Source organism: Gigantopelta aegis, chromosome 11 (genome assembly GCF_016097555.1).
Source record: "Gigantopelta aegis isolate Gae_Host chromosome 11, Gae_host_genome, whole genome shotgun sequence".
Lineage (NCBI taxonomy): Eukaryota > Metazoa > Mollusca > Gastropoda > Neomphalida > Peltospiridae > Gigantopelta > Gigantopelta aegis.
Window position 1 is genome coordinate 21,788,991 of NC_054709.1, and position 72,089 is coordinate 21,861,079.

A 72,089-nucleotide genomic window follows, 5' to 3' on the forward strand; every position below is an offset into this window, starting at 1 on the left:
TCAAATGTCGTGGTATATACTACTGATGACAAACAGAATTGTAACACTAGTATATCAAATGCCGTGGTATATACTACTGATGACAAACAGAATTGTAACACTAGTATATCAAATGCCGTGGTATATACTACTGATGAAAAACAGAATTGTAACACTAGTATATCAAATGCCGTGGTATATACTACTGATGAAAAACAGAATTGTAACACTAGTATATCAAATGTCGTGGTATATACTACTGATGGAAAACAGAATTGTAAGACTAGTATATCAAATGTCGTGGTATATACTACTGATGGAAAACAGAATTGTAAGACTCGTATATCAAATGTCGTGGTATATACTACTGATGACAAACAGAATTGTAACACTAGTATATCAAATGTCGTGGTATATACTACTGATGACAAACAGAATTGTAACACTAGTATATCAAATGCCGTGGTATATACTACTGATGACAAACAGAATTGTAACACTAGTATATCAAATGCCGTGGTATATACTACTGATGACAAACAGAATTGTAACACTAGTATATCAAATGTCGTGGTATATACTACTGATGAAAAACAGAATTGTAAGATTCGTATATCAAATGTCGTGGTATATACTACTGATGACAAACAGAATTGTAACACTAGTATATCAAATGTCGTGGTATATACTACTGATGACAAACAGAATTGTAACACTAGTATATCAAATGCCGTGGTATATACTACTGATGACAAACAGAATTGTAACACTAGTATATCAAATGTCGTGGTATATACTACTGATGACAAACAGAATTGTAACACTAGTATATCAAATGTCGTGGTATATACTACTGATGACAAACAGAATTGTAACACTAGTATATCAAATGTCGTGGTATATACTACTGATGACAAACAGAATAGTAACACTAGTATATCAAATGTCGTGGTATATACTACTAATGAAAAACAGAATTGTAAGACTAGTATATCAAAAAAACAAAACAAAAAGTTTTATTTAACGACGCACACAACACATTTTATTTACGGTTATATGGCGTCAGACATATGGTTAAGGACCACACAGATTCTAAGAGGAAACCCGCTGTCGCCACTATATGGGCTACTCTTCCGATTAGCAGCAAGGGATCTTTTATTTGTGCTTCCCACAGGCAGGATAGCACAAACCATGGCCTTTGTTGAACCAGTTATGGATTACTGGTCGGTGCAAGTGGTTTACACATACCCATTGAGCCTTGCGGAGCACTCACTCAGGGTTTGGAGTCGGTATCTGGATTAAAAATCCCATGCCTCGGCTGGGATCCGAACCCAGTACCTACCAGCCTGTAGACCGATGGCCTACCACGACGCCACCGAGGCCGGTCCTAGTATATCAAATGCCGTGGTATATATTACTAATCAAAAACAGAATTGTAAGACTAGTGTATCAAATACCGTGGTATATACTACTAATGGAAAACAGAATTGTAAGACTAGTGTATCAAATGCCGTGGTATATACTACTAATGGAAAACAGAATTGTAACACTAGTATATCAAATGCCGTGGTATATACTACTGATGAAAAACAGAATTGTAACACTAGTATATCAAATGTCGTGGTATATACTACTGATGGAAAACAGAATTGTAAGACTAGTATATCAAATGTCGTGGTATATACTACTGATGGAAAACAGAATTGTAAGACTCGTATATCAAATGTCGTGGTATATACTACTGATGGAAAACAGAATTGTAAGACTCGTATATCAAATGTCGTGGTATATACTACTGATGACAAACAGAATTGTAACACTAGTATATCAAATGCCGTGGTATATACTACTGATGACAAACAGAATTGTAACACTAGTATATCAAATGCCGTGGTATATACTACTGATGACAAACAGAATTGTAACACTAGTATATCAAATGCCGTGGTATATACTACTGATGACAAACAGAATTGTAACACTAGTATATCAAATGTCGTGGTATATACTACTGATGACAAACAGAATTGTAACACTAGTATATCAAATGTCGTGGTATATACTACTGATGAAAAACAGAATTGTAAGATTCGTATATCAAATGTCGTGGTATATACTACTGATGACAAACAGAATTGTAACACTGGTATATCAAATGTCGTGGTATATACTACTGATGACAAACAGAATTGTAACACTAGTATATCAAATGCCGTGGTATATACTACTAATGACAAACAGAATTGTAACACTAGTATATCAAATGCCGTGGTATATACTACTGATGACAAACAGAATTGTAACACTAGTATATCAAATGTCGTGGTATATACTACTGATGACAAACAGAATTGTAACACTAGTATATCAAATGCCGTGGTATATACTACTGATGAAAAACAGAATTGTAACACTAGTATATCAAATGTCGTGGTATATACTACTGATGACAAACAGAGTTGTAACACTAGTATATCAAATGTCGTGGTATATACTACTGATGACAAACAGAATTGTAACACTAGTATATCAAATGCCGTGGTATATACTACTAATGAAAAACAGAATTGTAACACTAGTATATCAAATGTCGTGGTATATACTACTAATGAAAAACAGAATTGTAAGACTAGTATATCAAAAAAACAAAACAAAAAGTTTTATTTAACGACGCACCCAACACATTTTATTTACGGTTATATGGCGTCAGACATATGGCTAAGGACCACACATATTCTAAGAGGAAACCCGCTGTCGCCACTATATGGGCTACTCTTCCGATTAGCAGCAAGGGATCTTTTATTTGTGCTTCCCACAGGCAGGATAGCACAAACCATGGCCTTTGTTGAACCAGTTATGGATTACTGGTCGGTGCAAGTGGTTTACACATACCCATTGAGCCTTGCGGAGCACTCACTCAGGGTTTGGAGTCGGTATCTGGATTAAAAATCCCATGCCTCGACTGGGATCCGAACCCAGTACCTACCAGCCTGTAGACCGATGGCCTACCACGACGCCACCGAGGCCGGTCCTAGTATATCAAATGCCGTGGTATATATTACTAATGAAAAACAGAATTGTAAGACTAGTGTATCAAATACCGTGGTATATACTACTAATGGAAAACAGAATTGTAAGACTAGTGTATCAAATGCCGTGGTATATATTACTAATGGAAAACAGAATTGTAACACTAGTGTATCAAATGCCATGGTATATACTACTAATGGAAAACAGAATTGTAAGACTAGTATATCAAATGCCGTGGTATATACTACTGATGGAAAAATTTAGCTGGTTTCCTCTCTAAGACTATGAGTAAAAAATTATGAAATGTTTGACATCCAGTAGCCGATGATTAATAAAGGTATGCGTTCCGGTGGTGTCGTTAAACAAAGCAGTCTTTATTTACATGTAACTGTGCAATCCTGGCAATTAACCCCGGCAGTCGGCAATGCCGTGTAGATTGCCGCGGTGTTTTCAATTTTTCTCACTTATTTTGCTGTCGGTATATATTAGTAATTAATTTATTTATTTATTTAGTTGTAAATTATTAAATTAAATGCCTCTCTTACATATTAACCGCAAAACTGATGTGGAATATGCTGTGAAAACGTTTTCAACGGAGTTTTTCTTCTTTTTTTCATAGCTATTTAAGATAGTCGGGTAAAAATTATCTAACCTGTGACCTTTTTACCATGTATTTCAATCATTCTATCCTCAAAATTAGTTGTACTCTATGTAAAAAAAAGTGCGTTGTGATTCGTTTGCAACCCTATATAGCTGTTTGTCAGTAATTCTAATATGAATAAATGTTACACAGATTCGGTAATTTTCGTTCAATTCAGGAAAACCCAGCCTGTTCCCCTAGAAAAACGGGAGCCCGTACACCTATGATAGTTGCATTGTGTATCTGTTTCTTTGACCTCAATTTCTGTCTCCCTATCCCTCACCCATCCCCCACCCATCCCCCACCCATCCCCCATACATAGTTTTCAGAGGGAACCAGCTACATTTATTTAATTTTTATTATTAGCTTCAAGGCATTAACTTTTATATGCATTTTCTCACAGAAAGGACAGCACATACCACAGCTTTTGATACATTAGTTGTGGAACACTCGTTGAGTCGGGAATAACTCAAAGGATCGGTCCACCGAGGAGGTTCGATCCGACGACGCTAGCACCTCAGGCGAGCGCTTTACCGACTGAGCTAGATCCCGTCACCTGGGTCAAATGAATGGACGCCACAAAACATTTAGTCCGTGAATGTTTAAAACAAAAATGAAGAGACTCAATCTCTGGTGACTTTTTCTACATGTGTATTTTGTGTTGTGGTAGAAGTATAGTTACTTCCCTTGAGCACTTTTCTGGAAAAAAGAAAGAAATGTTTTATTTAACGACGCATTCAACACATTTTATTTACGGTTATATGGCGTCAGACATATGGTTAAGGACCACACAGATTGTGAGAGGAAACCCGCTGTCGCCACTTCATGGGCTACTCTTTTCGATTAGCAGCAAGGGATTTTTTATTTGCGCTTCCCACAGGCAGGATAGCACAAACCATGGCCTTTGTTGAACCAGTTATGGATCACTGGTCGGTGCAAGTGGTTTACACCTACCCATTGAGCTTTACGGAGCACTCACTCAGGGTTTGGAGTCAGTATCTGGATTAAAAATCCCATACCTCGACTGGGATCCGAACCCAGTACCTACCAGCCTGTTGATGGCCTAACCATTACGCCACCGAGGCCGGTCACTTTTCTAGATTTTAATCTATGTTGCAAAATTTATTATTCTCCATTTTAATTGTCACAAATAATTAATATGAAACTACCCCTGCACACACGCCTGAGTAATATCAGTGGCGTAGGAAGGTGCCAAAAAGTGGGGAGCACACACACATACACACACACACACACACACACACACACACACACACACACACACACACACATAGATAGATATAGATATGGATATATAGATAGATATATATAATCATATAAACCATCGCTGCTGCTAGTGGATCCCCCGCTTCCTACGTCAGTGTATATAGATATTTTGGGATTCGATCTTATAATCTTATGCTTCTGACCCTAACTCCTGGGAGGGGGGGGGGGGGGACGTAGCCCAGTGGTAAAGCGCGCGGTCGGTGTAGGATCGGTCCCCGTAGGTGGGCCCATCGGGCTATTTCTCGTTCCAACCAGTGCACCACTACTGGTATATCAAAGGCCGTGGTATGTACTACCCTGTCTGTGGAATGGTGCATATAAAAGATCCCTTGCTGCTAATCGAAAAGAGTAGCCCATGAATTGGCGACAGCGGGTTTCCTTCTCAATATTTGTGTGGTCTTTAACCTTATGTCTGATGCCATATAACCGTAAATAAAATGTGTTGAGTGCGTCATCAAATAAAACATTTCCTTTCCTTTCCTGACCCTAACTCATGGGATTCATGGAATCCCTGAATCATGCTAAATTCGCAGTAAGATTGTAAATAATTATATTAAGTTACTTAACGTCCTCGACATTGCAACTTTAAAGTTACAGTCTCTGGTTACCATATTATAACATCATGTACAAATATCAAATACAAGCTCAAATGCACTTTTACAAAAACTCGTGTGTGTTCGCTATCAACGGAGATCGTTAAAAATATACAACTTCCAAGCTAACTCTCGATGAAGCTGAACGCTATCGCCTGTGCTCTCGACTTGCCCGCCCCCACCCCCTCCCCACATGGGGGGGGGGGGGGGCTTGACTGCAAGCTTTGGATCGCTGCTGGAGTTTCGCGTCGCGTACACCGGGTCACGGGCAACCGTGACTTTGGTGTACGGCGACTTGGAATCGCAGAAGAGGAAGGGAAGAGGACGGAGGAAGAAGAAACGTGCGCCAGGGACGGCTCAGGGGGAACAAAACTGGCGGACCCGCCGTCAACACCGAGGGATGCTTTCAACGCGCCGATGTGCGAAAAGCCCGCAGACGGACATCCATCTCCCTCTACGCCACCGCCTACATGTAATTGGCCACTGTCACCAGTCGTGCCAGTTCGGAAGGCGGCGGTCCGGGCAGGAGCCGTTGCGAAGAGGAAGGCCGTCGCATCAGCCGAACGACCAGCCTGACAAGGCAAGGCCTCCACCTTCACAGGCACCGTCCCACTCCGACTCGGAAGCCGTCTGGAAAGTTCAGATCGGGAAAATCAGGTCCGGCTTCCTGAAGTTCGTGCAGGGGGACACCTCGGATCCAGCATCACTAATGGGCGGACTAGTGGAACCAGAGCTGAAACAACTGCCTGATGGAAGCGCTTACGAGCTACACTCCATCAAGTCTACAGCCGGCAAGACGGGGTTGGTACTAACTCAGCGCCGAGAAGGAGTCTACCGACAAGCGGTCCTAGTTAGAGAGATGGATAGCCACACCATCCACAGGATCGTCAAGGCCCTTTTCGGCAACGACTACCGGAGTGTCATAACCATCCTCTCTTCTTCCTCCAGAGATGGAAACCATCCTCTCTTTTCTTCTCCGCTCATTTATTTTAGGACTGTCCACCCTAAAAACGAGCTACTCACGTGGACATATAGATCGGATATAAACATTTATTCCTTCGTTAATAATTTTAGTCGAAATTCTTCTTTTTTTTATTTTTAAATAGTCCGGCTTTTAATTTTTGTCCTTCTAAAATGCTCCAAATTATATAAATATTCGGCCGAGCAGTCAATTCTTTTTATTTTTGGCTTGTAATTTTTTTCCTTTTTTAAAAATTATTTTATTAACCTTTGTACTAATTGCTGTTTTCAAAATTCTGCCCATTTTCAACACTACCCCCCCCCCCCCCCCCCCCCCCCAATCCCGAGTCAGACCACCGATCTTATCGGAGGTTGGATTCGGGATGGGCGTGTTCGAAACCCTAGTAATAAAATACAATTTAAAATACAATATAAAAGTACATAAGCCATTCCTTACAGGAACTATGAGAGACTGTCAATAAATAAAAATATAAAAATGAACGTACGTACATGCATCTGAATTGCAAAATTAACAATTTTAAACAACTATTTTAAAACTATTTTAAGGATTTTGTTTACATAGTATTTTACCCCAAGAATGTTTTCATTTAGATGGCCTTAACACACGAGGCCTCACCGGTTAACTGCGGAGGAGGAGGGGGAGGCGGTAGTGATCAGGGTCCGAGACGTCTAGAAGGGTCCGGGGGTATGCTACCACGTGACAATTTTAATATTTAATGGCTTTAAACGTGTTTTTTTGGTATTTGAATCGCAAAATTACCCATATTCAGTGTTCACTTGCTCTTTTGGAGTTTTATAACTCAATAATTATTATTTATTTCAATACATACTCGACTCTCCACCTCCCAATAAACTTCGCTCACCAGCCTAGACCCCCCCCCCCCCCGCTAAACTTCCTTCTATATTTTGCCAGAGGCGGATCTAGGGGGGCAGGGGTCCCCCCACCATAAATTTCACCTCATGTCACTGCCCCCCCACCCCACCCTTCTGGATCCGCCGATTTTTGCGCAGTAATTCTGACGACGGTTAGGTGGGGAAACCTGTTGCCGCCATACGAAAAATACCCAACAACATTCAGAGGTCTTTTATATGCACTTTGATATAACAGTCGTGGGGCAAAGGTTGTGATGAAAACAAAAGATCGGGATCTACATAGTGATAATACAATGAGTACTATCATCGACTTTCCGACAGGTGGCGTTCGTGTACTATACACAATTCCGGTTTCTAAATTTGTATTGTCGTAACGCACCGATCGGTATATCCACTCTATTATTCCTGACCTAAGTATGCATGTGACTGAAGTGTACAAAGGCAAAAATTAAAGTAAATAATAAAAATCTACGAAATTCGGCAGTTGGTGTTAAAAACAAATAATAATGGAAGAAGAAAAAAGAAAAAAAGAAACTTTTCCCCAACCATGTAGGCTATTCTAGACTGTTCTCACAACTTTCCATCAAATAGCCACCGTATACAAACACCATAAATGTGTACAAATTATTTGTTTGCACAGAGTAGTGTAAATTCAACCAAATTTTTCAACATAATATTTATTTTTAATAAATTATTTTAATGACAAAAAACAACAACCCAAAAACCCCAACATTATATATATAAATAGTAAAATTAAAAATTAAAAAAACATTATATATATACACATATTAAAATAAAAACAAACCAATAGCATACGTATAATTACAGAAATAAATATTTAATTTTTAAATGATAAAGAATAAATAGGAAATTTAAAATATTAAACATATTGTTGTTTTTTTGTTGCTAATTTTCTTTCTTTGTTTTACTTTTTAAATGTAAGTAGAAATATGACAATGCTTTTTCATGCACATTTACATGAAATTAGAAACGATAGTGGTATTGTTTTGTAATATTTATAATTTATAAATATAAATAATTTAATTTGAGTGTACAAAATGACATAATCTGATAGGAATTTTGATTTCACAGAGCCTGTATTAACATAAATGTATTTGACATATCTAAATATTCTACATTTCAGTACTTATATTAAGAAAAGTTCACTGTAAATTATTTTAATCATGGTTCATACACTTATTTACCAAGAAAATTCCTGACTTTCCATGATAATACAAATTTAGAAACCGGAATTGTGTATAGTGCACGAACGCCACCTGTATGAAAGTCGGTGATAGTTTCCTAATAGGACATTGTGTTCTAATATGTTTGAGCTTGTTCCTGATGTCTTCATCGATATTATAGGTTAAGTATGCTTCAATTTGATAGTACATTGTATATGAGGAAGGAAAAAAACCCTGCACCCTCAGTTTTGATTGCCCTGAATAATATTAATAAATTATAAAAAAAAAAAAAAAATTAAAAATTAAAGGACGCATAACCATATGCAAGAATATAAAAGTGTTCACATTGTGCATACATGAATAAATATATGACACAGTGCGCTACAACAGCTTGCACTGAATGTGCACGTTAAACAATTTTCCATTCCAATATATTGACAAGCAGGATGATCGGGGAATACAAACGTGATTAGTTATCAACACCTCACCGTATGACGTGTACGTCCCACACGATAACGTGTAGTGAGTATCATAGACATCATGTTGTATAGATAACAGTATTCCAACTCTCTGACGTGGCCTGGAATTACTCCTTAAATTCGAGGTGACAGGTGGGGGGGGGGGGGGGGGGGTGACACGTAGCCCAGTGATAAAGCGCTCGCTTGATAAGCTGTCGATCTCAGATCGATCCCCGTAGGTGACCCATTGGGCTATTTTTCGTTCCAGCCAGTGCACCACGATTGGTATATCAAAGGCCATGGTATGTTCTATCCTGTCTGTGGGATGATGCATATAAAAACATCCCTTGCTACTAGTGGGAAAAAAAGTAGTGGGTTTCCTCTCTATGTAATATGTCAAAATTACAAAATATGTGACATCCAATAACCGATGATATTTATGAAATAATGTGCGAAACGCATGCGGCCAGCCGCAATGTAATAATCATATATGGTGTATATGCCCAGAACGTAAGCTGCAGATGCAGATGCAGAGAGAGAGAGAGAGAGAGAGAGAGAGAGAGAGAGAGAGAGAGAGAGAGAGAGAGAGAGAGAGAGAGAGAGAGAGAGAGAGAGAGAGAGAGAGAGAGAGAGAGAGAGAGAGAGAGACACACACACACACACACACAGACAGACAGAGAGCGAGAGAGAGACATAGAGAGAATTAATAAATCAATGTGCTATAGTGGTGTAGTTAAACAAGACAATTGTTTAACGTTAAACTGTACACAGCAGAAGTAGGTGTCATGAAAACTGACATTGTAATTAAATACCACACAGCAGAAGTAGGTGTCATGAAAACTAACATTGCAATTAAATACCACACAGCAGAAGTAGGTGTCATAAAAACTAACATTGCAATTAAATACCACACAGCAGAAGTAGGTGTCATGAAAACTAACATTGTAATTAAATACCACACAGCAGAAGTAGGTGTCATGAAAACTAACATTGTAATTAAATACCTGATATAAGGTTCTAGGCCACCATTTATTTTTAATGTGGTAAAGAGATCACCTCATGCGCGGTCGGTCTAAGATCGATCCCTGTCTGTGGGACTATTACCAAAGGATTAACATCCAATAGCCGATGATTAATGAACCAATGTGGTCTAGTGGTGTCGTTAAACAAAACAAACTTTAACTGCTTTAATGCTATTTCGATATTAAAATAATTGAACTTACGGTTTTTTTTAAGTGCAGTTGTTATGTGACTGACAAGTAAAGAATAAATATAGATTGACAGCAAACATTTATTTTGGATTTCTCAAAGAGTTAGTTTGCTGACTTCAGTAGCTTGATACCGGCCTCGGTGGCGTCGTCGTTAGGCCATCGGTCAACAGGCTGGTAGGTACTGGGTTCGGATCCCAGTCGAGGCATGGGATTTTTAATCCAGATACCGACTCCAAACCCTGAGTGAGTGCTCCGCAAGGCTCAATGGGTAGGTATAAACCACTTGCACCGACCAGTGATCTATAACTGGTTCAACAAAGGCCATGGTTTGTGCTATCCTGCCTGTGGGAAGCGCAAATAAAAGATCCCTTGCTGCTAATCGGAAAGAGTAGCCCATGAAGTGGCGACAGCGGGTTTCCTCTCAAAATCTATGTGGTCCTTAACCATATGTCTGACGCCATATAACCGTAAATAAAATGTGTTGAGTGCGTCGTTAAATAAAACATTTCTTTCTTTCTTTCAGTAGCTTGACGAATAATGTTGCCAAATGCATTAAGAATAAGGCTGATTATAGTAATAATTCGTTCTACGGATGTTTTGTCTGCTCCTTGTGTATATCCATTTCGAAATAAGTGTATACCATGTCAACAATGTTATTATAATTATAATGTCTCGCAATACACGGCGGGTGAAAATTATCTATAAACAAAAAAGAGAGAAAAAAACTCAGGAGGTTTTTCCGCACATTGTTAATATAACATGACTGGCCATTAGATGTCGTTTTAAAACGTATCTATGAGCGAAAGCGAGTTGTATCTCATTGCTTTCAATTTGTCATAGTTTCCACTTTTGGGAATTTGGTGACAGGTCGTTTGACTACTGATGATGTGCACATAATCAAAATCGCCTTGATGCTTGCACAAGATACCCAAGATCACCATAGTCTAAAACGAATGGTTCAGAGTGATAAACAACACAGAACAATATTTAAGACATTAGCGGAACCGCTTCTTGGTGGTCAAATTGATATAAGCTCTACTTGGCCAGACACAAACGCTATTGTTGTCATAATATGTTCAGCACTTTCGTTTATTTCATTTGTTTTTTTGTTGGGGGGAGGGGGGAGGGGGGAGGGTGATAGGGATGTTCTTTAAACTTCAAACTATTGAGTGCTGCCCTCCTCTTAATAAATACGTCATCACCACGTAAGGCTCTAGAACTGCCATCATTTCACTACCAAACAATCTCGACACCACAAACTAACTCATTATTAATAACAAATCTTACTATCACATCTCCATCATGCTTGGAATCACATCAGTCTTAATGATCGCTCTCATTATTATATTAATTGCAAAACAACGCCAGGTAAACAAATATTGCCTAATGGTAGAAATAACTTCAAGACCAATATGTATCGCTATTCCCATAATATCCTTGTCTCTATGTCCTTCCTACTGGTCAATCCAACATCCTAACTACATAGACAACCTACACATTTCTGGATATTTATTTCCAAAACTATCTGTTTTGGCCGGGATTTCTGTTAACAAACAAGCTTACAAACAAATCACTTGCTCTTCCTACACGAATAAGTAATTCATTCTGCACAGCTAAGAAGTTACAACATCTCTTCTAGCAACCATTTACTGTTTATATATTACAGATTTTCTTGTCAGTGAATCCATTTTAACACTGTGAAATTCTTATTATAAAACAGTGTTGGCATGTGGCATAGGGCGATACTCGAGTATTCTTGTTATAGATTTACTTTTAGAAATGCATGTAAATATACGTATTTATGTTATGCCATGTTGTTTTACTCTTTGTCATTTGTTCACCATGGTGTAATGTATTTATTGCTGAACTGATGAGATGTTAAGCTTAAGGTCAGTAAAAAAGAACGTAAAGAATGACTGTAAACACATGTGTATATGTAGTTACTGCAACAGTTCACGTGTAAAATGAACGAATGAAATTATCTAGACCATTGAACAAGGTATCAAAGAAAACAGAAAAATATAAACATGAAATGATACACAAAAGTAAAATAAAATAATGATTTTATTAATCATATTTAAAATATTCCCTGCATATTTCCCATATTTAGTGGTATTTGTTTTTCAAAACTAATTTGTATTCAGGCGCGTGTGCGTGCATTTATGCAGGGTGTAGGATCTGAACTGTGGCTAGCGAAGTTTTTTGAGAGTCCGAAAACTATATTGACAAAAAAAGAGAGAAAATTTGCTTGAACAGGGGGGATTGACCCCCGAAACCACCTCCCCTACATACGCGCCTGGTAATGACAGCATATTTTATTTTTATTTTATTTTATAATTTGTTTGTGACGGATAACTGCAGTAGACTGGTATCATATATACGTTAAAACTGTCGAGACATCGGAGGCGTTCCCAAATTTCACCGCCATGCCAACACAATGTAAAAAGGAAAGAAATGTTTGATTAACCACACCCCAGCCCATTTTAAACTATGGCTATCAGATCTGGGCTGAGTTAAGCCAAACCGAGTCCGGTAGACTGGTTTATGCGCTTCACGTTAAACCACATGGTAACGTCGGGAACGAGTCAAATAGTTCGCAAGTGTTGGGGAAACGCAGGGCGACCAACCTAATGGAAATATTTTTTCCGGAATTTTCTGGTATTTTCATTTTTAAGCGCGTGAACGCCCGTTTAAAAAAAAAAGAAAAAAAGTTTAAAGCACGTGAAAACGCCATTTTTAAAAATAAAAAATACAATTTAAATAGTTTGACATATTTAAAAAATAACAACAACCAAAGAGATACATAACAATGTATTATTTATTGGATTGTTATGTATTCAATAATAAAAGTATAAATCAAACCACATAAGTGGCAGACTTTTTCTACTTCCTTTTTAGGCATAGGCCTACTTGATGGCTTGTCTAGTAAAACATGCTAAATATATTCATCGGTGTAAATAAAGTTGCTATGCCTAGTACAGCAATTAACAGCATCATTACACACACGCACGCACACACACACACACGCACGCACGCACGCACACACAAACTTTATGTAGGTACATTGCCACATTTGCACTATTTCATCAGTGGGGTCGAACTAATTTGAGGTTAGCTGAATCGGGGACGAAACGTCTGGTACACACATTAAGGCTGGCTATTCTGAGTTACGCTTACATTACTATTAGAGTAGCACTTTTGGGGTGCCAGTGTAAAGAAAAATGTCGCGGCAAAATCTAACAATGGTTTATAAAAATTTACATTGTTTATAGTTTAACTTACTTAAATAAAACAAGATCGGTAGGTATATTAATGTCCTGAATGTGTCACATATTACTGGTGGCCAAATCTTATCTAGTGAAATGGTGCATGTGAAAGCATACAAAAAGAAAAGAATTGTGGATCCGTTTGTTTTGTTTTCGCAAGTGTTCTGTTATATATTCAGGTTTTTACCCACCGTGGCGCAGTTACATGCATCGCCATAGAACCGATGTCTGCCCCTTAGTAATTACTATATGATATCTGAATTATCTTTAAAATGAATATTATACATTAAACTACATAACAAGTAAGACAAATTTCACTTTACTCGATTGTCAAAAATATTTTCATTGATCGGCTGTTGACAAATACAGCCAATAGACAAACGTCTTAGTAATAGCACGAAACTGTAGATAAAAAGTAAAGTAAAGTTTGTTTTATTTAACGACGCCGCTAGAGCACATTGATTTTTTTATCTTATCATCGGCTATTGGACGTCAAACATATGGTCATTCTGACACTGTTTTTAGAGGAAACCCGCTGTCGCCACATAGGCTACTCTTTTTACGATAGGCAGCAAGGGATCTTTTATTTGCGCTTCCCACAGGCAGGATAGCACAAACCATGGCCTTTGTTGAACCAGTTATGGATCACTGGTCGGTGCAAGTGGTTTACACCTACCCATTGAGCCTTGCGGAGCACTCACTCAGGGTTTGGAGTCGGTATCTGGATTAAAAATCCCATGCCTCGACTGGGATCCGAACCCAGTACCTACCAGCCTGTAGACCGATGGCCCAAACTGTAGATAATACCGAGTTCAGGTTAAAATGGAGAATGCAGAGTGATAAACTCGGTTTAATAAACTTGGTATTTAAAAATATAGAAAATGTAAAATATATTCAGAAATGGTTGCTTCCAAAAAAAATAATGATAGCGAATTTGAAAAAATTCCGGATATGTGGCATTAATTCCGGAAATATTAAGAAAAACATTAAAATGTGGCTCGCTGCTAGTCTGGCACTGTGAAAATATAGCGCATGTTCTATGTCGTCTGTTGCCAGATCTGTAGAACGCGCCAGCACAGACGCGGTGTGTTTTGTTACATTTGATACTTACTTACTTATGCCTGTTTACTCGCTGGGAGCATAGGCCATGGACTAAGGAACGTCACTGTTGTCTCTTTGTGGCCATCTTCTCCGTCTCTCTCCTGGTGTAACCCATCTCCTTGGTTTCCTTTTCGGCGTCTCTTTGCCAGGTGTTCCGGGGCCTGCCTCTCCATCTCTCTCCTGGTGTAACCCATCTCCTTGGTTTCCTTTTCGGCGTCTCTTTGCCAGGTGTTCCGGGGCCTGCCTCTCCGTCTCTCTCCTGGTGTAACCCATCTCCTTGGTTTCCTTTTCGGCGTCTCTTTGCCAGGTGTTCCGGGGCCTGCCTCTCCATCTCTCTCCTGGTGTAACCCATCTCCTTGGTTTCCTTTTCGCGTCTCTTTGCCAGGTGTTCCGGGGCCTGCCTCTCCGTCTCTCTCCTGGTGTAACCCATCTCCTTGGTTTCCTTTTCGGCGTCTCTTTGCCAGGTGTTCCGGGGCCTGCCTCTCCGTCTCTCTCCTGGTGTAACCCATCTCCTTGGTTTCCTTTTCGGCGTCTCTTTGCCAGGTGTTCCGGGGCCTGCCTCTCCGTCTCTCTCCTGGTGTAACCCATCTCCTTGGTTTCCTTTTCGGCGTCTCTTTGCCAGGTGTTCCGGGGCCTGCCTCTCCGTCTCTCTCCTGGTGTAACCCATCTCCTTGGTTTCCTTTTCGGCGTCTCTTTGCCAGGTGTTCCGGGGCCTGCCTCTCCGTCTCTCTCCTGGTGTAACCCATCTCCTTGGTTTCCTTTTCGGCGTCTCTTTGCCAGGTGTTCCGGGGCCTGCCTCTCCGTCTCTCTCCTGGTGTAACCCATCTCCTTGGTTTCCTTTTCGGCGTCTCTTTGCCAGGTGTTCCGGGGCCTGCCTCTCCGTCTCTCTCCTGGTGTAACCCATCTCCTTGGTTTCCTTTTCGGCGTCTCTTTGCCAGGTGTTCCGGGGCCTGCCTCTCCGTCTCTCTCCTGGTGTAACCCATCTCCTTGGTTTCCTTTTCGGCGTCTCTTTGCCAGGTGTTCCGGGGCCTGCCTCTCCGTCTCTCTCCTGGTGTAACCCATCTCCTTGGTTTCCTTTTCGGCGTCTCTTTGCCAGGTGTTCCGGGGCCTGCCTCTCCGTCTCTCTCCTGGTGTAACCCATCTCCTTGGTTTCCTTTTCGGCGTCTCTTTGCCAGGTGTTCCGGGGCCTGCCTCTCCGTCTCTCTCCTGGTGTAACCCATCTCCTTGGTTTCCTTTTCGGCGTCTCTTTGCCAGGTGTTCCGGGGCCTGCCTCTCCGTCTCTCTCCTGGTGTAACCCATCTCCTTGGTTTCCTTTTCGGCGTCTCTTTGCCAGGTGTTCCGGGGCCTGCCTCTCCGTCTCTCTCCTGGTGTAACCCATCTCCTTGGTTTCCTTTTCGGCGTCTCTTTGCCAGGTGTTCCGGGGCCTGCCTCTCCGTCTCTCTCCTGGTGTAACCCATCTCCTTGGTTTCCTTTTCGGCGTCTCTTTGCCAGGTGTTCCGGGGCCTGCCTCTCCGTCTCTCTCCTGGTGTAACCCATCTCCTTGGTTTCCTTTTCGGCGTCTCTTTGCCAGGTGTTCCGGGGCCTGCCTCTCCGTCTCTCTCCTGGTGTAACCCATCTCCTTGGTTTCCTTTTCGGCGTCTCTTTGCCAGGTGTTCCGGGGCCTGCCTCTTCGTCTCTTCCCTGGGAGGGGGCGGGACGTAGCCCAATGGCACAGCGCTCGCTCGATGCACGGTCGGTCTGGGATCGATCGCCGTCGGTGGGCCCATTTGGCTATTTCTCGTTCCAGCCAGTGTACCACGACTGGTATATCAAAAGCCGTGGTATGTGCTACCCTGTCTGTGGGATGGTGCATATAAAAGATCCCTTGCTGCTTATCGAAAAGAGTAGCCCATGAAGTGGCGACAGTGGGTTTCCTCTTTCAATATCTGTGTGGTCCTTAACCTTATGTCTGACACCATATAACCGTAAATAAAATGTGTTGGTAGTGTTATCGCTCTTTAACCGAATCTGGAGGGAGGGTCAAATGCCCACTGCGTGGAAACATGCAGAATGTTTTAGTCTCCCTAAAGCGGGAAAAGACCATTCCCTCCCAGGGAGTTATAGACCGTTAACACTCACGTCCCACATGTGCAAAACCTTAGAAACTATTATCAATAAACGACTCAACAATTACCTACTCGAAAATAACCTAATAACTAATGTACAGAGCGGATTTAGAACTAAACATTCAACAATAGATTACAAAATAGTATTCATGATGCATTTCGAAAATCTCATACGGTTTTAACAATATTCATAGATATTGAAAACGCTTTTGATATGGTATGGCGTCAAGGTCTACTAAATAAACTACAGAGTAATGGTATTAAAGGTAATATGTTTAATTTTATCAACAATTTCATCCATAATAGATCAATCTCAGTTAGAGTGAACGGTCACTATTCAGACAGAACCGAAATAATTAATGGCATACCACAAGGTTCGGTTATCTCACCAACCTTATTCAACATTTTTATTAATGACATAACTAAAGCACTTAATGCTAAAGGAAAAACAAAAACGACCACGCCATTAAACACAGCACTATTTGCCGATGATTGCGCCATCTGGCGCACAGGCAACACAACCACTAATTTATTTCACCTAATGCAAGCTGATATGAATAGACTTAACAAATGGACCCTGGACTGGGGCATTATACTATCAGAAACTAAAACTGTCTATATGTTTTTTAATAAAGTCAATAAATCAGATAATCACCAACTTAAATCAGGTGATATACTGATAAAATAATTCCAAGAGTCAAAAAAATTAAATTTCTAGGTGTAACTTTTGACTCAAAACTAACCTTTAGTGACCATATCAATGACATAGTCAGGAACTCAAAAAATACTCTAAACTTGTTAAGAGCCATCTCAGGTACCAGTTGAGGAGCGCAAACAGAGGCAATGCTTATGGTTTACAAAGCATGCATACTCTCCAGAATAGATTATGGAGCCCAAGCCTACAGTTGCGCCGCCCCCAAACTGTTACATAAATTAGATGTTATTCAAAACCAAGCTCTTAGAATCATAGCTAAAGTTCTATCAAATACCAGCGGACAGAGCTTAGAAGTTGAGTTTAACATTATGCCACTGAAATATCGTCGCAATCTTCAACATCTTAATTATCATCTAAAAATCCACTCTCTTAAACTAGATCACCCAGTTCAGGAACTCACTCCTATCATAGCTAAACCAGGACTAGTATTCAAAACCAATCAAAATCTTAATGATTCTTTCGCCACTAAAGCTACTAAAATAGAAATAGAAGTAGGTATAGATAACACGCCAGTGGCACTATACCATATCAATCAGCCAGTACCATATCAATCAGCCAGTCGAGTGCCACACACCATATCTAATTAAACAAGCTACGGATTCAACTCCATTTCCACCATTTAAGAAAATCCTGTTCGAAGCCGCAGCCAACGAAAATTACCCTGAGCACATCCATATCTACACGGATGGCTAAAAAAATCCAGATAACGGTAGGGTTGGCTTCGCAGTAGTTGAAGTAAAAATATCTAAACACTCTAAATTATTTAAATACGCTAGGCTGTCAGATAACCTATCAGTCTGACAGCCATCTATGAAGCCCTAATATGGATTAAAACTAAACAATACTCTAAAAGCGTTATTTTTTCAGATAGTCTTAGCTCTATCCAATCACTTCAAACTAATAAATCTACCAGGCTAGATATCCTCGCAGCCATCCACAATAAACTTCATGAACTAAACCAGCTTAATTTAACAGTAGTATTCGAATGGGTCCCAGCTCACGTAGGTATAATTGGCAATGAAATAGCTGATTATGGAGCCAAAACTGCACTTTCAATCACTAGTAAAATTACAGCACTACCTTTAGGAATATCAGAACTAATGTCAAAAGCAAGAAAACACTACATTAATCAATGGTAGGCCAACTGGGACCTAACAACCAATACATGGCATTATAACATCAAACCACTAGTCAACTCTATTCGACCTAAACACTTAAACACTTATGTGGATAAAATAATTACTAAATTGCGCATAGGTAAATCATCGCAGGTCAACAGCTGCTCTGACTGTGAGTGTGGCACCCGGGAAGACATGAAACACTATCTCCTGGATTGCACGTTACACAACAGTCAGAGAAAACTAATGATAGACTCAATAGCCGAAGCCAACCATAACAAACCAATTACGCCTAACCTTCTACTTAATCCTGATAAATATCTAAAACATAAAACCTTCAAAGCAGTATATAAATTCGTCCAGTCCACCAAACCAAAACTATAAGTGCCACGTACTGCCCGCCCTGCCAGCGTTCAATCGACGCGGACCCCCAACCCGACTGATCGCAGGCAGGATGGGAAACCGCAGCACACTCACTGGGCTCCTGATAGACATAAATTTAAAAACTAAAACTAGAAAACGATCACAAACCACCCGCCTGTACGTGTCCTGGACGGAAGAGCGACCTTATGCACTCAACCGACATGCACTCCAATCCGGGGGACCAACGGAGGGAAGGTGGCGATCTATAACTAAGATAAGTAATCAATATGCTACTTAACTCGTTACACCTGTGACTCCCTTGGTGGAACACCGACCTTACGCACTCGAACAGACCACGTATTCCAACCCGGGGAGAGAACGGTGAAATGACAAAAGTAAGAGCATATACCTAGCCAAATTAGCTGGCATAAATTTAACAATATAAATTAACAATTACTCAAAACCACCCGCCTGTACATCCCTTGGATGGAAGAGCGACCTTAAGCACTCGACCAAACAAGCACTCCAACCCGGGGATCAACGGCGGGATGGCAGCGAATGATTTAATAACCGTTAGATATGGCATAAATTTAACAATATAAATTAACAATTACTCAAAACCACCCGCCTGTACATCCCTTGGATGGAAGAGCGACCTTAAGCACTCGACCAAACAAGCACTCCAACCCTGGGATCAACGGCGGGATGGCAGCGAATGATTTAATAACCGTTGGATATGACAATGCTTGAATCGTTACACCTGTGACTCCCTTGATGGAACATCGACCTTACGCACTCGAACAGACCACGTGTTCCAACCCGGGGAGAGACCGGTGAAATGTCTAAAGCGGGCTTATACCTAACAAAATAGCTGGAACAATCCCCCATATGGACGGACCCAAAAATGGAATAGCGACCCTAAGCATCGCGACCCAATAGACATTCCACGCCGGGAGGACGACAGTGGGGGTACCAGCCAGACCTAACTACGATAACCATATTATTTTACTGTAAATATATATTCATGTTCTGAAACTCGTGATTGGCAATTGGTATATAATACTTACGCTTTTTTTTCTTTCTCATTAAGACAGGATCGAAGTCGCAGTAACCCAATTGGCTAATTAACCAGCCATTCATCATCGCCTATTTTTTGCAGCACTCTCATTGGTCCAATCCGGCCAATCACGGATCAAGAACCCCACTACACCTAACTAAATAAACTGCATGAATTTGTCTTTGCACCCGCACCATGTTTTTATATTACTGATGCATTCCATCCTAGCTAACTAAGGTAAGTCAACTAGGGCTCCAGAAGCAAAGACATGCCGAAAACCGATACCCTAACTATCCAGATAGCCTGAAGACTAACCAAGTAAGCCTACTAAAATCCTATATTTAGGGGGCGGGAATCAAAATTCTTCAAACTAAGTACCTAGATTGGTGCATATATGTATACAATTGCTACTTGCCACCGTTAGTTTCGTTTTATTGCATTGGTAATAAAGTTAAGTAAGCCAAGCACTAGGCTTTTTAAACCAATACCTACACTATAAGGGTTTAACCCTTCAAATTAGATAGCTAGGCTACTTTAACTCCACCTCCGTCATTGTATTCAATGCTATACAAGGACGGAGGGGGATGGGTGGTCATGAATGACCGTTGAACTCACTAGAATAGGGACTTAAGACAATAGGTACAACCCTAACACAAAATTAGGATTCACACACAGACTACACGCTCACTGCCTCAGTACACAGGGTGCATTGACTAATGATAACAATGCACCCGCCCCCATTTAATGGTCCAGCACGTACTCTAATAAGGAACCGGACAAAAGAATACCGGTTCCGAGTACACAATTGCAATGCACCCGGGGGAAGCTGAACAAAAGAATATCGTCTCCCCCACCCAAACCCCAAATACTTGCTGCTGGTAATAACTTGGTACTTGGTGATGCCACGACCAGAAGCGGGCAACCTAGGGAGACACCAAAGCATCGTAGAGGTTTAAAATTAACGAGCTACTCTCGATTCACTAATATCAAAACCTATATTAGCTCGGCCATTTACCTTTCGACCGACCGTTCAAAATTGCGCCAAATTCCCTCAATCAAAATTGCGCACCCTTTTCTCTTTGGCATTTAACTGCTCCATTCAAATTCTATAGCACCACCACCTCCCCCACCCGCCTGCTACCGATTTGATCGGGTTGCTGGTGCTCCCTTGCACCTGCCAGTGCAGGCGGTCCCTCCTCTCCACTCCCTCCCCCCACCTTTCCTGTCATGGACGGAGGAGCCGGCCAAGGCCGGCTCTTGTGCCCACGACAGGCGTGCGCTACAACAGCTTGTTCTGAATGTGCACGTAAAACCCTATGACATGACATGACATAAGTAAAGAAGGAAGGAAATGTTTTATTTAACGACGCACTCAACACATTTTATTTACGGTTATATGGCGTCAGACATATGGTAAGGACCACACAGATATTGAGAGAGGAAAACCCGCTGTCGCCACTTCATAGGCTACTCTTTCCGATTAGCAGCAAGGGATCTTTTATATGTACTATTCCATAGACAGGATAGCACATACCACGGCCCTTGATGTACCAGTCGTGGTGCACTGGCTGAAGCGAGAAATACTCCAGTGGACCCACTGACGGGGATCGATCCCAAACCGACCATGCATCAAACGAGCGCTTTACCCATAGCTTTGTTTCGCTTCAAAACCGCATTTGGAGCCAAAATGCCATCGCATCGCGCATGAACTAGGACGTGCATTCTGATTTCACTTTAAATATGACCCTTATTTCAGTATCAAATATACCCACCTTTTCTGTGCAATCCAGGCTCTCTTTTTCTTTCTTTTTAAAAATTGTCGCACCAATTCTGGAACTTTAGTCTGACCGGAGACCGACTTTTTGGATGGATGGATGGATGGATGGATGGATAGAATGGATGGATGGATGAATGGATGTATAGACTCATTACACGTGGATATTATAGTCTTTCATGACCATCTCAAATATGGAAATAAATTGTAATACATTGTTGGTAAATCGTAGTTTGTGAGCAGTGCAATATAACATTTCATGTAGTTGGTAGACTCTCAAAAGACATAAAAGAATTATTAATAAAACATTGAAAGTAGATTGGCTGAGATAAGTATTATATGCGAAATTTTTTTTTATATATTTATATTATAATTATTATTATTTATTATTTCATTACATGGGAAACATGACGGGTAGACTATTTCGATTAAATATTTTCATTTCGCTGAATATATGAATCTTATATATGAATATATAAAATTTTAGTCACGAACAATGTCACCACACATCCTTGATAGATATTTTGTTACATTTATTATCATATGAATTTTGCATCCATGAATATATTATGTAAATTAACTATTCAGCAGCTGAAGCTTGGTGTGTATGTATATATATATAAAACCCAGAATGTTGTCTGGTTCGATCAAGTCGAATAAAAAGCTTTAGGTGTATTCTTCTGTTTATTTGTAGACTAAAACGGTAAGCTCCTATTTATTATTATTGTTAAAAACATTTATAAATTGAACTCTGCTACTGCTGTTCGTGGTAATGTAATGTAATGTAATGTAATGTAATGTAATGTAATGTAATGTATGTATTTATCCTGCAAAATCACTACATGTATTGTCAATGATAATTAGATACATTTCTATATTTTCCGCTATTGACCCAAAAATATAGCTTTTTGAGACGGGACTACTTTTACGCTAGTTATAAACAGCCAAGGGGTCTTGTACTGTTTAAAGTTATTTATTCCTCTATTTCCCAGTTGGTAGTTTGGAGTTTTAAAAAACGTTTTGAAGATAATATTTATTTTTGAAATAAGAAATAAATTGTTATTTTAGAACTATTTAGTTTTGGTGTATTGATATTATAGGCGACAGGACATTCTAGAAAACGGTAAAGTTGTGAAATAAAATTGTTAACTTCATTAAAGGGACATTCCTGAGTTTACTGTAATGTTTAAGATGTTATTGACTAACAGAGACTTTTTAACGATTGTAATTACATAACAAATATATTTTTCTGCATAAAATATTAGTGGCTGTATATTAAACGTGTTTCTGATCGTTCTAATATTTGTACTAGGTTAAATTTCATTTTGTTTGCTAAAATATGTTTTTTCGTACGTATGAAATTATTTGAAGACAAAATCCAGTTTGGGCTTCTTACAAATATTAAGACGACCAGAAACACATTGAATATACAGACACTGATATTCTAAACAAGAAAATATATGTAATATGTAAGTTTAATCGTAGAAATATTTTATTAGTCGGAAACATCTTACAATGCAGCAAACTCAGGAATGTCCCTTTAAGTTTTTGTATTATTGTACGAGTGCAGTATAACTAAAATAGCCGGTTACTATCTTAAGATATCGGCTTTATCCTGCTCATTTGCCAATAATACACACAAAACAGGAAGAAACCCGACAGTACCCCCTTTCAATAATGTTCCGGATAAATATGTAGGTGCTTACGGTTTTCTTCCTGTAGTGTGTGTATCCAAAAAAAGTAAAGTTTGTTTTATTTAACGACGCCACTAGAGCACATTGATTTTTTATCTTATCATTGGCTATTGGACGTCAAACATATGGTCATTCTGACACTGTTTTTTTTTTTAGAGGAAAACCGCTGTCGCCACATAGGCTACTCTTTTACGACAGGCAGCAAGGGATCTTTTATTTGCGCTTCTCACAGGCAGAATAGTATCTGGATTAAAAAGCCCATGCCTCGACTGGGATCCGAACCCAGTACCTACCAACCTGTAGACCGATGGCCTAACCACGACGCCACCGAAGCCAGTCTGTGTGTATCAGTGATTAATATGTCAAAGATTTGTTATCAGCGAACTGGAAAATGATCAATGTAAAGGTGTTTAACGTTTTAACATAGGGAAAGTGTTCTTTTCGCTACACAGTTATCTCTGACGGCAGGGGCTGGCATTTAGCTTAATCGGTTGAACGCTCGCCTGAGGTGCTTACGTCGCAGGATCGAACCACCTCCATGGATCCGTTCAACTGATTTGATATTTTTTTTTTCGTTTTTCGTTCCAATCAGTGCACCACAACTGGTCCAAGGCCGTGATGTGCGATTTCCTGTCTGTGGGAAGGTGCATATAAAATGAAAGATCCCTTGCTGCATTAGGAAAAATGTAGCGGGTTTCCTCTGTTGACTACGAGTCAGAATTACCAAATGTATAACTGTCGAAATGTCCGCCTAGCTTCCGGCTATTGGGCTATTGGAATGGAAGTGGATGGGCTCGGAGGTCGGGGTGTGTGTGTGTGTGTGTGGGGGGGGGGGGGGTCGTCACCTGCGATACGGTCGCTCGGACAACAAAAACCAGTTTGTTCAGTTTAACGACATAACTAGAGCACATTGATTTATTAATCATCGGCTACTGGATGTCAAAGATTTGTTAATTCTGACATATAGAGGAAACCCGATACATTTTCCCATACAACAAAGACTCGTACAACAAAGACTCGTTGCTATCTTTACGGCACGTCAGCTAGTATATCTACTGGAATATAGGATTGTATACTTAAAAGTTTGTTTGTTTTTTGTTTTTGTTGGGGGTTTTGTTGTTTTTGTTGTTGTTGTTGTTGTTGTTTTATCCCACTACCCTCTTTCCTTTCTCTCCTTTGAATTCCATCTCATTTCTTCCCGATCTGGCAACTCCTCCTATCTTTCAACTGTTTTCGATGTCGACCTCCATATCCCAGTCCTTGTTTTTCCAACCGCGACAGGTGCTTGCCTCTTGTGGCTATCTGTGTCACACACCTGCCATTCCCCATCAGCTTTTAGCCGTGGACTTAGTCTGACCACTTCGGGGAGTGTTCAGTAGTTACTTCTGGCATTGTTAAGAGGCACTTGTAACTACCTACTGTACACCCCTACTACCGGCGGTCGTTAGTTAGTGCCGTGGGTCAGACCAGCTTTATTAGCGGCAGAGGACGAGGATGCCAGGTGGGTGCAGACAAATACATAGAGACTGCACTCGTGCAGGAAGTTGAGACAGGTAGGCGATGGTGTTAATATTTGTTTTGTTTAACGACACCATTACAGCACATTGAATTATTAACTCTCTCTCTCCCTCTCCTCTCTCTCTCTCTCTCTCTCTCTCTCTCTCTCTCTCTCTCTCTGTCTCTCTCTCTGTCTCTCTCTCTGTCTGCCTCTGTCTGTCTGTCTCTGTCTGTCTATCTGTCTCTCTCTGTCTGCCTCTCTCTGTCTATCTGTGTGTGTGTCTCTCTCTCTCTCTCTCTCTCTCTCTCTCTCTCTCTCTCTCTCTCTCTCTCTGTCTGTCTCTCTCTCGCTGCTCGCTCTCTCTCTCTCTCTCTCTCTCTCTCTCTCTCTCTCTCTCTCTCTCTCTCTGTGTGTGTGTGTCGGTCTCTCTGTCTCTCTCTCTCTCTCTCTCTCTCTCTCTCTCTCTCTCTCTCTCTCTCTCTCTCTCTCTCTCTCTCTCTCTCTCTCGCTAATGCATGCGGCACGTGCGTGCGGTCCGACTGCTGCGTCTGATGTGTCTGCATCTTGCGGTTTGGGCATACACACCATATACGATTATTTCATTGCGGCTCGCCGCATGTGTTTCGCACATTAATTCATACATCCAGTCCAGACGCTCCCATTGAAACAGATGCATTTCGATTTATTTTTTTAGCTGCACCGCACGCACGTGCCACACCCAGTAAGAATAAAGTGCCTGTTTCTCTAGTTCTGGGTCAGGTGGGGGTTTCTTTCTCCATCTCTCACAGACGTTTGTGTTTAGATTTCAGAATGAAGTGCCTGTTTCTCTAGTTCTGGGTCAGGTGGGGGTTTCTTTCTCCATCTCTCACAGACGTTTGTGTTTAGATTTCAAAATGAAGTGCCTGTTTCTCTAGTTCTGGGTCCGGTGGGGGTTTCTTTCTCCATCTCTCACAGACGTTTGTGTTTAGATTTCAGAATGAAGTGCATGTTTCTCTAGTTCTGGGTCCGGTGGGGGTTTCTTTCTCCATCTCTCACAGACGTTTGTGTTTAGATTTCAAAATGAAGCGCCTGTTTCTCTAATTCTGGGTCCAGTGGGGGTTTCTTTCTCCATCTCTCACAGATGTTTGTGTTTAGATTTCAGAATGAAGTGCCTGTTTCTCTAGTTCGGTGTCTAGTGGGGGTTTCTTTCTCCATCTCTCACAGATGTTTGTGTTTAGATTTCAGAATGAAGCTCCTTTGTGTAGTTGTCTCGATGGTCATTTCTTATAACCAATGCAAGGGTCTGTGGATATCAACAGAGGTAAGTATATACGAGGAATTAAAATATCAGTTGTAATGAGGCCTGCCGGGTGCCATGACTTTGACTTTGGTCGTGATCACGTGACCTTGATAGGCGGCAATGACCGTGGTGGAGCCTGACCTTGACATACTTGGTGTGTGACTCATGGCTTAGCCTTGACCTACTTAGTGGGCAGTGACTTTGGCGTGGTCTGACCTTGGTGTTTAGGTGTCCGACCTTGAGGAGAACAATGCCCGTCCGTGTCTCTGACCTACTTAGGAGCTTCAGCCCCGTTGAGTCCTTGGACTGTCCCCCGACTACTGTCCTTGGCCTAGTTACGACTGGCCTTGACCTATGTAGGCTCGCATTTGGATATAAAAAGTGGGTGTTTTGTTAGTAGCGTCATTCGCTTGCCGAACGTTCTGTAAATGAGATCTATTTTTGCTTTGGAGTTTGAAGATATTCTGGAACGAAGGAGATGGCATCTGGATATTCGAGCAGTGTTAGTAGCAGAAGCAGTAGCGACGAGGACGACATCTTGGTCTGCAAATGTTCAGAAAGACATACGATCAAATGTAAGAGAGTGACTACCAAACCAGAAGATAATTTCATGGATCAAACGGATGCTGCTTGTGAAAGTATGCAGAAACTCGAAGACGGCGAACTCGTGCATGAACCTGCAAATCAAACGGATGCTGCCTGTGAAACAGATGCTGCCTATGAAGATGACTGCTATTCAAGACGTTATTTGTTCTGTCATCGTCCCGAAATGAGACATTTCTATGCCCGGATGCTGGCGTATGCTCGGTGGCCCATACAAATATGTCAAAAACCAAAAGAACTTGCCAATGCCGGTTTCTACTACACGGGTGACCACGATGTCATCACCTGTTACTGTTGCGGGCTTCGCGTCTACCGATAGAAGAAGACAGACGACCCAGTGATGGAACATTACAGACTCCCTCCAAGATGCTCGTATGTGAACAACATATTTTGGTCACGATGTTTCTTGGGAGCTCAGACGATGGCACAATGATATTTGTGCATGGGAGGAGGGTCACTGGCCATATGTATCACACACATTCAAACACTCCTTTACCATATCGTTATGCGGTAGAAGGTATATAACTAAAAGGGTAATGATGTTCGTCATTTGAGGTAGAACCTCAAGTTGTACGTTCCCGACATGGATAAGTGGACCCGTTTCTACAAGCTGCAAGCAGAAGGCAAACTTCAGTCTCACTACGAAATTCAGCGAGGCGGGAAAATTCAGCTCAGTGTGGATCAATGTCTAGATCCTGCGTGAAAAAAAGAAAAAGAGGAAGAGAACAAATCTTAGAGCAAGCCAAGGCCGATCTGAAACAGAAACAACAACAACAAAAACATCAACAAAGTGGTATGGATTGGAAAGCCCCGAAATGGCAGAAACATTTCTAAACAGGCTACAGAAGGAATCACAGGGGCCAGACAACGTCATTTCACGTTGGGTATTGGAACAGACAAGAGCATGAATCAGTGTCACATTTGTGAAAACAAAATATGTTTGGACCCACGACCTAACATGGACTCTAAGATTGTTACATCCCTTCACAATGATCATGTCAGAGCCCACCTCATGTGGTATACAAACTGCTAAGACATGGTAAAATCTTCCCACCGCTTCAACGCATCATCTGGCTCTACAAACGATGGCAACCCCTCAACGACATCATTGAGGCAACTGTTCGAGTGAAATTTATTCAAGGCATACCTGAGAATTTGGAAAAGGATCGTTATTTGGATCCCAGAGTCAGAAATCTCATCGTGTTGGACGGCTTGATGTGTATGGCTAATAAAGATTCTCGCATCACCGACCTGTTCACGGAAGGAAGTCACCACAGAAACCTCTGGGTGACTGCTATCAACCAGAACCTGTATCAACGCAAAGACCCGACACAGAGGTGAAACTGTCATTACCTGGCCTGTTCAACAACCCCATCGACAAGCAGCAAGTTCTGACGTTGGCATGGCAGATGTATCCAGAAGCTACCCACAGGCCCCACAGATATCTGTTGGTGGACTTGAAACCGACCACGCCCGAACGCTGGCGCCTTCGACCCAGTGGTTTAGAAACAGGCATGGCTGAACAGTATAGAAGCACGAACGTAACGGCGAATGTCTCAAAAGAGTTGCAACCACCGTCGAAGAAAGAGCTCTACATGCAAATCATGCAAAGGGACGCATTCGAGAGAAAACTACCAGGCATACCTGCCTATAAAAGTGACGACGAAGAAGATGATGATGTAGAACCCTATCTGAAAGAAGTCAAGAGGATGCAGGCTGGCCCATTAAGACGGGAACGACTTGCAGCGAAACCTGCAATTAAAAACGTGCGAGGAGGGAAATGAAGAGCCGTCGTCCGATATGGAAAACGAAGGCATACGTCTGATGATCTAGCGTGAATTCAACATCAATAGTGACTATTTCGAAAGCAAGAGGAAACGTTACGAAGAAAAAACATGTCCCAAACTGCCATCGAAATAAACACGAAGACATTGCAGTGGAAGTTATTTAAAGACATGTACTCTTGCTTCCTCACGTACATGCATTACTTTGACAAAGGCCCCAACACGAGGAAACTTCCACAGTCTGTGAATCCTAACAGAGATGTGAGACCACAGATTCGTTCTAAATTAAACAAGAATCGTTCCTGGATCAGCGAATATTTGGACGAAGTAGACGATGATGATACTATAATACTATTCACGTGTCGCCCTTAAGGCCTCTCGATGTAACCCAATGTGCGTCCATTTTAATATGCATGTGTAGTTCTCTAGGGAGACCAGTGATTGTGCTTGAGAAATAAATGAAAAACCAAACCAAAATTTCGCTAGTCTACACAAGTCCCGCTCGAAACAATGGACGGATGGATGTAGGCACTGTGTTTTGTTTTCATTACAATATACTGCCAATGATTTGAAAGTTTCAAATATCGATAAGGATATTTGGAAAAGCATGTCAAGTGCATACATGTATTGTATCCACATATTGACTTTAGAAAACAAAATCACAATACATCTCTAAAGGAATACTAAACATAAATACACAATGTATGTGTATTCAAATCAAATCTTTATTTTACAAAGAACATCGTACTGTTTAAATATGGACATGTATTCGTGATAAGACGTTTTAAACAGGTTTATGCCAAAAATATGTTGCAAAGAACTGCTGTTTAAAATTCTTGAAAGCACATTTCTAATTTCAAAATATGTTATTAATAGTTTTCGGTCACAAAGCCTGCAGGGTTATAGAAGGAAGGAAATGTTTTATTTACTCAACACATTTTATTTACGGTTATACGGACATATGGTTAAGGACCACACAGATATTAAGAGAGAAAACCCGCTGTCGCCACTTCATGGACTACTCTTTTTGATTAGCAGCAAGGGATCCTACACCATCCCACAGACAGGATAGTTAGTACATACCACAGCCTTTGTTACACCAGTTGTGGAGCACTGGCTGGATATAGACCAATGGGCCCACCAACGGGAATCGATCCTAGATCGATCGCGCATCAGGCGAGCGCTGGGCTACGTCCCGCCCCCACAGGGTTATAGAGGATTATTCCACATTTATAACTTTACATCTATAACATCCACATATACTACTCCACATCTATATTATCCACATTTATAACTCTACATCTATAACATCCACATATACTACTCCACATCTATAACATCCACATTTATAACTCTACATCTATAACATCCACATATACTACTCCACATCTATAACAACCAAATGTATAACTCTACATCTATAACAACCACATTTATAACTCTACATCTATAACATCCACATTTATAACTCTACATCTATCACATCCACATATGCAACTCCACATCTATAACAACCACATTTATAACTCTACATCTATAACATCCACATATACAACTCCACATCTATAACAACCACATTTATAACTCTACATCTATAACATTCACATTTATAACTATATTTATAACATCCACATTTACAACTCCACATCTATAACAACCAAATGTATAACTCTACATATATAACATCCACATTTACAACTCCACATATACAACCTCCACATATACAACTCCACATCTATAACAACCACATTTATAACTACATCTATAACATCCACATTTACAACTCCACATATACAACTCCACATCTATACCATATACAACTCACACATCCATACATCAGTACATCCACACACACACACACAGAGAGAGGGAGAGAGAGAGAGAGAGAGAGAGAGAGAGAGAGAGAGAGAGAGAGAGAGAGAGAGAGAGAGAGAGAGAGAGAGAGAGAGAGAGAGAGACAGACACACACACACACAGACACACACACACAGACACACACACAGAGAGAGAGAGAGAGAGAGAGAGAGAGAGGAGACACACACACAGACAGACAGACACACACAAACACAGTGACACACACACACACACAGACACACACACACAGACAGAGAGAGAGAGAGAGAGAGAGAGAGAGAGAGAGAGAGAGAGAGAGAGAGAGAGAGAGAGACACACACACACAGACAGACACACACAAACACAGTGACACACACACAGACACACACACAGGCACACACACACACAGACACACACACACACACACACACATACACACACACACACACACACACACACACACACAGACAGACACACATACACACACAGACAGACACACACACATATAGACACACACAGACAGACACACACACATATAGACACACACACACAGACAGACACACACACACACAGACAGACACACACACATACACCCACACACACATACACACAGACAGAGACACACACACACACACACAGACACACACACATGCAGAGACAGACAGACACACACACACATACACACATATATACTTAATACATGCATATACAAAACTATACAGATACACAGACGCACATACACGTAGACAGACAGGGACATAATTACAATGATATGCGGGGTTTTTTTTATCAAATACATGTTTTTATTTCAGCTGCTACATAAGATTCCGATCTTCGGCTACATGGACATTAACAACGACGGCAAAGTGACAGAAGCTGAGATCGCCGCCCTTTCCGGCCAGCCAGAGCTCGACGGTCTACTGATGACCACCTTTACGCTAGCAGATATTGACGGTACTTAAACTAGTTTTTAAAGCTGCATTCTAACCGGTTAGGATGTGCCAGTTGAAATCATCAATGATCTCTGGAAAAAAAAGAAGAAAAAAAAGAATTGCTCGCGTCGCTCGCGCCCAGGTTAGGATACAACTTTAGTGGAGCGCGCGACACAAGACCAATAGGAATTGTGTGTTTTTTCTCGTGCGTCAAGAGCGACAAAACTATGTTAACCAATCAGACAAGGTTTACTTCGTGATTTCAATGGCCGAAGATAATTACAAAAAATATATAAAATGGGTGTAAGAGGATCTATGTTTAATTTTATTGATAGATTTATAAATAATAGAAGTTTTACGGTAATATTTAAAGGTTACTCTTCACCCTGTTTGGAACTGGAAAATGGCATCCCCCATGGGTCAGTGATAGCTCCAACGTTATTCGGCATCTTTATTAATGATTTGGCAAAATCACTCACTGACAATGTATCTAACAATTCTCAATTAAGTATCGGTCTGTTCGCGGACGATACAGACTTCTGGAGGATAGGGAATACTTTTGAATTGGTTAAAACAGACCTCCAGTCGGATTTAAATGTTTTACAAAATTGGTCTGAGGACTGGGGGGTTACCATTTCCCAATCTAAAACTTGTTCTATTTCTTTTCTGGGCAGAATCGGTCAGCCCATGCCAAAACTAGATTTAATGTATGATAGTAAAGAAATTACTCAAGTCAAATCGGTCCGCTTTTTGGGAGTGACCTTTGACCAGCGTCTCTCTTTTGTCGAGCATATAGCCAATGTAGTTGGCATTTGTAAATATTATATAAATTTATTAAAAGTATTATCAGCTGTCCCATGGGGCAATGATAGGAAAACTCTGCTCATGATTTTTGAGGCATTCATAGTCTCAAGACTTCAATATGGTGCGCAGGCCTTTGGGTGTGCCAGTGACACCCAGCTCAAGAGGCTTGAGAGCGTGTATAACAGGGCACTATGTACTATTACTAGAGCTTCTGTTTGCACGCCCCGTGATAGTGTCCTAGCTGAACTTGGAGTGCTACCACTTACCCTTAGAAGAATAAAGCAGGGACTAAAACATTTATATAAAACTACAAACTTGGTTAGAGATAACCCAGTACATAAACTTACTTCCCAATATACTCAGTCAGTCAGGGACTCCAATATATCCATTTATTCTTATCTATTACGTTTTGCTAATGATTTTGGGGTGGCGAATCTACCTATAAAGGATTGTAGTGCTAGATTCAAAGCCCCATGGGTTCTTATACACCCTAAGGTAAATCTTTTTATTAAAAATGAATTAGCACAGATAGACCTACCAGTGTTTAAACATACTCTTTTTAGAATTATTATGGGGGAAAGATACAAAAATTATTTACAAATTTATACAGACGGCTCCAAGAACCCCATAAATGGAAGAACTGGTATGGCCTTTGCCGTCAAGGAATTAAATGGATATAGTTATTATAGAGCCAGACTGACTGATAATGTTTCAGTCTACACCACGGAGCTGTTGGCTATACAATATGCCCTAGTGTGGATTTTAAATAACCATAATAAACTGGAGGACCAAAATAAATTTATAATATTATCTGACAGCTTGAGTGCCCTTAATGCCATAGATGGTTCCCACAGTGTCAGGCCCGAAATTGTTAAAAATATTATCAGCTTTTACAATAAAATTGTTCAGGCAGGGGTGGAGGTCGTCTTTGAGTGGATACCCGTTCGTGTGGGTATCCATGGCAATGAAATGGCTGATCAGTGTGCTAAAAGAGCCGTTTTGGATGAGGAAGTTAAGGTTAAAATTAAGTATAATTATAGTGAAATTTATTCAGTAATTGTGCCATGCGTTGACCGTCTATGGCAAACAGAGTGGAACCATAGGACGAGAGCATGGCACGCTAATATTAAACCTGTTGTCTCCCCACAAGGTCCTATAACATTTAATATTAAATCTACTAAAATAATTACTAGATTACGTATGGGTGTTTATGTCGCTTTAAACCAAACTAAATTTAAAATGAAAAAAAGTAGCAGTCCTAATTGCACCCATTGTAATGTGGCAGAAGATGTAAATCATGTTTTATTCTTCTGCAATAAATATACAAATAACAGAACTAAATTAAAAAACTTTTTTCATAAAAATAATATTGTTTTTAATCCCAAAAAATTATTAAACCCAAATAAACAGTATAAATTAACTATAGATAGGTTATTAATGGCCTATGTGATGGAGACAAAGGTTAATATATAAATATTTGATTTACCATGTATCATTTATTTGTAATATTTTATCTAATTTTTTGTTTCTATTAAATTACATCTGGGCGCCGGGCTCATAAGCTGGTAAACAGCACCGAGCGGCGGTCCTGGAATCGCATTTGGAAAGTTCCCGGGGGTCGGGGGCAATACTTGGTTGTTGCTTCTCCGGCCCCGACTGGGACTCCCCCTTATTATATGCACGTAATGTCCATTAGGGTATGCGTTTTGGGAGTGCTATCTCGCTTAGTCCGGTACCTGGATGAATTAAAACTATTAAAATAAAATTAAAATTAATATTTATTTTTCCTTTCTTACCCCCCCCCCCCCCCCAGTCGCTCTCCCCGGAATTTAATAATTTATTTAATTTAAAAAAAAAAATTATTATTAATTAACCTTATTTTCTCATTATAATATTAAGCTAGGGGTCATTCTCACCTTGTTGTTGTACAATTCTAGGGTTATACTTGGGATAACACTGGGTATTTATAGGCTAATCTTTTTGGCTACTTGTTTATTGTAGTTTTTAATATATAATAAATTTTAACTGTATATTACTTTGTTTGATTTGTATGCCCGTTGCCTCCCCCCCCCTCCCATTTTAGTGGGGGGGGGAGGGGGGTGCAGTTAAATATATATATATATATATATTATTTTATTTTATTTATTTTTTTATTATTATTATAAATTATATTTAAATTGGTTGGGGTTTCTCCGCCTTGCCCTCCGTTTTATTTGGGGGGCCGGGCGGGGTTTTATTTTTAGCCAATTACTTTTAATTTTTGTTTTGTTTTGATGTGTAATGTATTAGATTGGTTGGGGTTTCTTCGCCTTGCCCCCCGTTTTGTCTGGGGGGGGGGGGGGGGGGGCCGGGCGGGGTTTTATCTTTAGCCGATTACTTTTAATTTTTGTTCTTGTTTTGTTGTGTAATGTATTATATATGTTGTATGATTGAATGTGTGATTGTTGCTCGGATTATGGGGGGAGGCTTATCTGGCAGTAATCCCCTCCCCGTTCCGGAAACTGCACCTTATACATGTATATAGTTCGTCTTTTTTTATTTGTTTAATATCTATTTTAAAAATAAAATAAAATAAAATATAATGTAGGTTACTGGCATGCTCGCTCATTTAATCTGTTTCATATTTTTTATCATTATTTTAACTATGTTTTAAATTTTTAATTAAACAATTATATAATTCAACAGGGCAGGTAACTGGGTTGGGACACTCTCCTGGTGACCTTCTACTACAGCTTTAGGTCACTCTACTAGTGACCTTCTACAAATGATTGCCATGACTGGATCGAGCTGCGGTTGGACACGGTGGGGTGGGGGGTGGGGTGTGTGGTTGTGGTGCCGGTGGTTAGGTTTTTTGGGGCCATAGGGCGTAGGCGGTTTGGCCGTAGGTTTCTGTGAAAGTTCCGGCCCCCCTTCTCGCCCCCTCCCCCCTTCCTCCTGGTCACACCAAGGCCCGAAATACGACTGGTAATCTTTTTAAATAAATATTAAATTTAATATAACTTTTCTGTGGGCCGGGCTTACCCCCCTATCCTTTCCCTTGCCTCTGGGGACTAAATAATTTTTATTTTTTTAAAAATAAATTATAATTTTTGTATTTTTACTTTTAGACTTCCCCATCTATATTTGCGTTAATTTTAAATAATTATATAGGTGTAGAGTAGGGATTTCTGTATTTCTTTTGGGAACGCATTCAAAATTATTAATGTCGACATAATATATTTACTCTTTTTGACCTCCAGTTTAAAATTTCAAAATTTTATTATAGTTAGGTTTTTCCTGCCCCGAGTCAGACCACCGATTATATCGGAGGCCGGACTGGGGATAGGCGTGCTCGAAACCATAGAGGTATGTGAGCGCGTTTAAAACATATCTAATCTAATCTAATCAAAATCGAAGACTGTCGTTATGGCCACGTCTGATGTACCTACCAGCCTTATGTAGGTTTTCCACGAGAACTCGAGTACTCGGGCACGAGTCGAGTTTAGCAAGAAATGTCTCATTCAGAGACACATATATACAGTATGATATGAAATGTACTCATAACACAATTCCATTGTTTCAAATTCCCGAGTGATGTAGTCCTTCCCAGCCTCCACGGGGGTTTCCACGAGTACTCAAGTACTCGGGCATGGGCCGAGTCTAGCAAGACTCGAGTCCGTTCACAGGACTCGAGTACCCGTACACGGTGGAATACAATGATCAACTATAATACAATGGACAATGTAGGACAATAATTTCATCAGTAGATAATCAACAATATAAGTTACACAATAATTATATGATCATGCGCTAGTTTCTTTTTTAATTTGGCCGTCCGTCACCACACTGAACATAATCCATTGGTTTCTGAATGCAGTACGATGGCATGATTTGGCATCCATGTTTGTAGTGGCCAAAAATGTCGCAACGACCACAAATGTCACAACGACCACAAATGTGGCAATGCTACTGCCACAAATGTCCTAATCGACCACAAATGTCACACGATCGACCACAAATGTGGCAATGTTACTGCCACAAATATCCTAATCGACCACAAATGTGGCAATGTTACTGCCACAAATGTGGCAATGTTACTGCCACAAATGTCCTAATCGACCACAAATATCACACGATCGATCACAAATGTCACACGATCGACCACAAATGTACCAAAAGTCTCAACCACAAATGTCACAACGCTGAACGCCACAAATGTCACAACGACAAATGACGCAATTCAGCAACCACAAATGTCATAATTTACATGGACGTTTTTAAAATGTTTTCTTGTTTTGTCCTTTTGGGGTTATACTCTTAGCTCAAATATAGTGTCCCTTGCTCGGCAGGATTACAGGATCTATTCCCACGTCAATGTAAATTATGACATTTGTGTTGATGAGTTGCGTCATTTGTCGTTGTGACATTTGTAGTTGAGACCTTTGTGACATTTGTGGTCGATCGTGTGACATTTGTGGTCGTTGCGACATTTGTGGGCACTACAAATTACTTTATTCCTTAGTCTCATTAGTATCTAGTGTAAGTGCCGGGTAATCGAGTCCGGGTCGAGTTTGACCCTCGGGTACTCGAGTCCCAATATTTTGGACTCGTGGAGGCCCTAGCCTTATGTTCGATGGGTTAACCACGACACCACCGAGGCCGGTCCCTCTATATATCGCTTATGCTTAGTTGTAAACAGGTGTAGGTAAACAACTGAAGAACAAAAGGAAATCGATTTTATAGTTTAAAAGTGCCTTTTTGTGTCGCTAGACCGGCCTCGGTGGCGCAGTGGTTAAGCCATCGGACTACAGGCTGGTAGGTACAGGGTCCAACCTAGACCGAGTTCTTAAGGGCTCAATGGGTGGGTATAAGGCCACTACACCCTCTTGTTTTTCACTAACCACTAACCAACTAACAACTAACCCACTGTTCTGGACAGACAGCCCAGATAGCTGATGTGTGTGTGCCCAGGACAGCGTGCTTGAACCTTAATTGGAAACAAGCACGAAAATAAGTTGAAATGAAATGTGTCGCTAGAGAAGACAATATTCAGCCGAGCATGAAGAGGAGGGTTTCGGGCTTTGAAACCTCTCCCTGATCAAGCAAATTTTCTTTTCTCTGATTATAGTTTTCGGGCGAGTTTGAATCAACCACACACACACACACACACATATCCATAAACGTCGATCGCCACATTCTAGACCAGGCACTGCTAAAAGTGCTGCAAACGCGTCTGATAACCCCTCCCTCCGCTTTTTGACGCCTGGCGCGGCCCTGGTTACAAATATTGACATTTTGTTTCGCAGATAATGGTTATCTGGACAAAAAGGAAAACGCGGACTACGTTAGGAACAACCCAGAAGTGAGTGGTTTGAATATTCGTGTACTTGCTAGTGAACGCACGCACGCAGACGCAAACACACACACACACACACACACACACACACATACATACATATATATATATATATATATATATATATATATACACACACACACACACATATATATATATATATATACACACACACACACACACAAACACACACACACATACATACATACATATATATACACACACACACACACATACACACACACACAAACACAAACACACACACACATACATACATATATATATATATATACACACACACACACATATATATACACACACACACACACACACATATATATATATATATATATATATATATATATATATATATATATATATATATATATATATATATATATATATATATATATATATATACACACAAGCATACAACCCGATGAGGGACGTAGCCCAGTGGTAAAGCGCTCGCTTGATGCGCGGTTGGTCTGGGATCGATCCCCGTTGGTGGGCCCATGGGCTATTTCCCGTTTCGGCCAGTGCACCACGACTGGTACATTAAAGGCCGTGGTATGTGCAATCATGTCTATGGAATGGTGCATATAAAAGATCCCTTGTTACTAATGGAAATGGATTTTCTCTCTAAGACTATGTAAAAATTACCAAATGTTTGACATCCAATAGCCGATGATTAATAAATCAATGTGATCTAGTAGAGTCGTGAAACAAAACAAACGTCTCTCTTTTCAGCACACAACCCACACAATAACACATACGCGTAATAACACGTACACTCGCACAATCACGTAGTCACACATGCATATGCACAATCACACATGCATATGCACAATCAAACGCAGTCACACATGAATACGCATGCAGTCACAAAAACACATACGCACACACACACACACACACACACACACACACACACAGAGAGAGAGAGAGAGAGAGAGAGAGAGAGAGAGAGAGAGAGAGAGAGAGAGAGAGAGAGAGAGAGAGAAATATAACGTAAATATGGAGGCAACGCTACTTGGGCCGATGTTGTTTTTTTTGTTTTGTTTTCTCTACGCATGCGTATTTCATAGGAGTACCGGGACAGACCACAATGTTCACTATAAGTTACAAGACACTACATTCCTCCCCAACTTGAACAGAAAATTGTGAAACTAAAATACAAAATGCATTCATAAGAAAGTAAAACGGTTAACAAACGTTTCTGCAACTTGGCACACAATTAAAAAACTTTGGATTTGACAGCATATAGTTCACTTTTGTCATCATGACTCGTGATGTGTGAAAACCATATTTTCACTCATTGCTTCGCAATTCGTGAAAATATGGTTTTCATACATCACTCGTTGACATAAAAATCGTATTCGAAAAACCCCATGAAATAGCCTCTATTTATCTAGTCATCATATCTTGCCAATGTATACAGTCATTTTGCACTTGCTGATATGGTCATTTTCAGTAATGCGGCTGTGGACAGATCTGTGTGTCTGACTTGTGATAGGAGGCTCGGGCAGACCAATTTTCATCTTGCTGCCAGTCAGTGCTTCGAAAGAAGATACTTTGGTGGAGGTGTGCGGTGTACCTCTATAGTGACATAGGAAAGTGGGAAGTTGTGACTTCCAAGCAATGTTGTCAGCGACTGATGCACGGATTGTCTTGTTCAGTGTAGCCATGAAACGTTCAGCCTCTCCATTCGCTTCTGGCCAGAGGGGCGTAATTTTCCTGTGATGGATCCCGAAACTGGACATAATGCTTGTAAATTCATCACCGTTGAACGGAGGCCCATTATCTGTTTTGACTGTTGTTGGGATTCCTTGGCGCGAGAAGATCGCTTCCAACTTTGGTAGTACTGCTTTGGCAGAGGTGGATGGGACGATTTCAACCTCGGGTAATCGACTATACTCATCTATGACAACGAGCAAGTAATCGTCTGATGGGAAAGGACCAGCAAAGTCAATAGCAAGTGAACTCCATGGTTCAGATGGCAAGGGAGTGGGTTGAAGAGGTTCACGTTGGACAGGCCCTGGACGTGATGCTTGGCAGAGAATGCAGGATTTGACAGCAGCTTCTACAAACTTGTCAATTCCATGGAACCAGACCTTCTCTCTGATGCATTGCTTGGTTTTAACAATTCCTTGGTATGCTTGATGTGCTATTGCAACGACTTTCTGTTGCAAAGTTGCTGGGATAACAAGACGATTTCCTTGAAGAAGCAAACCATCATGAACAGATAGTTCTTCTATGAACCTGGTGAAATTTGATATCTCTGGGTATTCCCAAAAGCCAGTTTGGATTGCCAACATTGGAGTGTTTGATCTTGCTTTGTGGCGTTCTTCACTTCTTCAGTCGTCATTGATTTGGGTATGGCATTTTGCATGACATATGCTATGTATGCTACACCGGCATTCTCGCGGTTTGGAGTAGTATGAGGGTGATGGCTGATTTAATCGGCTGGATTTAGGTCATCTCTTTCTGCTGCATAGACTAGTGTCATCTCATAGGGCATAAGACGTAAACGCCATCTTTCCATCCGGGCTGTAGTTGGCATTTGGCTGTTCATGATTCCCAGTAGTAGCTTGTGATCAGTGATCACTACGAAACCGGAGCCAAAGAGATACAGATGGAAGTGTTCTACTCCATAGACAACTGCCAAGAGTTCTCTGTCTGTTTGGGAGTAACGTTGTTCTGTGGCGGTGAGGGCATGACTGGCGTAGCAAATTACCTTTCCTTTCTGGGTCAAAATTACTCCTAGACCAACAGGACTTGCATCGACCAAGACTGTATTTTCTTCCTTAAGATTGTAGTAAGCCATGACTGGCGTTTGCATCAGAGATTGCTTCAGCTTGTCAAAAGCTTGTTGTTCTGTTTGTGACCAATTCCATGCGATGCCCTGTCTGGTGAGCTTCCTGAGGGGCTCAGTCATGGTTGCGTAATCAGAGACTAACCTCGAAATGTACTGCGTGATTCCTAGGATAATGTTTTGATAATGGTCTTAATCTTGTTCGGATCAGCTGAGACACCATTTGCACCAAACATATGTTCAAAGAAAGTCAGTTCTCTATTGACCTTGGCACCACTCTCTTGTAGCTTTTTCAGTGTGGCTCGAAAACTTATATCATGTTCAGATTGTGTCTTGCCATGGACAACAAGGTCATCAGAGAGGTTTCGAGCACCTGGAATGTTGCCGAGTATTTCCACGATTGCGTTTTGGAATATTTCTAGAGCAGCATTGACTCTGAAGAGTAGCGAAGACCAACATGGGTGGTGAAGGTAGTGATGTAACAACTCGCTTCATCCAGTTCTAGCTGATGGTATGCGTTAGTCAGGTCTAGTTTGCTGAAGACAGTTGAGCCGTTTAGGTCAGCAACGAGATCGTCAAACGTCGGCATTGGGTGCCTTTCTCTCCGTATAGCTTTGTTAGGCTCGTCCATGGCGTAGGGCCTTCTACCTTTTCAATGACATCCATCTTCTCGAGTCAATCGAGTTCCTTCTCAACATCTTTGCGGACATGAAACAGGATGCGTCTATGTTTCTGCGATACTTTTGGTACAGATGTGTCAATATGTAACTTGATTTTGATGTCCTTGATCCGACCCATGGTTCCATCAAATAAGGCAGGAAACTCATCAGGGATGGTTTTTGGACCAGTTTGAAGGGAGAAATGGATCACCTGCATCCTCTGGGCTGTTTCACCACTCAGAAGGTTGCTGGAGGTGTTTGTTTCTAATACGTAGAACTTTTCCAGAGATTTGTTCGACTCATAGCTTATTTCCGAATCAAATAAACCTTGTATAGGAAGAGGATTTTAGAACCAAATGCATATAACTTTGGCACTGGAGATTGAAGCCTGGGTTTGTTGGCGAGTTCATCGTATGTAGAATGACCTATGATATTAACAGAAGCAACAGTATCAATCACAAAGTCAATGGGACAGTTCATGATGCATGCTGTGATTTTTGGCGAGTTAACAATCTTGTCAGTGATGGAGAATACATGCTCTTCATCATCAGACACAGATGATGAAAAATCGACACATCTTGCATGCAGATACGTGCATAGTGTCCTATTTTTCCACAGCTCAAGCAATTCTTGCCTCTGGCTGGGCAGTCATTCTTGGAGTGAGGCTGAGATCCACAGTAGTGACAGGAATTACTTGTTGAGTGCTCACCGGAAACACGATTGGGATGACCACGACGGCTGGAACCACCTCAACGATAAGTTTTGCCTCGATGACTGGCACGACGGGTAGTCAGTTCTATTTGCACACATGTGCTACGTTAGTGTCCATTTTGAAGAGAGCGACCACCAGAATGATTGGAACCACGCGAGTGATGATATCTTTGTCCGTGACGACCACGATGTTGTTCATTGTTGACAGTGTAGGCACTAGCATCACTGGAGATAGCATTAGCAGCAGCAGCATTCTCAATGATAGCAGCTCTGCTTTCAGAAAATTCCATACTGCAAGCTTCAAATTGTCCTTCAGAGCTTTCCTGCGCACTCTGGTAGATGTGCAGCCTTGTATGATTTGTCCAAGAATCTCTTTGTCGACATCATGAAAATCACAAAGGACTGCCATGCCTCGCAGACGGGTGTGGAAAGCATCAACGCTCTCACCTTCCTTCTGGTGCGTTTGCCTAAATTTAAATGTTGCGTAAGAAATGTTCTTTTTGGGAGTGAAATACACATCCAGGGACTTCTTTAGTACGGTATATTCCATAGGAATAGGGTTGTCTCCGTCAGTCATTGCTCCAATCCCATTGTTCATCGGTCATTGCGTCAAATATTTCAAAAACATCATCGCCTGCATAGTGGAGTAGCAGGGCTTTTTTTTCTAGAATCATTTGCAATGTCAAGCGCACACAGTAGATTTTAAAAATGTGTTACCCATTTACGCCATCTGGTGCCGGCTCTTGTTTCTTCCCCGTACACAACAAATTTCTCAAAAGGCAGTAGCGATGCCATTCACAAATTCACGAGAGAAAAATACTATAACCCTATTTCGTTCTATTAATGCAAATTGAAATATATTTAGTTAAATAGTTTGTTATATTATAAAGTCATTTATGTTGTTTTACAAGTCAGGTTGATGAAAGCGAAGCGCCTTGTCGTAAATGACTGCGTTTGTTTACATTGTGCAGACAGGAGTTGGCAGGAGCTGACGTTACTTCGCCCTTAGCTAGAATACCGGACGCAACGAAAACAAAAGAAAATGGCTGCCCCCAATTAGCAGGAATAATCATGGTTTTTTAATAACCTTAAAATTACGCGTTTTCTAAAAAAAAAATAACTGTCGGTATGTGTTGGTGGATCGAACATTCATCAGGCTCATATTTGAGTTTACCCTACTCTTAAAGTACGTGAAGTCCTTGTGTATCTTTGCTAAATCGTGATGACGTCATATTTAGTACCGGCAATGTCATTGGTTTATTAAAGCGTTAATGGTCCAATAATATTGTACGTTACACTAATGCATAATAATTTCTCAGTGAGAAAAATTATGATTTTGATTTTCAGTTATAATTTGAGTGCTCCTTTGGGGTAATAAACTAGTTTTAACTAAAACAGTTCGAATCCACGTTTACATTTAAGCTGTTTTAGTTCTAAATACGTACCAGTTTAACTAAACCACAAACTACTGAAATGTTTTAGCTATACCGGTTTAGCTAGAGCCTGCCGGTAGGCTATATGTTAAAGTTACATCATCCTTTTACAAGAGATTCATCTAGTTAGACCACGGTTATTGCGGCCGTTGAGTGATGGGTGTAATGATCGAGGGCGTAACCTCCAGTAGCCCGAGATCCAATACACCCGTCAATCAAGGGCCGAAATATAACCATGATATAAAAATCCTGCTACACAATACGAGTGACTCGTACCTCGGATTGCAATGCCAACAAGCAAATCGTAACGTGTGGCATGTCATACGATTGAATCGTCCCGTGTCACTCGTACGAGTCAAAGTTTAGAACCTGCTCTATTTTCATACGATTGAATCAGACGTTTGGTGACGTTCATGGGCGTACGACCCCCGGGGGGGGGGGGGGGGGGGTAGGGGGGCAATTGCCCCCCCCCCCCCAAATTCGGGCAAAACAGTGAGAAATTTCGGGCAAATTTTATCTGGGTAAAATTTCGGGCAAATCAACCCCTCCAGCCCCCTTAAATCAAAGAGTCCCCATACGCCACAGGTGACGTTGACCAATCATATCATGGCACAGATAACCTCGACGTTCTGAGTGTAATGGCGGAAAACTGTGTTCGCTTTTCGTCGGCACAGACCCAACAGCTCATCAGGGGCACAAGTCTTTGTGGAATGTGTCCAGTCATTTATATAAATACAGAAACGTTAGGAAAGCCGCCTTCTTATCAATACACAGCATTGATTACCATGGTTACAGCAAGAATGTTTTTTTTTCAATGACGTCACGTTCCATACGATTGACAAGTACCATGTGGCAACACGTCCGATTCGAGTGACTCGGTCCGATTCTATCGTATCGTTTAGCAGACGAATCTCGAATGATTGATGAGGCAATACCTTTTATCCTATAACTTACCCATGATATCCATGTCATAAACCCATGTGATAATTTACTTTATTAACCCGGATAATAATGGTATGCAAATTTGCAAGGTCTCTAGGTAAAGTGTTGCTGTGGATGGGTCATTTGCTTACAAGCCAACAAGACCCGTGTACCTGAGCGTAACGTTTTTAAAGATTTGTTTAAAATGCGTGACGTCAAACTAATTTGTGCTAATCGTGATGACATCATATTACCGATGGCTGCGACTTTAGTACTGTGATTTACTAAAAAGTTAATTAAAATGTTATTTGAGAAGTGTTATAGGATAAATAGAATTCGCTACTCTGTTTTTTAATATGTAAAATATCAACCTCGTCTAGTTAATCGGTATTTGTCTCGGCAGAGCCTTGACAAATACCGATTAACATAGACTCGGTTGATATTTTCCACATTAAAAAGTACTCGTGATGAATCCTCTATGTATCATGCCACCATGACGTCACCAGTTTTATAATTTAATTTTAGCGGGTACATTTCACCTTTCTTTGTTGTCCGCAGTGGCGGATCCAGAAAATTCATTTAGAGGGGGGCCCAATGACATGAGACGGAATGCCAATGGAACTTTGGGAGAGGTTTGGAGGGGATCTAAAAAAAAAAAAAATTAATAATATAATAAAATTATAACTCGCCCCCCTTCCCCCCCCCCATCCTGATTCCGTCTCTATTACCAACGTTAGTGAAAGTATTACTTTTTAAAACAATGTTCTAATTTACTTCCTGCTGAACTATATGTCATCTTTAGACTTTACTTTCTTCTATATTCATAGTCTGGTTGTATGTCCAAATGAACATATTGTGCGTGTGTGTGGGGCGGGGGGGGGGGGGGGGGGGAGAGAGAGAGAGAGAAAAGGAAAATTAATTTTGATGTCTGGGACTTGGGAAGTTGTTTTTACAGCACTTTGAAATTAGGGCTTCATAACCTTAGGTCTGACTACACAGATGTCATCTGCCATTGAAACCCATGTTAAACTGCCCAACTTCAAGTGAAGATTGCCCATAGAACGGGTTCTTGTTGGCACTAACAAAATACACCATTGCGAACATACATTATATAAACATTTATATTCATTCCAAAATTGTGAACATTTCCGTCTCAGTTTTTTTCTATATGACCGCATCCGGCTGTAGTACCGGTCCGAACAGGTGGTTCATAAACCGATTCACTCCGGCTGTCACTTGCACGATATACCCATGTCCCAAAAGGTCGATGCACAATATTACAAAATAACATGGGCAAAATACAGCCAGAAGGCTTACCATTAAACATACATATTGTTTTAATTCTTCACCATTTCCTAGAAGTGAATATGTGAACCATAACATATGCCACAATTAGGAACTACCGTGATGAATGAACTCTCACCCGGAAGTCATCTGTGTAGTGAGACCTTAAATTCACCGAGATGCCAGGTGTATCGGGTAGGGATAACAAACTTACTGTTTCAGTCACTTGTAGTCGTTTTATTGTCAATGAAAATTGGCAAGAAGTTACCAAAATAATTACGCTTTATGTCTATGGAAGTACTTGATGTCATGATGTGATCTAGTTACGGTATTGTAACGGAAACTTTCGACTACTGTGTCGATGTCAGCGCTACGTTATCGTATCTTGATGTGATCATGATCAAATCCAAGATGGCTGCCATTTTGGCGGGGGGGGGGGAATTAAATATTGTTTGGTGGTCATCTGAAGTCATTCTAACTGATCAATAGCAACTGAAAATAACTGTAATGAAGTTTTATTTATCTCTACTATTGTTTTATAGCAAGTGAAGAAATGGTACAAACGCTTTCATAAGGCAGTACAAGGGCGAATGCGTTTCAACTAAAGTAAACTAGCTCGTGCAAAACAAAATGATGTCATTCAGTGAAAAAAAAATGACGTCACGAAGAACGACTTTGAACATGATGAGGCTAAAAACATCTAAAATGAGGACTTGAAGAGTTAATAATAATGATTTGAAGAGCAACCTTTCAAATGATGTCAACAAAATTAACATCTTAGAATTATTGAAAATAGGCCAATTTGATGATGAATAAATAAAATTCTGTATTAGCTGTGTCATATTTGTAAACTTGTTCGCATTACAGTGGCTTATTAATCATATGCATATATGGAAAATATATTGCAAAAAAAAAAAAAAGATTTGCAAGAGCAGGGGGGATGGGGCCATCCAACAATTAACGCAAAATCTGCCTACTTTGACCCCCACTCCCACCCCATTCAACATTGTGTAATGCTTGGTATACACTTAACGATTAACGCCGACTCCAACAGTAGCTTTGCGTTAAGTTAATCGGTAGGTGTCTGCAGTGGCATATTTTTAGACTACTGCCGAGTCGATACATGGTAAAAATAGGAATAGAAGGAAGGAAGGAAATGTTTTATTTAACGACGCACTCAACACTTTTTATTTACGGTTATATGGCGTCAGACATATGATAAGGGCCATACAGATATTGAGGTAGAAAACTCGCTGTCGCCACTTAATGTTCTACTCTTTTCGATTAGCAGCAAGGGATCTTTTATATGCACCATCACACAGACAGGATAGTACATACCACGGCCTTTGTTACATCAGTTGTGGAGCACTGGCTAGAACGAGATATAGCCCAAAGGGGCCACCGACGGGGATCGATCCTAATCCGACAGCGCATCAAGCGAGCGCTTTTCGACTGGGGGCGGGACGTAGCCCAGTGGTAAAACACCCGCCAGATGCGCAGTCAGTGTGGGATCGATCCCCGCCGGTGGTCCCATTGGGCTATTTCTCGTTCCAGCCAGTGCACCACGCCTGGTATATCAAAGGCCGTGGTATGTGCTACCCTGTCTGTGGGATGGTGCATATAAAAGATACCTTGCTGCTAATCGAAAAGAGTAGCCCATGAAGTAGCGACAGCGGGTTTCCTCTCTCCATATCTGTGTGGTCCTTAACCATATGTCCGACGCCATATAACCGTAAATAAAATGTGTTGAGTGTGTCATTAAATAAAACATTTCCTTCCTTTTCGACTGGGCTACATCCCGCCCATAAGTAGGAATAGATACACAAGCAAAGGTATCGCATATCGTATCATCAGTAGTAGTATCGCATATCGTATCATCAGCAGTAGTATCGCATATCGTATCATCAGCAGTAGTATCGCATATCGTATCATCAGCAGTAGTATCGCATATCGTATCATCATCACCAGTAGCATCACATATCGTAGCATCGCATATCGTATCATCAGTAGTAGCATCACATATCGTAGCATCGCATATCGTATCATCAGTAGTAGTATCACATATCGTATCATCAGAAGTAGCATCGCATATCGTATCATCAGCAGTAGCATCACATATCGTAGCATCGCATATCGTATCATCAGTAGTAGCATCACATATCGTAGCATCGCATATCGTATCATCAGCAGTAGCATCGCATATTGTATCATCAGCAGTAGCATCGCCTATCGTATCATCAGCAGTAGCATCGCCTATCGTATCATCAGCAGTAGCATCGCATATCGTATCATCAGCTGTAGTATAGCCTATCGTATCACCAGCAGTAGTATCGCGATACATCGTTGTATCGCGACACCCCTAGTTTTGTTTATAATTATATCATAGTTTTCTCATGCTTGACAGAACAGAATAGAACAGAACTTTATTTACTCTCAGGCCGTAAACCACGGCATATGAGGTACATAATATAATTATACATATATTTTGACAAGATGGCAAACGTATAAGTATTTCACATAAATAAATAAATAAACAAACAAATTTATATATACATACGTACATACATAAAATACATATCCATATAGGTATTTTAGCCGGGTATTCATAATAAATTACAGAACATTGACAATTTACGAAGGACACCGGTTTTCTTGCTGTTGAAGATATTATAAAATTTATATGTATTAGGTTTTGATTGACAGTATTGTGGTAAGTAAATAATTCTGGTTTCTTTAAAAAATGGGTATTTAAGTATATAATGGAACTCGTCTCCGATGTCGTTACTGTTGCAGAGGGGACACATTATAACATGTAGTGGTATTCGTGTCCATCTACCTGTTTCAATGGGGAGATTATGGTTTGAGAGTCTAAAACGTAATAATGGACACCAGTGTTTTTTCTCGAGTGATGTTAAATATGTCTCAAATGTAACACAATATTTTAACAGTTTGTAATTTGAAGCTTTTCCGGAATTATCGATATGACTGTACCATGTTTGTAGGAATTGATCTTTAAGTCTTAAAGAAATAAATTCTTTTAAAAGTGTAGCACTTGCAATTCTATTACATTGTGACATCCATATATATGTACAACCAATGTTATCCAATATTGATTTTACAAAGTCTATCCATTTATGTTTGTAAATATTATTATTGTAGTCATTCAACAACAATCTATAAACAAATAATGATAACTTGGACTGCTTCCCTGTAATTAGTCTGAACCAAAAAGTAATCATCCTTAGCTTTACAGTTATAGTTACCGAGAAACGTCCAAGTTCTCCATACAACATGTACAACGGTGTAGAATTCCTCACTGGTAACAGTAGTTTTACAAATTTATTATACAGTTTATCTATGGAAGCTAAACTTTCGAAACCCCATGTTTCGCATCCGTATAAAAGGGCTGGTATAACCATGCAATCAAATAATTTAAGTTGACAGTGAATAGATATATTACAGTGTTTTCCTTGTTTGAGAACGAAGTACATAGCTTTATGTGCTTGTTCGTACAACTCGACTTTCGAATTGGTAGTAGTTCTGAAAACGTGCTCCTACATACACCAGCCAACGCGACAGTCTAATCAGGGTAAAACTGGAGATTATACGCGACTGTCACGTCTTTGCCCTGTGCACACCTAACGATTAACGCTGATGTGACTTTCGAGACGGCGTCAAGCGGTACGTGTGTGCAATAATAATAATGGTACATGTTAAATAAATATGTCATAGAACTACTGAATTGGCCAAATTAATATTTGAATTAAAAATGATACATAGTTTTATAAACGATACATATCTCGTAACAAACACCCCTTGTCTCCATAAGCCCCTCTCCCCACACAATGATACACACCACACAGTGACACACATACACCACACAATGACACACCACACAGTAACACACATACACCACACAATGACACACACCACACAGTGACACACATACACCACACAATGACACACACCACACAGTGACACACATACACCACACAATGACACACACCACACAGTGACACATACACCACACAATGACACACAAACACCACACAATGACACACACCACACCGTGACACACATACACCACACAATGACACACATACACCACACACCACACAGTGACACACATACACCACACAATTATACCACACAGTGACACACATATACCACACAATGGCACACACCACAGTGACACACATAAACCACACAATGACACACACCACACAGTGACACACATACACCACACAATGACACACACCACACAGTGACACACATACACCACACAATGACACACACCACACAGTGACACACATACACCACACAACACACACCACAGTGACACACATACACCACACAATGACACACCACCGTGACACACATACACCACACAATGACACACATACACCACACAGTGACACACACCACACACATGTACAGTAATTGACAAACACACCATAATGATACACACCACAGTGACACACATACACCACACAATGACACACACCACACAGTGATACACATACACCACACAGTGACACACACACATGTACAGTAACACACCACAGTGACACACATACACCACACAATGATACACACCACACAGTGACACACATACACCACACAATGACACACACCAGTGACACACATATACCACACAATGACACACTCCACACAGTGACACACATACACCACACAATGATACACATCACACAGTGACACACACAGGTACAGTGATTGACACACAGACACAATGACACACATACACACACAATGACACAGCAGTCAGTCACACACACACATACAATGTCACACACACACAGTGACACACACACAGTAACACACACACAGTGACACACACACACGCACAGTGACACACACACACACACACAGTGACACACCCACACACAGTGACAAACACACACACACACACACACACCGGCCCTAAAGCTGAACAAAGCCTAATTAAAATATAAAAAAACATCGTAATCCTTGTTTTGCGTAAATTCTTATTACTACTAACAATAGGCCTGCAATCTATAACAAACGATCCGATGTGGTCACGGGACTATCTCCATTTTCAATTTTGATGAACTATTCTAAATTATCTTCAAGAAATTACGCAACATTTTCTATTTGACTTTAATCCTATGGGACATTTTAAAATTCAATAGCACCAACACCAACCCTCGCCTGCTATACCGACCCTCGCCTGCTACTAACCCTCGCCTGCTATACCGACCCTCACCTGCTACTAACCCTCGCCTGCTACCAACCCTCGCCTGCTATACCGACCCTCGCCTGCTACCAACCCTTGCCTGCTATACCGACCCTCGCCTGCTATACCGACCCTCGCCTGCTACCAACCCTCGCCTGCTATACCGACCATCGCCTGCTACCAACCCTCGCCTGCTATACCGACCCTCGCCTGCTACCAACCCTCGCCTGCTATACCGACCATCGCCTGCTACCAACCCTCGCCTGCTATACCGACCCTCGCCTGCTACCAACCCTCGCCTGCTATACCGACCCTCGCCTGCTACCAACCCTCGCCTGCTATACCGACCATCGCCTGCTATACCGACCCTCGCCTGCTACCAACCCTCGCCTGCTATACCGACCCTCGCCTGCTACCAACCCTCGCCTGCTATACCGACCATCGCCTGCTATACCGACCCTCGCCTGCTACCAACCCTCGCCTGCTATACCGACCCTCGCCTGCTACCAACCCTCGCCTGCTATACCGACCATCGCCTGCTATACCGACCCTCGCCTGCTACCAACCCTCGCCTGCTATACCGACCCTCGCCTGCTATACCGACCCTCGCCTGCTACCAACCCTCGCCTGCTATACCGACCCTCGCCTGCTATACCGACCCTCGCCTGCTATACCGACCCTCGCCTGCTATACCGACCCTCGCCTGCTACCAACCCTCGCCTGCTATACCGACCATCGCCTGCTACCAACCCTCGCCTGCTATACCGACCCTCGCCTGCTACCAACCCTCGCCTGCTATACCGACCATCGCCTGCTACCAACCCTCGCCTGCTATACCGACCATCGCCTGCTACCAACCCTCGCCTGCTATACCGACCCTCGCCTGCTATACCGACCCTCGCCTGCTACCAACCCGTGCCTGCTATACCGACCCTGGTCGGGCTGCTTGTGCTTCCATGCACACCCCCACCCCACCCCCCTTCCAAACCTCTTCCTGTCCTGGACGGAGGAGCCAGTGAAAGTCGACATCTGCGCCCATGACAGGCGTGCGCCACAACAGCTTGTTCTGAATGAGGCATAAAGTAAGTGATGTAAAACAGAGGAGATAAGACAGGTATGAGGCATAAAGTAAGTGATGTAAAACAGAGGAGATAAGACAGGTATGAGGCATAAAGTAAGTGAAGTAAACAGAGGAGATAAGACAGGTATGAGGCATAAAGTAAGTGATGTAAAACAGAGGAGATAAGACAGGTATGAGGCATAAAGTAAGTGATGTAAAACAGAGGGGATAAGACAGGTATGAGGCATAAAGTAAGTGATGTAAAACAGAGGAGATAAGACAGGTATGAGGCATAAAGTAAGTGAAGTAAACAGAGGAGATAAGACAGGTATGAGGCATAAAGTAAGTGATGTAAAACAGAGGGGATAAGACAGGTATGAGGCACAAAGTAAGTGAAGTAAACAGAGGAGATAAGACAGGTATGAGGCATAAAGTAAGTGATGTAAAACAGAGGAGATAAGACAGGTATGAGGCATAAAGTAAGTGAAGTAAACAGAGGGGATAAGACAGGTATGAGGCACAAAGTAAGTGAAGTAAACAGAGGAGATAAGACAGGTATGAGGCATAAAGTAAGTGATGTAAAACAGAGGAGATAAGACAGGTATGAGGCACAAAGTAAGTGAAGTAAACAGAGGAGATAAGACAGGTATGAGGCATAAAGTAAGTGATGTAAAACAGAGGAGATAAGACAGGTATGAGGCATAAAGTAAGTGATGTAAAACAGAGGAGATAAGACAGGTATGAGGCATAAAGTAAGTGATGTAAAACAGAGGGGATAAGACAGGTATGAGGCATAAAGTAAGTGAAGTAAACAGAGGAGATAAGACAGGTATGAGGCATAAAGTAAGTGATGTAAAACAGAGGGGATAAGACAGGTATGAGGCATAAAGTAAGTGAAGTAAACAGAGGAGATAAGACAGGTATGAGGGATAAAGTAAGTGAAGTAAACAGAGGAGATAAGACAGGTATGAGGCATAAAGTAAGTGATGTAAAACTGAGGAGATAAGACAGGTATGAGGCATAAAGTAAGTGATGTAAAACAGAGGGGATAAGACAGGTATGAGGCATAAAGTAAGTGAAGTAAAGTGAAGTAAACAGAGGAGATAAGACAGGTATGAGGGATAAAGTAAGTGAAGTAAACAGAGGAGATAAGACAGGTATGAGGGATAAAGTAAGTGAAGTAAACAGAGGGGATAAGACAGGTATGAGGCATAAAGAAAGTGATGTAAAACAGAGGGGATAAGACAGGTATGAGGCATAAAGAAAGTGATGTGTAAGACAGGTAAGGCACAAAGAAAGTGATGTAAACAGAGGGGATAAGACAGGTATGAGGCACAAAGAAAGTGATGTAAAACAGAGGGGATAAGACAGGTATGAGGCACAAAGAAAGTGATGTAAAACAGAGGGGATAAGACAGGTATGAGGCACAAAGAAAGTGATGTAAAACAGAGGGGATAAGACAGGTATGAGGCACAAAGAAAGTGATGTAAAACAGAGGGGATAAGACAGGTATGAGGCACAAAGAAAGTGATGTAAAACAGAGGGGATAAGACAGGTATGAGGCACAAAGAAAGTGATGTAAAACAGAGGGGATAAGACAGGTATGAGGCACAAAGAAAGTGATGTAAAACAGAGGGGATAAGACAGGTATGAGGCACAAAGAAAGTGATGTAAGACAAAACAGAGAGGGATAAGACAGGTATGAGGCACAAAGAAAGTGATGTAAAACAGAGGGGATAAGACAGGTATGAGGCACAAAGAAAGTGATGTAAAACAGAGGGGATAAGACAGGTATGAGGCACAAAGAAAGTGATGTAAAACAGAGGGGATAAGACAGGTATGAGGCACAAAGAAAGTGATGTAAAACAGAGGGGATAAGACAGGTATGAGGCACAAAGAAAGTGATGTAAAACAGAGTGGATAAGACAGGTATGAGGCACAAAGAAAGTGATGTAAAACACACTGGATAAGACAGGTATGAGGCACAAAGAAAGTGATGTAAAACAGAGTGGATAAGACAGATATGAGGCATAAATTAAGTGATGTAAAACAGTAAATAAGACAGGTACAAGGCATAAAGAAAGTGATTTAAAGCACACTGGATAAGACGGATATGAGGCATAAAGAAAGTGATGTAAAACAGTGAATAAGACAGATATGAGACTTAAAGAAAGTGATGTAAAACAGAGTGGATAAGACAGACATGAGGTATAAAGAAAGTGATGTAAAACAGAGTGGATAAGACAGATAGGAGGCTATACTGCCACTAACAGGAAGACGCATCCTTCTCACTTAGTCTGTATGACTGCCACTAACAGGATGACATCCTTCCTATTTGATCTGTAGGAGTGCCACTAACAGGATGACATCCTTCCTATTTGATCTGTAGGAGTGCCACTAACAGGATGACGCATCTTTCCCATTTCATTGGTAGGAAGACAGCCAGTACCAGGGTGATACAAAATCGGCGAACAATTGACAAATTACCATTTAATCTCATTTAATCGTTGAACAAAACAAACTTTAAACTTATTGTAACTGTTTCCCAGTAGTGTATGTGGCAACAGCAAAATATATAACGTGGTGGGGAATAAAATATGTGATGGGGTGAGAGTATTTTTACCTCCACCCCTACCCACTTTGGCTACGCATGGGTATGTTTTGATTAAAACTTGGGTACGTTTCGGTTTGGGTAGCATAGCGAAAACAGTTTCGGTGAGCATAAGCATTCGGTTCTAAAGCATATCAAATAGCGGCCTTTTGATCAGTACGAGCTGGACCTAGCTCGGTCGGTTGAACACTCGCCTGAGGCGCTTGAGTCGCAGGATCAAATCACCTCAGTGGATCCATTCTACTGACTGGGATTTTTCTTGTTCCAACCAGTGTACCACATCTAGTCAAAGGCCGTGGTATGTGCTTTCTTGTCTGTGAGAAAGTGAATATAAAAGATGCCTTGCTGCTAAGTTAGCTCCAGTCACCATACAGAGGAAACCTGCTACATTGTTCCATTAGCCCGATGGTAAAGTGTAGCGGGCTTCCTCTGCATGATGACTACCAATCAGAATTACCAAATGTTTGACATCCAATAGCCGATGATTAATTAATCAATGTGCTCTAGTGGTGTCGTTAAACAAAACAAACTTTTATTACTATTTCTACACTTCAAAGTAGAACTAAGCGCATTGCTGTATGTGGCAAAGTTACTGGCACGTGTGTCAAACAATGTATCATGCATCAGCCATTAATATTGTCGTCACCCGTTTCGGCGAGTGAAACATTAAATGGTATAATTTACAGCCAGATCTTTCAAAAACAAAATATGCATGTTGTTCAATAAAACATGTTGTCACGGGGATTCTATAATACCCGTAACTGAATAAAACACGATTGTCCAAATATCTCTCCTAACTGTATATCTATTAGATCTCTCTGCAACAGGCAGTTCAAAACCGCTTTGGCTCGTCAAGGTATGATCAGAGATACGATCTTATATAAAGTATATGTAATGTCGCACGTTTAGTTCACTAGAAAACACAACAAAAACACAATACACTTTGGAATCTGTATTAACCCTCGCTGACAAATGTACTGCCGTAGTAGTTAATTAATAACAACAATAATAACAACCCAGAACTGATCACTTAATTAGTTAATCTCTAGGTGTCTAGTTTACACAATATGCTAATCACTTCACCGTGACACAACACCCACACGTGTGATAATTGAGAAACGCTTCCAGGAGAATTTAATTAATAAAGGAATTACAACACTATTCCTAACTGGTTAATTTTTAATTAACCCTTAACTACTCATTCAGTAACCTTGTAACACAGAATTAATACTGGTACCTATCACAATAAAGACAATAACCTACAGTTTACCTAGGTTTTCTAGGATGACTGGCTAAGCTTTATATTACCAAATACTCGTATAAATATAAAACAGTAAGACTGCGATTTACTTTGTCAGATGACCGAAGACACTGTCTAAAGAATATTGGTATAATACAGTATTAAAATATGTAAAGTCACATCAATCACATCAAGGTTATACAACAGAGCAGAAATAAAATATTTACCAAAGTCCAAACGGACAACGTTCCCCTGGGATACCTTCCTATGGTTCTCTCCTAGATATCTCTAAACCCTAGCTATTTATTCAAAACTCTCAGAGACAGCGAATATTGCCTGGGGGTACAACGCGGTACCTCACCTATCATCTGATATTCCACCTCTCCCAGAGTCGGTATATTTTCCTCTGATCGTCAGACTGGCTGTCGCCAATCCGCGAGCAATCCCCTGGCCATAAACAGCACTACCGGAGATATTACGTAACCACTAGCCACATGGCCTCCACACCTGCTCTGGGTGTGTATTAGAAAAGCTCGATGACCGTCGCGCAGAAGTATTACGTAACAAGTTGCCCACCTGGCTAAGTGCAATTTGGAACTGCACACGGCCTTCTAAAACAATTAATATCGCCACAGGCAAAAACAAATTAAGAGCATGTTCCGTCACACATGTACTTATAATCATTTATAAAAATGGTTTTAAATATTTAAGGCAAATTGAAAAATGGAGTTGAAAATAACAACTTACAAACCAATTTGTGACTTTTGTTATTCATTTAAACAAAACAAGGACAAACTTACATTGTGTTAGTTGAATTACGACAATAGTTTAAATTACTTATACATTTATACATGTATATTTAATTATTAAGATAAAAAAAGTAAAGTTTGTTTTATTTAACGACGCCACTAGAGCACATTGATTTTTTTATCTTATCATCGGCTATTGGACGTCAAACATATGGTCATTCTGACACAGTTTTTAGAGGAAACCCGCTGTCGCCACATAGGCTACTTTTTTTACGACAGGCAGCAAGGGATCTTTTATTTGCGCTTCCCACAGGCAGGATAGCACAAACCATGGCCTTTGTTGAACCAGTTATGGATCGCTGTTCGGTGCAAGTGGTTTACACCTACCCATTGAGCCTTGCGGAGCACTCACTCAGGGTTTGGAGTCGGTATCTGGATTAAAAATCCCATGCCTCGACTGGGATCCGAACCCAGTACCTACCAGCCTGTAGACCGATGGCCTGCCACGACGCCACCGAGGCTGGTTTAATTATTAAGATAACTCATTTAATAATATGTTTACGGACCTAAATGTGCAAACATTATTTAGGCTACATTTGATTAAAACTTCATAATTCTTCATAAATCAAAAGTTTTGTTTTCTTGATTTAACATTTGACATGGACTGGAGCACTCAATTTTTACAGTCATCCGGTTGTCTGTGACGACCTAATATTCAGTCGGGCAACTTAATTCTATGATACTAGTTGCCTGTCGGACGACTAACTTTTTTTTACACCAAACTGCGAGTTGTGTCCCATAATAATGTGCAGTTTCCTTGCCCACAATTGCTTTTAAACTGTCGTTATCTAAAGCGTCAGTCAATCAGTCAAAATCACGTGGGTTTGTTTGCCACTCAGAACTCCTCGGCCGATTCTGTGAGACATCGGGAAAAACGTAATCGGCTGAAGTATTCCAAATAGGAAACATTCCATTGTGTTCGAATGGAACATAGAGTGCATTCGATTGGATCCAGTGTCCTGTGTTTTATCAGACTCCATTTTGGATTCATCCACCTCTTATCTCTATTTTTTTTAAAGTCACATTTGGACTTTCAAAAAAAAAAAAAAAAGTGTGTATCAATTGTATGTTTTGAATTTTATTCTGGTCTTTATCATTCCCAAAAAACTTGGCATTTCCAAATTTTAAATTTCTAATACAAAACCTTTTAAAATATTAAAAAGTGATGTATTTTATTGTCAGACAGCACATATTACATTTTATATTGACAACATATTAATTCCAAACCTGTTGGTTGCTGTTTTATTGGAATATAAATATAACTCTATTTTGAAAATGTGGATGAAATCGGGGCAACCAGAATTTTGGAGGGGCAACCTCAATATAAACGCATACTTGCCCTCCTGGCAAGCTACCAAGACAAGACAAAACAAGACTTTATTTACACTCGGGGCCGTTACGCAACGGCATAGGAGGAATATATACATAAACATTTTGTTATATACATGTGACAAGATGGTTGACAGTAAATACATTAATAACAATACATACACAAACACATATACAAACATATACAATCACGCACATCAATATATTATGTAATAATACAAATATTTAATACAAATATAGGGGTATCCAAGTACTTATAAACGAATAGATTGTTAAACTTATATATGGTGCAGTGGATAATGATAGTATTTTGTTAATTATGTTTGGTTTTGATGGTGTTTGTAGTCAAGGGCGTTTGAATTCATTAGTTATTATATTTATGAAATATGATAATTTCTTTAGGGTACTAATTCGTTTATTCTCCATTAGTTCTCTAAATTTATAAGTACTCGGTCGCGTATAATAATATGGGTGTAGCAACTGGACTCTTGAATTATGGAAAAAAATGGCAAATAAAAAGATAATGGAACTCGTCTCCAATGTCTATTTCATTACATAATGTGCAAATTCTATCTTCTATGAGTATATTATTCCAACATCCAATTTCAACGGGTAGGTAATGGTTAGACGTTTTAAATTTTATGAGTGCTGTCCACAGATTTTCTGGTAGTTTATTGATATAGCTTTCGAAAAATAGTTGTTCTTTGTATAATCGGTAAGTGTTGCCTCTCGATGACAGTGATATATTATTTTTCCATGTTTGTAAATACTGATCGCATTGTCTTTGTTTAATTTGTTGTGAGAGACAATTTACTGATGTGAAAGATTGTCTTATCCAGAATTCACCCATTCCCAAGTTATTCAGTGTGTTTTTAACAGTATTAATCCAGTTAGAGTTAGTTCCGTTAGTAAGGTGGTCATTTAACATAATTTTGTATAAAAGAGTAGACAATTTTGATTGTTTTCCTGATATCAGTCGCGCCCAGTAACATACCATTCTTCTGTATATAATTAACTCGACAGGCGTTCTCCCTAACTCTCCATAAAGCATAAATATTGGTGTTACGTTCTTAATGGGTATGATGTGTCTTAGAAAGTTTATTTGTACAGAATTAAATAAATCAACTTTTTCATATCCCCATATTTCACATCCATATAATAAAACTGGCAGAACGATTGAGTCAAACATTTTAAGTTTACATTCGGTTGATAGATAGTTGTCCTTTGATTTTGATAGTACAAAGTACATGGCCTTGGTAGCCTGTTGTTTAAGTCTGTTCTTTGTAACTCGAAAGTTGTTTAATTTTGTAAAAGTAATTCCTAAGTATTTATATTCTTTCACATGTTCTAATGTATTATTTCCAATCTTAAAATTTTGTTTATAATCTCTAGTGTTACCGTTAAAAATCAATATTTTCGTTTTGTTGCCGTTTATTTTAAGTTTCCATTTATTGCAATATTGATAAAACAAAATCCCTAAAATTGAGCACTGGACTGTATTTCATATGACAATGTGCTATGGATATGTTTTCATATATGAAGCCACATAAGTGTTAATGGAAGTAGATATATTTTAGGAATTGGAAGGAGGAAGCTGATGCAGTAATTATCAAAATTAGATGTTTTAGTTAATACAAACGAATTTCACATCATCCATTTATTTGTATAATATTTACAGGGCCGTATCTAGTATGGGTTAAGGGGGCTTTTGCAAACCCTAAACATACACAAATCGAGTATCATGTTTATGTTAACGGGGCCGTAGCTATGATTTTTTGTTGGGGGGGTGGGGGGGGGCAACTGAGTAGTTAATAGTCTAAAACTCCTTAAACAGTTAAGAAGATAATTTTCTTTAAGTTTCTATAATGCCCCCCCCCCCCCCCCCCCCCACCCCCACCCCCACGCTAGCTACGGCCCTGGTTAAAATGGCCAATTTTTGTCTACCTCAGGCTTTTCTGCCAGGAAATAATTTGAGGGTATGTACTAAAAACAAAACCGATCCTAACTACCACTACTTGGTATTATGGACTTGAACTCTTTTTAAAATTGGATACTGTATTTCATGTACTTTTACAAATTTTAAAAAGTAATTCTTTTACTATAATCTTTCTAAAAATTATTTTACAAATATATCCATTAATTTCCTAGATTTTATGATACGCCATTTTACCCTTCGTACCCTCTGGCCTGTACCTGTAGCCCGATTCCTTTTCTACTACCACCCCACTTACTTTATGGTAGGTACGAACCTGTGCCCCATTCCACCAAACGATCTTAGCCCTAAGATTACCTTAAGTGCATAACTACTTTATGCACTAAGGTGATCTTAGCGCTAAGATCTCTTCGTGGAACGGGGCCCTGTACAAGTATGGCAACACAATAAACTAATAAGGAAAGTTAATGGTTAGAAGCATACACAAATTATTTTAGACAAAGTGAGACTAAAAGAAGGTGGCCAGAAATAAAATGGTCATACCTGTGGTACAGGTATTGTTACCAACTCAACACAACTGTAAATATGGATGATATAATGAGACATACAGAACCAAGGCCGAGTTCAGCTTGTAATCAGCAGTATTATGTTGAAATACTGGCATCTTGTACATATCCTTATTTTAAAGAATATTGGTTGCAATGGACTTATAGTTAGGAAGAGCCTAGCACCTAGCGTTCATCTTAGTGGTCAGACTCAGTTTTGTGTTTGCAGATGGACCATTTTCCATTAATATATATGATACAAACTTGGAGCATGAAAATTCATATATATGACATAATATTGGGAAACATTAAAGGGGCGAGACCACTATATGATCCTGATTCAGAATGGGAAGTCTTTTGTATCCAGGCAGTACAGACTTGAACACTGTACACAGATATATATATATATATATAACAGTCGAAGATAGGTAAAAACGATTTGCAGTGAAAATGTCTATGTGTTGTTACTGACATAGTAGGTACTTTAGATTTTAGCGCAGACATTAATGCAAAAAGCACCCCGTTTCATGTCAACCCAATTAAATCATATAGATCCGATATTCTTTGCAAGGATACAAGGATACAAGGACTTGATACAAATGAAATTTAACCTAAGCGATTAGGCAGAAACTTTTATCAGAGTTGGAAAGTGCTCAAGACTACAAGAAGCAAAACTCACAGCCGAAAAACCATATAATTGTTATATATAATTTTACAACCTGGAATATTTAGGTCATTTGGTATGTCTAACTAGATTACTACTTCCAGACAGTCAAAGGTATTAACAAGCACTACGACCCTGAACAAAAAACATTTCAGGCCTTGTGAGATTGAAAGAACATATTATTATTTATAGTGAAAAGATACATAGGTTACTATCTATTCCAGTGTCAAGTGTCTAGTTAATAAAACCCGTACTTTTAATTTTTTGAAGAAAATTGTGATTTTAAAAATGTACGTTTTTCATCTGGAAACACTTCTCTGTAACCAATGTTCAGAACCTTAAAAGAAATTGTGATGTTTTGTGTGCTCTCATATTACAAAGTATCCTCTATCAACCAATAAATAAGATTCTTTTTAATAATATTAATTTTATAATATGTAGGTTTGATTGATTGAAACATATTTTATTGCATATAATGTACAAATGGATTGGGCACAAGTTATCCAATTTACAAGGCCCTCTCGTAATAACATACAATAATGAAAATACGACAATAACGGCGACTACAACTATTACAAGAATATACAAGAAATTAAATATTCAAAGAGGTAGGTAAGTAAACATGCATTGATTGCAGGCCCGTTTGAACGATATCTGGAGTGAGGAGAACAATCTCTAATAACGGAGCACTCTCTAGTGGAGGGTCACAAGCAACATTTTGAATCTTTATTTATATATGAGCCCATAAAAAACGTACATTTGCATCCTCAAGTAGGGGAGCACAAGTCCCTCTTCCCTGACTTTTTAAGAAACACCCCCAAAGCCCCTAAATCAGAACTGTCAGGACATTGAGAGTGTCCGTTTATCATCCCAAACTCACAGCTGCAAGGCGTATTCATAAAGTGGGGTTTTTTTTATCAACAGCATCATTCATTCTTTTTCTTTCTTTCTTTCGTATTCTTTTCGGTTTTTTTTTTTTTATCAACTATGTGTTTGGATCCGCACACTTTAGTAATTTTGTAAATAGCTACAACACATTATCCGCGTATTTCACGAATAAGGCAGAAACCAATGTTTTGCAGATACAACATGCGTCATCTTGGTATCACTCATTGTTGGTGGGGGCGGGGCGTAGCCCCGCGGTAAAGTGTTCGCTTGATGCGTGGTCGGTCTGGGATCGATCACCGTCGGTGGGACCATTGGAGTATTTCTCATTCCAATGAGTGCACCATGACTGGTATATCAAAGGCCGAGCGGGTGTGTGTATGTGTCCAGACCCCCTCGACCCCCCCCCCCCCCCCCCACCCCGGATCCGCAAACCTTTTCCTGTCCTGGACAGAGGAGCCGGTAAATGTCAACACCTGCGCCCACGCCAGGCATGTGCAACAACAGCGTGTTCTCAATCTGCACTTTAAAACTTATGACCTGACCTCACAGGATTACTTTCTGTTGTTAACCTTTATTTCAAACTTTGGTAGATAAATCAATGGAAGGTGAATTGCTGTCATTGTCATGCAATTATCGAATGCTACGAGGTCATCAATATAGAAGAAAGTGCAATTAAAAATGTACGTTAATTTTTTTTTTCCAGATTAGACTAGTTAGAAATTCTAAATCATGTAGGCCTACACTGCAGCTTTTGTAAGGGGATTGGCAATTTGCTACATGACGAAGACAAGCAAATATTGTTTTATGGGAGGGTTACAAAAGTTAGTCAATTATTTTTGCAATATTAAAAACAGAAGAAAAAACTGGACCTTAGCTTTTGTGGGAGGGTACTATGTACCTATGGCGCGCAATCAACACATCCACCAAAACAGGTCCCTCGCCGAAACAGGGCAACTGACATCGATATCTTTTGACAAGCATCAGTAGGCCTATTGAGCGGCCGGTTTAAGGATCCGCGGGGCCTGTAGCACAAATAACAACGCGGCCTCTTCCCATGATATATATTTTGCAACTCCCCTCGTATAAAGGGGGGAAACAGGGGCGTAGGCTGAAGCAAATAGTCCGCTTTCAGAACTAAAACATACAGGTTTAAATGCATATGGAGTTTCTGGTGGTGCAAAAACAAAATAGAAGGTCCACTTGATTCATATTCGACCCCCCCCCCCCCCACCGTCAGGTTCAGATCACGCTACGACCCTGGGAACTGACCTGGGGAAAATAAATATGCACACATCATAGCGGGGCCCCAGAATTTAAGCGCGGGGACCGTAGCACGTGCTAAAAACCGCATCTGCATGATCAGTAATTTATATGGTATGGTGTATATATCAAAGATCCCTTCTAATGCAAAAATGTAGTGGGTTTCCTCTAAGACTGATTGACATCCAATAGCCCATGATTAGTAAATCAATGTACTCTAGTGTTGTCGTTCAATAAAACAAACTTTAACTTCTCCTATCATGCACAGTAGACTTGAGTACGCCCGCCAAAATTTACCCCGGATGTTTTTATTTTGTATCTGAACTTCCGATTAAGCGCGAACATTCAACGATCAAAAAGTGGGATATGGAAATGTTGACTCATTTATACTACGGACAAAAAATACTTGTTTTGTGTTAGAATATATTGGTAAGAAATACACGGTTATTGTCATATGACTACGTTTAAATGGAAAATGCTGAAGTTGTGAGCATTTCTGTACAAAAATGGGTCGAAGCCCGAAAGTAACCCGAAGACAAAAACCCGTATCATTGAAAGGGGGGTACGGGTCGAATTCATGCAACACAAAACCAATTTGGCTTTAACGGCACCTCAATGTTTTGACAAAAACGGAACCTTTTTTTATTTTTAATATAGGACCTAACAGTTGAAAGATCGATGCATTGTGTTATGTCTGGTCCGAACATCCATTCCATCCCTGAGATAGGCTTACTTTAAAGTAGTCATCCCATCCTTCTACAAATATGTTTGTTTTTTTATATAAATAAGTGTACAAAGTCAAAGCATTTTATTTATTTTGTTTGTTCATAAAACACAAGAAAAATGATATATAAAAGGCGTCTAAAAATAATAACTGTTATTGAACTTACATATACTCTTCAAAAAAAGAAACGCAAAAGGGTACAAATGGGTTATAACTCCGATTTTATGTTTCCTACCGGTTCATGCTTTGTGAATATAAGGTCATTGCATGTCCCAAACACATTCCCACGGTTACATTCGATAAAACGCAGCTACTGTGCAATAAAGTTCCAAAATGTGAATATTCGCAAAAACGCAGCCACGTGCAAACCATGTCACCACTGCACGTGCGTTGTCTGCACGTGCAACATGAACACCGACAGTATAAAAGTGCAGGGTGTTCGCTTGCCTGGCCTCTGTATCTGGCCGACAGTTGACAATCCAGGACATGCCACGTCTCAGTGAACCGCAGAGAAACAATGCCATCGGCCGACTAGACGCAGGCGAATCCAGAAAGGCCGTTGTCAGGGCATTCCATGTGTCCCCAAGCACCATCTCCAGACTGTGGGACCGTTACCAGCAACATGGATCAACACGTGACCTCCCTAGATCCGGTCGACCACGGGTCACTACCCCCGGGCAGGACCGCTACATCCGGGTACGCCACCTTCGGGAACGATTGACTACTGCCACCTCCACAGCCGCAGCAATACCAGGTTTGCGCAGGATATCCGACCAGACCGTACGGAACCGCCTACGTGAGGTAGGAATTCGTGCCAGACGTCCAGTTCGAGGTGTCATCTTAACACCACAACACCGTCGACTCCGACTGCAGTGGTGCCAGATTCATCGACAATGGCCTCAAATGCGATGGAGACAGGTGTGGTTCAGTGACGAGTCCCGATTTCTGCTCCGACGTCATGATGGAAGATGTCGCGTGTATAGGCGTCGTGGTGAACGTTATGCGGCAAACTGCGTGCAGGAAGTGGACAGATTCGGCGGGGGTAGTGTCATGGTGTGGGCAGCCATCTCACACACTGGCAGAACTGACCTGGTCCATGTGCAGGGCAACCTGAATGCACAGGGCTACATTGACCAGATCCTCCGGCCACACATCGTTCCAGTTATGGCCAACGCCAACGCAGTGTTCCAACATGACAACGCCAGGCCTCACACAGCACGTCTCACAACGGCTTTCCTACAGAACAACAACATTAATGTCCTTCCTTGGCCATCGATATCACCGGATTTGAACCCAATTGAGATTCTATGGGACGAGTTGGACCGACGCCTCCGACAGCGACAACCACAGCCCCAGACCCTGCCCGAGCTGGCAGCAGCCTTGCAGGCCGAGTGGGCCACCATCCCCCGGGACGTCATCCGTACTCTGGTTGCTTCAATGGGCAGGCGGTGCCAGGCAGTTGTCAACACACGCGGAGGCCACACCCGGTATTGACTCCAGATGACCTTGACCTTGGTGGTGTGTCCTATCACTTACTCACAATGGACTAGAGTGAATTGTGAACAATCCTGCAACATTTGGTAATTATCGGACTCACCATTCAATAATTAAATCAATTCTCCAAATGTTACGACAATGTGGTTTTGCGTTTCTTCTTTTGAAGAGTATATATTAGTTGGCACGTTTTTCAGTCGGGCTGGTCTAAACAGTAGCATGACCCAATGATTTTTTAAAAATTCAAATAGGAAACTCATTGTTTGCATACATAATAGTATGGGTTTTAGAAGATGAATGCTTTTTGTTTTAATGAAAAAGAGTGAAAAATTAATTTTTAACAAATTTTTGTATACGGCCGGTTGACAGACCTTTAAATATTATTTTTCATTTTCTATCCAAAAACCTGTATAATGAATGTAACAGGGCAATCATCCAAATAACTGGTGATTATTTTGTTTTTTACATGTAATATGACCTCTAATCTGATTGAAAATGGAAACAAATAATATAAAGCAGAATTAAAATGGTTTTAAGTATTGTTTTACAACGATATATATGCAAGCAAAAAGTCACCATTTTCAGCGAAACAGAGTACTTACGTCTATATCTTTGGTTCCTCCATGTTGATGTTAGTGCATTATGATTATAGAATTCATGTGAAAAATGAACTGGTATGTATAGTTGTGGGCACGTAACTCCGCAAAAACTCCTGTACTGTCTCTGCTATGGATATTACGGGAGTTTTGGCACAGTAACGTGTCCACAACTAGGGTCAGTAATGAGAATAGTCATGTTCATATTCACCCACCAATGTCTGAAAATTATTTTTTGTTTTTTGTTTTCATGAAATACTTTTGCTGGTGACATGGTGTCTTTTATGGGACCTCTGAAGCCAGTAATAAATAGATAGACCAATCAAAATCTATCAAATATTTCCTTCAGAGATATACACCATCAGGAATCACCAAACAAAATACTGAACTGACTTGGTAGGACTATGATTTGGAATAATATTTGTAAAGTTTGTTGGAGGTGTCCGGGTGCCGATGGAGTAGAGCCGGAGTGTCAACATGGACATGGAAAACATGCATTACAATATTCTGAATGGGTTGGGGAAGTTGACATGATGTTTGTACCTTGATTATAACGTCTTAATAATATGTTTTTAAAAATATACTCTTCAAAAAAAGAAACGCAAAAGGGTACAAATGGGTTATAACTCCGAATTTATGTTTCCTACCGGTTCATGCTTTGTGAATATAAGGTCATTGCATGTCCCAAACACATTCCCACGGTTACATTCGATAAAACGCAGCTACTGTACAATAAAGTTCCAAAATGTGAATATTCGCAAAAACGCAGCCACGTGCAAACCATGTCACCACTGCACGTGCGTTGTCTGCACGTGCAACATGAACACCGACAGTATACAAGTGCAGGGTGTTCGCTTGCCTGGCCTCTGTATCTGGCCGACAGTTGACAATCCAGGACATGCCACGTCTCAGTGAACCGCAAAAAAACAATGCCATCGGCCGACTAGACGCAGGCGAATCCAGAACGGCCGTTGCCAGGGCATTCCATGTGTCCCCAAGCACCATCTCCAGACTGTGGGACCATTACCAGCAACATGGATCAACACGTGACCTCCCTAGATCCGGTCGACCACGGGTCACTACCCCCGGGCAGGACCGCTACATCCGGGTACGCCACCTTCGGGAACGATTGACTACTGCCACCTCCACAGCCGCAGCAATACCAGGTTTGCGCAGGATATCCGACCAGACCGTATGGAACCGCCTACGTGAGGTAGGAATTCGTGCCAGACGTCCAGTTCGAGGTGTCATCTTAACACCACAACACCGTCGACTCCGACTGCAGTGGTGCCAGATTCATTGACAATGGCCTCAACTGCGATGGAGACAGGTGTGGTTCAGTGACGAGTCCCGATTTCTGCTCCGACGTCATGATGGAAGATGTCGCGTGTATAGGCGTCGTGGTGAAAGTTATGCGGCAAACTGCGTGCAGGAAGTGGACAGATTCGGCGGGGGTAGTGTCATGGTGTGGGCAGCCATCTCACACACTGGCAGAACTGACCTGGTCCACGTGCAGGGCAACCTGAATGCACAGGGCTACATTGACCAGATCCTCCGGCCACACATCGTTCCAGTTACGGCCAACGCCAACGCAGTGTTCCAACATGACAACGCCAGGCCTCACACAGCACGTCTCACAACGGCTTTCCTACAGAACAACATTAATGTCCTTCCTTGGCCATCGATATCACCGGATTTTAACCCAATTGAGCATCTATGGGACGAGTTGGACCGACGCCTCCGACAGCGACAACCACAGCCCCAGACCCTGCCCGAGCTGGCAGCAGCCTTGCAGGCCGAGTGGGCCACCATCCACCAACCACGATGTAGAACACCTCTCCTAACTACATTTTTACCTGAAGCAAACTTTTCACACTGAATTATTTTTAGGCAAATGCGTGCATAATTAAGTGAAAATAGAATGTTCTAGCAGATTAATGTATTAACATTTCTCATTGGCTATGTTTCCCGTGTCAGAACCTATCAGAAAAGAGCTTTCAGACGGAGTTTGTACCCATTAAATGAGACAAATCTGGAGCCAGTTTTTGCGCAGACGCAATTCATGCCGTCACGAGTTATCGTTCCTGTTGGTTCATGCTATAAACAGTATATTTCTTCCCGATCTGGCAACTTCTATCTTTCAACTTCTTTTGCTGTCCACCTCCACATCCCAGTCCTTGTCTCTCCAACCGTGACAGGTGCTTGTCTTTTGTGGCTATCTGTGCCACACACCTGTTCCTCATCAGCTTTTAGCTGTGAGCTTAGTCTGACCACTTCGGGGAGTGTTCAGTAGTTACTTCCAGCATTGTTAAGAGGCACTTGTAACCACCTACTATGCACCCCTACTATCGGCGGTCATTAGTGCCGTGGGTCAGACCAGCTTTATTAGCGGCAGAGGACGAGGATGCAGGGAAATACACAGAGACTGCACCCGTGGAGGAAGTTGAGACAGGTAGGCGATGGTGTGGACAGCTCAGAAAACAGAGTCGGAGGAAATTGACAGGAAGGGATGAAACAAATTGATATCATGGGAGAAATTGGAAAGTTTTTTATATTAAGATAATAAGAATGATAGGCAGAGGGTGATAGATGAGAAAGATGAATGAATGTGTGAGCCAGCTTTGACGGGATTTGAACCACTGTCGTCAGCTTGATTGTCCAGCAGCTTATCCACTAGACCACGCAGGGCTAGAAATGAAAAAAAAAATCTACATGCACCAGGTGCATGCTGAAAAAAAGTTACATGCGCCATTAAAATTCTGCATGCACCAAAAATAAGGTAAATCCTGTTAACAATGAGGAAAATACTGTTTTAATTTCCTTGATTACAGTGTTGATTATCATTTAAATTAGCCTACGGAATTCAACGAGAAGTTGCGATTGAAATAATCACTGGCTGACTTCGAGTCAATTACGCGAGTAACGCACCTGCACGATCGCAGTCATCTGATCAAGTGCCCATATCTGAGGTCGAAAATGTTCAAGACAGTTACGGTACTTTGTATTGATCACAGATCTGGTGGAGTTCAATTTGTCAGTGACGACAACAACTGTGTTATGCACGTGGATACCCCAAAGTCGGTCTCGACCACCTTCCCTAATACGGTTACCGTTCACGGATATAACCGAGATATTCCCGGCAATTTTTGCAAATATATTTCACGGAAATGACCGAAAAGGTGCCATTGTTGTAAGTAGGATTATGGGATACAAAATGGATGCGCCCATAAGATAAAATTTATCGTTTTCATGTGGCGTGTGACGGTACATGCTCTTAATTTCTTTTCGCCTGTGGCGATATTAATTGTTTTAGAGGGCCGTGTGCAGTTCCAATATGCACTTAGCCCAGATGGGCAACTTGTTACATGATACCTTTGCGCGACGGTCGTCGAGCTGTATTTTCTAATACACACCCAGCCAAGTGCTGAGGCCATGTGGCCAGTAGTTACGTAATACCTCTGTGAGTGCGGTTTCGACGACCGTGATTTTGGCGACTAGGCGTCAGTAAGTCTGGTCTTCAAAGAGAAAAATGCGTCTCTGGGAGTTGGGGAAATATCTCATGATACGTGAGGTACCGCGTTGTGCCCCCAGGCGATATTCGGAATTATGATAAATAGCTAGGGTTTTAGAGATATCGGAGAGAAACATTGGAAGTATCCAGGGGAACGGACGTCGTCCACTGAACGATCTATATTAGTTCAGCCAGGACTTTGGTAAATATATTATTTCTGCTCTGTTGTATAACCTTGATGTGATTGATGTGACTTTTAATATTTTAATACTGTATTATACCAATATTATTTAGACGGTGCTGCCGGTCATATGACGCAGTAATCTGTAGGCTCACTGTCTAAATAATTATTAAAGCTTAGCCAGTCATCCTAGAGGACCTAGGTAAACTGTAGGTTATTGTCTTTATTGTGATAGGTACCAGTATTAATTCTGTGTTACAAGGTTACTGAACGAGTAGTAAGGGTTAATTAAAAAGTAACCAGTTAGGAATAGAGTTGTAATTCCTTTATTAATTAAGTTCCCCAGGCAGCGTTTCTCAGTTATCACACGTTACTGAACGAGTAGTAAGGGTTAATTAAAAATTAACCAGTTAGGAATAGAGTTGTAATTCCTTTATTAATTAAGTTCTCCTGGAAGTGTTTCTCAATTATCACACGTGTGAGTGTTGTGTCACGGTGAAGTGATTAGCATATTGTGTAAACTAGACACCTAGAGATTAACTAATTAAGTGATCAGTTCTGGGTTGTTATTATTTGTTGTTGTTAATTAACTACTGCGGCAGTACATTTGTCAGCGTAGGTTAATACAGATTCCAAAGTGTATTGTGTTTTTGTTGTGTTTTCTAGTGAACTAAACGTGCTATAATAATATATACTTTATATAAGATCTTATCTCTGATCATACCTAGACGAGCCAGCGGGTATAACTGCCTGTTACAGAGAGATCTAATAGATATACAGTTAGGAGAGATATTTGGGACAATCGTGTTTCATTCAGTTACGGGTATTATAGGATCCCCGTGACATGGCGAACAGATTATGAAATGCATACGCAAAATTCAACAACTTGTGTCTGAATCTGGTAGACAACAGGATACTAGTATACGCAATACACAGTACTTGAAAAATATTAGCATGCACCGCGTGCACCCAGTTTTAAAAGTTACATGCACACGCAAAAATCAGCATGCACCGGTGCATGTACTAACACTGCATTTTGAGCCCTGCCACGGATATATAAAAGGCGCCTAAAAATAATAACTGTTATTGAACTTAGTAAATTACATATTAGATGGCACATTTTTCAGTCAATTATTGTTCACAACTTGTAATGATTCTTGTTCCGTTTTTGCCATACATTTTAAAATATTTGGTGCCGTTTCAGCCAAAACTAGGTTCCGTTTTGTCCATAGATTTTGGTGCCATTTTTGCCAATGCTAGGTTCCGTTTTGTCCAGTTTGGTTCCATTTTTGCTTGGAGCCGTTTTGGCACAGTACTGTTTTCGATATAACCCATTTTTCAAGAATGACACGTGTCACGTGATGTCACCAAAACTTGTTTGCAATGAATCTGTGAAGCAGACAAAACTTTGACAATGACAGCAGTGTAAAACTGTTATTTCTTTAAGTTTGTTTAATATTACACGTTATTTAATATAGTACGTATAGTGCAAAATGGCGGTCGTGTATACTTTTCCCAGGGTTTCTGTCAGACGATAAATCAGGTATGACGCCAAACCAAAATTGTTTTCCATATTTTATTTTGTTTAAGTTAACTTTTTGACAAAATTAATTAGTCCTCTATTGGTCCAACCTGGAGGGGACTACAGGTTTCATCTCTGTCTGTCCATCTGTCTGTCCGTCCGTCTGTCCCACATATGTTTTCCGAATGTTTTTTGCAGAAGGCTTTGAGATATTGAGCTGAAATTTTGTGTATATACATAGTTTTATCATGTACTGTTGCAGATCAAGTTTGACTTTCATGGTGATTTACCCATTTTTAACGGAGTTATGGCCCTTGAATGTAGGCAGTAGCCAGTGATAAACTAATTAGTGCTCTGGTGACATTAAACAAATGAAATTAGGCAGCAATCTGTCCCTGGAGGCCAAATTTCAATATTCTCAGGTAATTTCTGTATTAAGGCGACTGACCCTATCTCCACCCATGGAAATGGACACCAATTTTGGTCAAGCTACCAACTGGTAACAAATGTTTTGTCAAGAAAAAGAAAAAGAAAAGAAAAAAGAAGAGTGAAACAACAGGTTCAAGATCCATGAATACCATGGGAATTCCCATGACCCATTCAGTGTTCAAGATTAAAATTTTTGGCCAGTATCCCAGTTCTTGAAGTCTGGTATCCAAAATTAAATTCTGGTATCCCCGGGATATCGGAATACTGTTAATCTCGAACACTGCCATTTAATTCAAATAATTGTTTTAAAAAGTTATTGTTCTTATGTCACCGGTACAGTATGACAGCACTTCCACACCCTATCTGTAAACTGTCAGCAAGACATAAAAATTGAAGCACAATAGTATTAACAAAGTGGTGTTTCATTCTTCCCGATGTGACCCACTAATATATCTGAACAGTATATGCAAAGAAATATTTTATAAATAATATAAATGTATATTTATTTTTAAATGTTAGATTGGATTCTTTCACATCCCTTTTCTTCAGTTATGTCTTGTTCAGTGCCATCTTGATATATTTCTTCCAATATTCAGATGGGATTCTGCAAAACAACACAGAAAAAAATATTTTATATAGTCTGGATAGATCTGCTATGTAATTAGCAATTGTTTAATGTAAACATTTAGTTCTTTCTATTAGTTTTTAAAGACTAAGTTAGAGAATCATAGTCTACCAAGTTTCAAATGTGGGGAATCAAA

The 72,089-nt window shown here is 40.6% G+C and overlaps 3 protein-coding genes across 3 annotated transcripts in view; 2 read left to right on the forward strand and 1 right to left on the reverse strand.

Moving 5' to 3' along the window:
* Window positions 1–14,661: 14,661 nt before the first annotated feature.
* LOC121385086 (zinc finger CCCH domain-containing protein 13-like) lies at window positions 14,662–16,215 on the reverse strand. The gene has a single exon (XM_041515622.1). The coding sequence runs from the start codon at window positions 16,213–16,215 to the stop codon at window positions 14,662–14,664; it is 1,554 nt and encodes a 517-aa protein (XP_041371556.1).
* Window positions 16,216–22,342: 6,127 nt separating this feature from the next.
* Window positions 22,343–46,155, forward strand: LOC121384961. Its single transcript, XM_041515453.1, has 5 exons — window positions 22,343–22,435; window positions 26,142–26,224; window positions 31,236–31,377; window positions 37,445–37,500; window positions 45,860–46,155. The coding sequence occupies exons 2-5, from the start codon at window positions 26,150–26,152 to the stop codon at window positions 45,920–45,922; spliced, it is 336 nt and encodes a 111-aa protein (XP_041371387.1). The 5' UTR covers window positions 22,343–22,435; window positions 26,142–26,149; the 3' UTR covers window positions 45,923–46,155.
* Window positions 46,156–63,207: 17,052 nt separating this feature from the next.
* The window catches only part of LOC121385338 (disks large-associated protein 4-like), a 172,140-nt gene continuing 163,258 nt past the window's right edge, over window positions 63,208–72,089 (forward strand). Inside the window, exon 1 of the mRNA XM_041515980.1 lies at window positions 63,208–63,300. The gene's annotated coding sequence lies outside the window, so the exon portion shown is untranslated. The remainder of the gene's footprint in view (window positions 63,301–72,089) is intronic.

Excerpts from the sequence above, each read along its gene's own strand:
- LOC121385086 (XM_041515622.1), bottom strand. The coding sequence starts at position 16,215 with ATGGGTTACACCAGGAGAGAGACGGAGAGGCAGGCCCCGGAACACCTG.
- LOC121384961 (XM_041515453.1), top strand. The coding sequence starts at position 26,150 with ATGAAGCTCCTTTGTGTAGTTGTCTCGATGGTCATTTCTTATAACCAA. Across the intron at positions 26,225-31,235 it reads GTCTGTGGATATCAACAGAG|CTGCTACATAAGATTCCGAT; the intron begins GTAAGTATATAC and ends TTTTTATTTCAG. Across the intron at positions 37,501-45,859 it reads ACGTTAGGAACAACCCAGAA|CAAGTGAAGAAATGGTACAA; the intron begins GTGAGTGGTTTG and ends ATTGTTTTATAG.